Raw genomic sequence first — 72,089 nt, 5'->3', positions numbered from 1 at the left:
AGTGGATTTTATGACAAGCTTCTGTCAGTAGTATATATCCCTTTTCAGTTAGTACTGTGCAGCTCTAAAGGCCGCTCTTCTCGTAGAAAACAAACAACAGAAATGTAGGACATATGACATGTTCTGTTGAAAAGCCACATTCTCTTCTGAAAAGCCTGAATTCAGTAGAGTTTCAGCATCCCCTGACGAAAGGATTCTTGAAAGTGGAATTACACTGCTACTATCTTTGCAACTCTCAAATGGAAATATACAAATTCTCCATTATGCAACAAATACTAAATTTTAATTTGAAAAACAACTTTGTGAAATACAAACTCTAGAAGGATTTTTGCTTCCTGTTGTAGTTGGCATATGATGCCCACCTCACCAGGGCCAGAAGTCAGACTCAATGATCCTCATGGGCCCTTTCCAATCCAGGATGCTCTATGATTCTATCATCTCGAAATGTAGCTGAGTGGAAATGTTTAAAAACATGTGCAGGGACATAAAAGCTGATTTTAAGTCTGTATAGCTTTTGTAACATTGCATATGGCCTCATTTCTTCCTGTATCTCATCTTCCAGGTGGGAGGTGTTTGGTTAAAGGTTTTTTTCCTTACTCTTTCACCCTTTACTCTTGCTGCAGGTGACAAGAAGAGAGAAAAAGAAAAAATGCATGGGAACATCACATGTTACCCAAGAAGTCTTTTGTAGCCTCTGAGTTATAAAGAAATCTCTCCCATCCTCAGTTGCCTGGTTGTCATCAAGAATATATTGGTTCTAATTTTGGTGATAAAGGTGATAGAAAGAATAAAAACAGATGAATAAAAAAAATTAGATTATACCCACAAATGGATTTGTGACATTGTATTGGATATCATTATTTGCATCACAGCACCAAGCAACATTTTTTCCAACACTCATTATTTAGTTAATTAGTTATTTATTTAATTTAATTCCAAAGTTTTTTTTTTCCCCTGAGAGATCAAGTATTTAAGGTCAAATATTATAATATATAGAATATTTTTTATCAGATACACTAGTAAAAAAATTGTTGGCTAACTTCTTTATACTATAGCAACAGAGATTTCTCTGATGTGTAGGGGTTTTCCTCTACTGTTAATGTGAAGAGCCATGACTTTTCAGATTTTGACTTGCAAAGGAGGAACTTTCCTTCCCACCAGATATTTTATTCCCATGTCATTTTTTTTCCTTGGAAAAGACACCTCTTTTCTAAACAAAAAATTAATAAAATAATTTTTAAAAATTAGTTGATGTATGTTTATTTGGCAATTATTTTAAATGTATTCTTTTCCCATCCTTGCTCCTGAGTAAAAGCAACGGCTCTCACACAGACCACCTGAAAAGTCTTTTTGCATAAAAGGTCATTGGTCTTCAAGATCATTAAATGCAACATTTCAGCGTTCAGAAATTTGATTTTGGTAACAAAATCAAGAGAGAGAAAAACTAGCCAGTGTCACTAGCTGGAATTATTGTCAAATGATTTGTAGACTATGTCTTGACAGATATGGTTCCTGATGCGTTACTTAACATGCAATCAGGATTTTACCAAAAGGATAACTGATATTAAATTCACACTACATGTCACCCACACCTAAAAAGACTCTCAGAAGAAAAACTTGTGCATTTTATTTTTTTCATCTCAAACTTGTCTCCAGGCCAGATTTCAAAAACTTGCTCTAAATATTGAAGGTGCAAAGATTTTCATAATTTAAAAAGTACTTTAAAAATTTAAAAGTCATACTAAGATGTGTTATTCCCACGAGCCACCATAAAGTTGCTCTGTCTGGGTCTAGGGTAGTTCCATTTGCAGCCCTATTGTAGAGGGCACTAAGAATTCTCCTTCAATCTTCCTAATGTCCATAAAGTTCAGAGTCTCATTTGTAATGAACAAGAGACATGAACCAATAATTAGAATGTACTAAAGCACTCCCAAATAGATGTTGAGAAAAACCTGTCTTTAGGAAAGTTTGTCTGTTTGCCATTTTTTAGATAAACCTGAGTTTTGATTGAATACAAAGTGATAATTTCTGGATTGAGTAAGAATGTGTATATATCTTTCTCCAGATAAAAAGTAGATTAGAGAAAATAGGCATTATCTGCTGACATTACTTCTGATTTACCATGATTACAAACAAATTTTTTGATTCTGAAAATTCTTGCTTTCCTAAGAAACAAAATACCCTGTTGAATCAAATCTCTTGCTATGTCCTGATCAAGAAAAATTCTGTGTCTGGTTACCGTGTTCTGTTTTCTTTCCTTTATCCTTCTTATTTAGCTAATACTCAAAACCTAGGTAAACTGAGAATGCAACAAAATTCCATTACTAATTACAATGTTTTCTACGTGCCTACATGTGAAAACTGTTCTATTCAAATAATTTTCTTTTTTTCAAGGATAAAGAGGATAAATGTTTAGTATCCTTTAATGTAATACTTCTATTACCGAATTATTTTAAACTGATTACATAGACAAAGTTCTTTGAGATCTCAATTTTTTCCCCTTTAATCCATGTGTGTTGTTATCTGAAGTGGTCCTTGTCCAATTCTTGTTATAATTCTGACAAGATTATTTCTTTGACTGATGATTTTGATAGCAACCAGCATGTCATTTTCTTACCAAAAATCAGCCCATTTTATTTCTTACTCTTTCTCTAGTGATGTTCACAAACTCATTTCTGATGCCACAGTCTTTTAAAACTGCTCAGAGGGATGACTAGCCTTATTTTCAATTGTCTATTAAGAGGAAAACTAATTCAATATGGAATAACTCTGTTAGCTCAATGGAATTCATTTCCAAATTTTTCACATGAGGTACACCAAACAAATATATCATTTAAAGATAATTCTGTGAATCTTTTAATTGCACTGCATAGATCCTAGAGATATAATTGATCAGAATTCTGCTTGGAGTTGCAAAAGTGTTTCAGTCAAACTCTTTTAAAAAATTTGTTTATGACATTTATTTTAATTGCTGGTCCATTAATAAGACTAAATGCACAATTTCATCTTTTAATCTACACTATTTTAAAAGTTTCTTGGGATTTTCTATTGACAGCTAATTATGGTGCCTATTGTGTTAAAAATGCACTTAGTATTAAGAACAGTTTCTTAATACTAATAGTTTTCTGTAATGCTTTCTAAATTAGAAGCAGTGATGTTATGATTCTTGATTTGAAAACTCTTCACTCTACTTACCTGTAAATATGCCTCTGGGCATCCTGAGAAAAAATTCAGAAGGAAATACGAGTGTATCAAGAACAGAACAGAAAGTCAAAAAATCTGAATCCTGGTTGTACATGATCAAAAAAGTCATACAGCAACAAATCACTTAATTGCTCTTTTAAAGAGAAACAAAGCGTCTCTTGTCTCTTCTGTGAAGTCTAGGACAAAAAGTCTATCTCTTATTCTGTATATAAAAATCAATTCCTAGTTTGGGATTATTCTATAAAATCAGATATTATTTTGACAATCTTTACAGGAAATAATAAGAAAATAATAAGAAAAACCAGATACGGTTGCTCCTGAATGGCATTTTCATGTGCCTTCTGATTTCTACTTTTTAAGATTTCTATAATATGCTTATATTTAAACATTGATTTTTTTTTTTTTTTTTTTAATTTTTAAGGGAAACTAATAGCCTGTTTATGCATCTATTACTTTTTTGGAGTGGCCTCAAGGCAAGAGCTGTTTTAGGGTTCGTGTTAAAGGAATTCAAAGGAAGGCAACTTCAGTAAATAGTTTGAGGATTTGAGTGGTATATGGAAGATCTTCAACAGGAAGAAGAGCTGAGGTCTCAGGTTCACTCCCCAGTTACAAGCCCTTCTGTTCTGTAGATCTCTCCCTTGTTAAAAGGAGAATTTTAAATTCCGGTAGTTTCTACATGAAAGATATACATGATCTAACAGTTCTTAATTAAATTTCTCCATTACTATTACAGACAGTAAAGACCAGGAAAGAACAACATGAGTAGGAAAACTGTGACTCAGATGGACCACCTGAAGTGTCTAATAAGCTGTTTATGCATCATTAGCCTTTCTTCAGCTATTTAGATTTCCATACGCTTTGAAATTTTATCTTACAAGTCCATTGTATCTACTTATAGCTTGTTGGTTTTTTACTTTTAACAGATTACCTTTACCAGATTTTCACAGAACTAGGCATTTTTACCTTGAGGTGAGTGAAAAGGAAATCAGTTATAATTTTAGCAGAACACCGGGGTTTTTTACATTTAAACTCAAGTGAGAGCACAAAAATAATGTGAGGCACTATTATATATCAATTTCCAACTGTTATATTTTTTGTTTTACAAACTGTATTCTCTTTGCTAATGTCACTGATACACTAGGAAGTACATTTCTGCCTGAGAAGCCTATTAAGGGGTGTAGGTTAGACTTCTATTACTCCTGGGCTTAGATCCAAGAAATAGCATAGGCTTTGCTTTCCAAGTGCACTTAAAACCATATGCAGTTCTGAAGTGTGGCATTTTTCATGGATATCATAAATATTCTCACCCCTGAGTAAGTGAATCACAGAATCAGAGATTTGCTGAGATTGGAAGGCACCCCTGGAGGTCATCTGGAAAAACACACTCTTTAAAACAGGATTAGCTAGAACAGATTGCTTAGGAATGTGTCCAGTTAGGTTTTTGGGTTTAGGTTTTAAGCAACTCAAAGGACAGAGAATCCACATCTCTTTGCAATTAATTCCAGTGTTCAACTACCCTCACTGTATTTTCTGCCAAAATTTCCACGCTTCAAATTTCTACCCAGGGCTTCGTGTCCTGTCACCAGGTACTACTGAGAAGAGCCTGGCTTCATATTCTTTACTCTTTCCATCAGATTTCCTTTGCAAATTGCATAATGACAGTCCAGATAAAGTGCTAGATGTTGAGAGCACACATTAGGTAAAAAAATACTTTTGTACTTGTCTCTTTCTGTTCTTCTTTTCTGAAATACCTCTGTCAGTTCTGGCCTCTATCACAGATAGAAGAATGAGAAACCACTATTCAATGGAAATTCTTTTATACATCTATATGTAAGCTATGCTGGGAAATAAAAATACTGCAATGTTATAGATAAAAGCTCAATCCTCTGAACTAAAATATTGCTTTCTAGTTGCTAGTTATGTATTCGAGAGGCCAAGTTTTCTGTCTTTGTAGAAAGAATGTGTGGTCTGATATTCTTAGGGAATTAAAAGTATAAACTGGGATTAGTACTTTCATATTGAAAATCAATGAGACATATCTAAGTAATTTAATGTTTTTTACACATTCATTCTGTCATTTCAACATTTAATTTTGAACAGTATGATGGTTTGGTTCAGTGTATTCAATATCTTCAGTGGCAATGAAGACAAAAATGTTCAAGCTTGAGGAAAGACGTCAGGAAATTTTGTCTGAACCAGTCAAGTTTGCATTAGTCCCAAAGTGCAAAAACTACATGTTTTCTTTTGAGAAACATAGAAGGAGGAAGGTAAAAAACAGTCTGTCAAATTTCTCTTTCAGATTATAGTGTATTCTGACCTGTATAATGGTATAATGAAATGGAAAGAAATAACAATGGCTACATGTAAATTAACTATAAACAAAACATCAAAACTCTTTCTGTAAAAGATCAGATGGAGAATTAGATTAATATGTAAATTTGTTCCGCAGTCTAGAGCTAATTGTTCACTTTACAGTCTCAATGAGGGGAGAGGATTATAGAAGCATAGAATGACCTCACTTAGGAGGAAACTTAAATATAATCTAATTCCAACCCCCCCTGCCATGAGCAGGAACACCTTTCTCTAGACCAGGCTGCTCAGGGCTCCATCCAGCCTGGTCTTGAGCACCTTCTGGGATGGGGCATCCACACCTTCTTTGGGCAATCTGTTCTAGTGCCTCACCACCCTCACAGCAAGTCAGTTCCTCCTAATATCTAATACCTCTCTTTTAGTTTGAAATCATTCCCCCAATTCCTGTCACTGCATGGTCTTGTAAAAAAATCCCTCTCCTTCTTTCTTGACCAAGGAGATGAATAGATATCTGTAGAAAACATGTCTAAGTAAAGAAAACATGCACAAAACTAATGCTGATAGTGACATGGCTGTATGTGAATTTAATATGTATACACACTTTGCCTATGACTCCTTTCATAGCCATCCCTGACTTCATAGTTGTATAGGAATAAATGTTGCCTAACAAGAAAATATCTGAAATAACTGAAATATCCTTCAATAAAATTTTCTATTCAAGGATTTTTTCCCCAACACAATAAGGCTATTAGTCTTTTGCCTTTTTCCATTTAGCTGCAAGACTAGAAAGGCAAATGTGTTTTTTAACCCTTCTTATGTATTGGCTCATTATAATATGTGTTTCAGCAGTATTAAGACATTATTGTTATTCTGTGTATCAGTATCATTTTTACAATCAAGTTTTCTGGCTCTGATTAATTTTTGATTTTCTTAGTAAGATCTTTGTAATTATTCTCTCACATTAATCAGCATTCTTGCAAATCCACTTGTATCTTTCAATTGCAAAACAATATTCTGTAATTTAGAATGTATTTTTAAAGTAATTTCTTTTGTTCAGTATTAGTTGTCAATAAATCATCATTCTGTACAGTAAATGTTTCTTTCAGGCATACTACCAATGCAATGTCATAGCTTTGATGAAATTTTGCATATTTGCTTTGCTATTGGGAGTTATTTATTCAGCTAAAGTGATCTAATGGCCTCTGGTTACAGGATATTTTTTTACCTCAGACTGTTTCATATTTATGTGATGCTGAGAATACACCTTTCTCTTGTAACCTGTATAATACATTTAAAGTACTGTGTGTCCTTCCTCCTTCAAGAACTAAAATAATCTGGCTAGTTTGCCTTGAAGTATGTTGTTCTGCCTGCAAGTTGATAACATACAAATTTACAGTGCAAATTCCTGAGACATTTAAAGTGGTTACTGTTATCCAATGTCCTTGTCCTTCATGATTAAATTTTGAAAGTCACATTTGTTTCATCTTTTCTGATGAAAAGTGTTATCAGCAAAATGAGATTGGTACACAACTTAAACATCTCTTTCTAGTACCCCTACAGGGATGTGATGGATGTCATTAAGTGGATCTGAAATGTGCATTCTCTGCATTTTTTCCTGATACTTCAACGGACTGCTATTAACAGAAAAATGCACTTCATAAGTCCTGCCGGGTTTCCAATTGCTAGGTAAAATATAAGCTGTTTGACATAATAACTCCAGTACTTTTTAATTAAGATCATTAATACTTCTCTGTCATCAGGTTATTTTTTTAGACGTATTTCTTTTCTTGTATATGGTTCATTTATCACTTTATTTAAGAACTTTTGTATTTTTTCTCCATGTCCTATTATTTTAGATTTTTATTAGACTGAAGAATATTCCTGTTATGCTAGGTTTTTTTTTCAATTTCTGATTTAGCCGCTGTCAGTAAAATCAACCGTTTCAATTTTTAATATCTGTATAAAATAGAATTAATATTAAAGTAATGCCTTCTTTGCAGCAAAAGTTGGTATCCAATTACTGTCAATTTCTTCAACAGGAATGTCAGATTTGTTGAGGCTGGTGTGATCTTGTTATTTTCTAATAATAAGTTAATTATTTTTAAGGTGACATGTAGATAATCAGTTTACTGTGATGACCTTATTCATCACTAGCAGCACTTATCTCACAAACAGTCACCTTGACTTCCTTAAGACTTCACATGGTATAAGCCAAGTACTTTAAAATGCCTCACAATCTGGCAGTCACACTGGATTTGGCGTTCCATCCTGGAGCCAAACCAGCAGCTGCTTTCCTTACCTGCGAAGTGAGTGAGCAGCTGTGTGGTACTCAGTGGCCGGCTGGGGTGGAACCAGAACAGTCCTTGCCTGGGGACTGCACTAATTTGAGATGTGTATGTACCCAACAGTCTCTGAGCAAATGGCTCAGGCTGTGAATGTTAACATGCAACATAGGTCAGGAAGGTTTCTTGTTATTACACAGTAATAAATTAATACCTAAATACATCAAATATCCTGCCATATTTCCAAGAGTTATGGAGATTAGGTAACTTGCATAAATCACTAATTGCTTTCTCTGATTTCCCATTTCCCTTAACATTTGCCTTCCACTATAATTCTTCTTCTTCTTCTGGAAAATAAGTGTTTCTGATATCCTCAGGAAAACTAACTGATCAGATTTCTCATGTTTTTCTCCTTGTCTTATCAGTATAAAACCACAATGCTTTGGGTTTCTCACAAAAAATTTCTCAATATTACTCTTCCTGCTTCTTATCTTCTTATTTAGATTTTCTTTCAAATTGGTGTGTGTAAATATAAAATAATGTCACAGCTTTGTATCTTTAACTCTTGTCCCTGACCCAAAACTAAACAAATAGAAGGCATATAATATACTCTGAACTCATCTGTCCTTCTTTCCTAAATCTCTGTTTTACTGTGATGAGACTTTTAGAATTGGATCCCTTCCACTCAATTCCTGTTCTCTTCCTCTCCTTAGAAGCAAGCAGCTAATGATTTTTTTTCTGATAAAATTCCTCAATTCTTCATAAAGCTTTCCAGTTTTATCCAAAATGTGCTTGAAAAACCAGTGACCCTTCCTTGTTCTTGTAATTTTTAGCAGTCTTGAAAGATCAAGTCTTCCCTCCACCTTTTCTTCTTTACAGTGATCTTGTAGTAGTAGTATAGGAGTAGATGATTATTAGGCCTTACATGTGGTTAAGGTACTTTTACAGTTCAGTGTAGAACAAAGGAAGAACTTAAATTCATCAGCCTCATGACATCATATAACATGCTCGCCTCATGTTTATCTTACCAAAAAGAATTAGCTTTCTCTGACAAAAATAAACTCAAAACAAAACTAAACTATAGTAATAATGGTTTATGTGCAGATTCTCCTCAGGATTTAAATGTTTCAACCTGATCAGTAGATGAACTTTCATCTTTAGCCATGCCTTTGGTTTGAGGACACAACTGTAAATAAAGTGTGCGATATCTTCATCAAGTAAAAAGCCATTTTGTCTAGTTCTCAGACTAATGGAATAAGAGGCTTGTTTTTCTAGTAATTCATTTTTTTCCAAGGTGCTTCACAATAGAAGCTGCAGTGCACAATTATGTAAATTAGTTCTTTGTAACAAAAAGATGATTGAATTTGGATTCATATTCAAGAAAAGATGAACAAATTCATAGACGCACAAAGACAGACATATGCAATGTACCAGGTTCAAACTTCATTAGAATCAAAGGTTTCTCAGCTTTATTGTAGTGACATTGATGATTTTTAGCACTATATTTAACCCCGTATACACTGGAGAAACAGCATGAAAAAAACGCAAAATTGCTTTTAAAAATCATCTCACTTATGAATTACATATGCTTCTTGTGCAGTGTCCCCAAAGTGTCTGCATTAATCCTATAATACAAAATGTCTAATTACAACAAATTTGATAAGCAGTTATCTGCATTAAACATATGTGTCACCATTCTTTGTACAAGTAAATCTATTATTTCTAAATGAAATCAGAGCTATTAGATCAGAAAGCCTTACTGAAATAGAACTTTCTTCATTACTAAGCAAAATTGGGGATTTCTCTTTCAGAAGGGATCCCTCATATAATTTCAAAGTAAATGACAGTAATAGACATAATTAGCACTATAAAGTGTTCAAGAGTCTTGAGGAAATTAGTATATATGGAGTTTGAATGGACAAGATTACTTCTTAGGTATTGCAAATATGTATTAAGCTTATAAGCGTTTTAAACAGAAATAGACAGCACAAGAAGCAACACTCTAGGAAATGAACCTGAATAAACTGAAAAAATCTTTATGTGATTAGACTGCTCCAAATTTGCTTTTGTCCCTGGATCTTTATGTAGTTGTGAAACATTATCAGTCATGGAAGGATCTGTAAGACAGGGCTCAGTGACACTGTTGTTAAATGGATTTTTATATGGCACTCATTATGTGTGTCAGAAACAGTTTAACAGTTGAAAAAATGGGCTTTTATTTGACACTTTTTATTCTTTTTTTTGACTGCTAGATTTTGGATATCTACATGTCTTAGTTATTTACATTGACAATAAAGAATAATGCTATTTCACCAAAACCTATGTTGGTTCCTGGTTAGTGGTTCAATATTTGTCCAGCCAATTTGTGAGAACATCAACCAGTTTAAGCAGATAAATTATACGTTTCTAATATTTTTTTTAGTAACTATATTATCTTTCAAGTAATATTCATATAAGGCTTGATAAAGTCAGATGATGAAGCTTGGAATTCAACAAAGCCTTACCTGCAATTCTTTTTAATGAGACAATAACAGAGGGGCAAACTGAGGCAAAGTAAAGGTGATTAGGAATTTTTCCACATGCTTGTTTAGGTTTAACCAGTTACATGCTTTGTGCTGGTCCCTTGGGTCCTGTCACTAACCTAAATAGAAACAAGAGATCAGTGCCTGCCCCTCCTCTTGCCTTTGTGAGGAAGTTATAGACTGCTGTTTATCCCCTCAGTCTTCCTTTCTCCAGGCTGAACAAATTAAATGAACTCAGCCATTCCTCAAACAGCTTCCCCTCTAGATCCTTCACTTATCTTCATGACCTCTTTTGGATGCTCTCCAATTGCTTTCAATCCTTCAAATATTGTGGTGCCCAAAACTGCTCCCAGCACTCGAGGTGAGGCCACCCCAGCCCAGAGCAGGGCAGGAAAATCCCCTCCCTTGCTCGGCTGGTGGTGCTGTGCCTGATGCACCCCAGAACAGGATTGTCCCTCCTGACTGCCAGAGCACTGCTGGTTCAACTTGACATCGACCAGGAGCCCCTAGAATACGCTCCCTAGGCATTTAGCCTCTTTTCTCACAGTTTTTCTCACACCAAAACGATAATTTTACACACAAAAAATTCATTCATTTTCTTCCCTCACATCTATGATCAATGAAGTTACTATTTTCATTTTTTGATTCTGCTTTATTTTTGTAAAATAAAATTAACAAAAGAATTTTTCCCCCCATGGAAGGAGAAAAAAATAGCCTAAAATCAAAATAAATCACAAAATACCACCCCAAATAAAACCCCACAAATACCAACCAAGTAAAGCTGAGTGATTTGAGTGTGTGCTTTAGTAAAAAACATTAAACACCAAGAATCTGATATTATGTTTCAGTGAGCATGTATGCAGAGCAGATTAGGAAAAAAAATCTTAACCTTATTAATTATTTTATATAACTTTTGTGCATCTTAAAATTTGAAGAGTCTTTTTCTGCAGTGAGTGAACATTATGTTTGGAAAAACCCAAGAGTGTCATGCATGTAGATGTCTAGGAACAGGTCTTGATATAATTTTTCAAGATCTGTTGGTCTATATGAATGTACCAATTGTTGTGAACATTTACCCCCTCAGATATTTAATCCACGTACCTTGATTTCTCAGCTGTGCCTTATTGAAAACTTAGTTCCTGCTTCCTTGCTATGCATTTTTGAACAAAATCTGTTACAACATATCATGTTGGCTGCTGCATATTTTCATGACTGTTTACGGTATTGTGAGCAGGAGTACTTGGTGAGAAATAGCCATATGCCTTCATTTTCACACATATTTTGCACACATTGCAAATATTTCCAGGATGGATTTGCATGATCTCACTTTAAGCATCTTGGTATAATTGTGCTGCTTAGTTAATTTAGAGTGCTTCCTTATTTAGTTATTTTGTTCATTAATTTTGCACAGCAGAATATAGTAGCAGAATTTATGGCAATTGAGATTAGCTGTCTTGATTTCAATTTAGTTTGCTAGAAAACAAAGTATGCACAAATTACACACAAGAAAATTATGTTTAGTTTCTAGATATTGGTTTGCTCTTTTCATAGCTCTAAACACACTAAAACCCAATGCACTTGCTCTTTTATGAATTATGGGCTATTCCCACTCTACAGAATTCCCCTTTTTATTCCTTATTCAGTTTTAATAGCAGATTTTTTTTGATCTGGATTTATTTATCAGTAATAACTTAATCACATTGAACCCATACTTCTTATATTCATAAGTTTCTGAAAAGCACAGGACAGTATCATCCTCTAGTTTTGTATGTTCTTGAACAGCATAACAAGAATCTGCAAAGTCCTCTGTCACATGAAAAGGAGATTTCCTCAACCCTTATTTTCTAATTTGTCTGTCAGCACCCCAGAAAAGCTGAGACCCGTGTGCCTGACCAGACTGTCAGCACCCTGTTGGGGGAACCTTCACTGAGCAGTCCTGCTGGACCAGAGAGCACTCACACTGACTTATTCAGGGACACCCCTGAGCATAAAGGACACCCCTCAGCAGGTCTTCCCACTTTAGGACCTCTCAGTGGATCTTCCACTTTATTTGAGTATGTTGCCTGCTGCTGGTGACTGCCAGCGCCCATGAAGGACTTACACCAACACAATCACACTCTTCTTTAATATAAAATTGTGGCAGGTTAAGGTTCAAGGATTGACCGTGATAGCATCTGACTGCAAAAATGTATTCAAAACAATACACAGACAATCCCCAATCTAATCCCTAGTTTAAGTATTCAGTGTGCACAAAGTATGATTCTTACCCAAAAGGTGTCTCCACAGGGGAGAAGACAAGTTCAGCCCGTCAACTGATCCCAGCACTATGATAGAGTCTTACCTATCTTCTCTGTTCTCAGCTTACTTTTATCTATTTCTTTATGTTAGGTGGAACTTGAGTGACTCTAGTCATTAATAGCTTTGTTACTGATGGGTGTACAGTCAATGAAATACAGAGCACATGCCCAGTGAGGGTTGGTTACACCTTGGAGGCAGGTACCTTTGGCATGTAGGTGTGCATCAATATTACAATTAGATTATTAAAAAGCAAGTTCCGCTGAGGAAAGCAATTTTGATCCAGTCGCTGGCTGGGCAACAAGGCATCTTCTCCCCTCTCCCCTGACTGGCAGGTGTTACATGGATTCTCAGCTGCCAAGTATCACCAGGTTCCCCCCCCTGCAAGGATTTCAGCTGAGCCTGGCAGTGGTGTCCCCACTCTGCTTCTCCCTCCTTTCCATCCCCCTTAGCAGGTGCTGATGCTCGCAGATTGCGTGTATGGGGAATCACCATAGAATAGGTTTTGAGCATGCCAGCAGCATCCCATCCAGGAAGGAGCAGCCCATAATTTCCATACCATTGTAACTTCTGTTATGATGTGAACATAACTTCCCAGTTTCCTCTAATTTTATCCCCAGCCATCTTTCCTCAACCTTACCATACAGTATTATAACTGATGGAAAGATGGTTTACTCATTCAAAAGTTAAAACCACTTCCACTTTCCCTTCAATTCAGTAGAAGGGAACAGTGAAATAGTATAATAAAGAAAATCCTTAAGGAGGTTTTCTTACAAAAGAGCAAATCATCATCCTCAAAATAATTCACTTCTGACTATATGGCTATTTTGACTCCTTTATCTACGGTGTCCTCCAGTTTTTAACCACTGGAATTTTCAGCAGAACTTCACTTCTGTGCCAGTTTAAAAAAAAAAATAATTTAAATTGGTCCCCAGTCTGATCACTGAGAAACTTTGATACCGACAGCCCAGTAACAGTGTTCCAGTTTTTTTTTTCCCCCTATTCATTTGCATTTCCTCTGACAGAGTTGTAACTTTGCATGCCAAAATATTTACTGGAGGAACCACACAGCCACAGTGCTTTCTCAGCCTCAACATATGCTTGGCTTATTAATGAATACTACTTTTGTTTTGCTATTGTTATTCTAATGAATAAATTAGCCTGTTAATACACCAGTTGAAATTTATTTACATTTCATACAAATGCTTATTACAGACCATCTTTTGCAATTAAACTAAGGTCAAAGGCACTACTACTGTGTAGTTGCTAACACAACAGCAATACCTAAGTCCAAGTCCTCAGAGAATCCTCTGAGTATCTAGGCTCCTGTCCCTAATTCAATCTTTAGCCAACAACTGAAACTGTAGGATTAGAAAATGAATTTCAGAGCAATTACATTTGAGAAACTGTTATAATAAAGACATTGTTGAATAGAGGTCTCAGAAGTGTCTGTGAGTTTTGCTCTTTCCACAATTTGACTGAAATGTATTAAATAATAATCTCTGCATATTGAGAGGTGAACAATTAGAATAATATTCTTCTAAAATACAGTTATGTTAGAAATGAGCAGTCTTTTGAAACTCCATGAATATGGCAATTTTTGGTGACCTAACACAAATTCAATAAAGCTTTACTGTTAATTTAAAAATTATCTTTCTATTCAGTGCTGATTAAAGAAGACAAAGAGGTTTGCATAACTTAGTGGCTATTATTAAAACATCATCACTAGAAGAACCAACACTTAGCAACAGATACTACTAGAATCTAGCAATAGCCATGAGCCAACAATCCTGTTACTTCATAAGGATTAGCCATACAATACCCGAAGACATATTCTTATTTTAGACTAATGTAGGTGTGCAGCAGTTAAAATGACAGAATAATTTGTTTATGGACATTTGTACCATTGGAAGATTATTTTTTTAAAGTGTTTTCTGAGTGTCTTTGTGTTTGAATATAACACTCAAAAGTCAAAAAAATATTCTGTGTTTGAACACTGGTCTGGCTTAATTTTATTTTCACAGAACTGGCTAGGAACAGACTTCTTCACTGGCACTGTAAATAAATTACTTTTTTACTATTGTTCTAGCAATGATCATCCTTTGAAATTATGAAAGAGAAGTAGAGATCTAATGCACAAAATGCGTTTTTTCCTATACTGTAGAATTTTTTATTCACCTAAATAGAGCAGCTCTCAAGATATTAATATTGCTGAAGTAACTGAAGAGATACTCCAGAAGGGTCCCTGTCAGTCTTCTCTCACCTCTCACTACTCAATGTCCTTTGAATTACCACTCAGCGGCTGCCTAACCTCAAACCACCAGAGGCCACATATATCTCTGTATTTCCAATAAAAATTCTTCATCCATAGCTTTACTTGGCACCTTGCTAATCCACTGGTCCTGCAAGTGAGAAGGATTCCCTGGAATTCTCTTTATTTCCTTTTTATTTTATTAATGGACTCCAAAAAGCAAACAGCATAATATGACTGCTCAATTTTAAACAGCTCTTTACTATTCAACAAGATAAATTAGATGTCCCAAATGCATTATAGGTAATGTTTAATGTACTATTCTATATTGTAAGAGGAAATATTCAGGTTTTTCAAACAAGCAATAATTTGAACTCCCATACCCTTTCTTGCTGATGCAAGTCCCATGGTACGACTTCAACTACGTCTTCCCTGAGGTCTAATCCAGCATGGCAGTTCTAATTACACAGAATATATACAGAGCACCACAGAATCATTAAGGTTGCAAAAAGACCTCTAAAATCATTGACTCCAGCCCCTAGCCTAGCACTGCCACCGTCACCACAAAACCCTGTCTCCGATGTAAGCTTCCCACGGCACAGTGGAGTGTTCCCTCATTCTGTTACCTGTTAGGCGGGAGAAAAGACCAAAACCTCTTCTCAAGCAGTCACAGAGAGCAATAAGGTTCCCCCTAATCTTTCCTTTCTCAGGCTAAACACCCCCAGGTTCTCCTCAAAGGGCTTTTTCTCCAGATCCTTCACCAGCTCTGTTGCCCTTCTCTGGACATGCTCCAGCCCCTCAACGTCTTTCCTGAAATGAGGGGCCCAGAACTAGACACAAGATTTGAGATGTGGCCTCACCAGTGCCAGGTACAATCAGGGGGACAATCACTGCCCTGGTCCTGCTGGCCAAATTATTTCTGACACAGGCCAGGATGCCATTGGCCTTCTTGTCCACCTGGGCATAAGCTGGCTCACGTTCAGCCATCTGTCTACTAGCACCTCCAGGTCCTTTCCCACCAGGCAGATTTCCAACCACTCTGCTCCAGCCTATAGCACTGCCTGGGATTGTTGTGACCCAAGTGTGCAGGACTCAGCACTTTGTCATTTTGAACCCCATGCAATTGTTCTGGCATCAATCATGCCTGTCCAGGTCCCTCTGCAGAGCCTTGCAGTAGATTAACACTCCCACCGCCCAAGCTGCTGTCATCTGAAACTCACTGAGGGTGCTGTCAGTCAGATAGTGAAGATAGTGAAGATATTTGACAGGACTGGCCCTAACACTCTGCCCTGGGGCACACCACCAGTGACTGGTTCCCTTCTGGATGTAACTACATCCACCACCACTTTCTGGGGCTGGCCACCCAGTCAATTTTTAACCCAGCTACAAGTGCACCTGTCTAAGCCATGGAAAGCTAGTTCCTCAGAAGAATGCCTTTAGACATTAGATAAACTTCAATAGGATACTTATAATCCATCTTCCTGTCCAATGCCAGATCAACACCACTATATTTTTCTAGGATGTTATGTGAAGTCTGCTATTCTAATAAATCAAACCTGCAAATGAAAGGGACTCAACTGTGGTGCATTACAAGTGAAAGAAATTAGTGGCATAGCACAAAGTAGCAAAAGTCAGTGTCACAACACTGGGAAAGTTGTACCAAAGTACCCAGAGATTCTAGCAGACAACTGATGTGTTAATGACATAGAGACAACTCATGATTTTGAAGCCTAAATGAGTCACAGGTTGTACTTAAATGCTAAAGAAATGCCCTGTTTGCTTCTGTCCACTAATGTTGCTTTAGACATGCAGCTTCCTGGCTGCAAACAAACATTATGAAAAGCTTTAACTACAGCTTTATGAAAAGCTTTAACTACAGCTTTATGCTTTCATTCAGATACCTGGAAAGCTGCAGTGGATACAGCTGAGTCAGTCTGTGCACAACCTCCTTCATAGCCATCCTGACATCACCTGGTCAATGGGTTCAAGTGACGAAATTAAGAAAATGATCCAAACTTTGTTAAAAGCCATTGTCTAAAACTGAAGTGGAATAACAGTGTTTACACATTTGAACAATAACTATTGGTAAATGCTGTTGTACAACCTGGCCATTAAGCACTGTGAATGCTAAAGCAGTCATAGAGATGGGTTGAAACACATAAGTTAACTTTACTAACAAACTTTAAAATCTTTGCCTGTCTGCCATTGGTAACTCCAGAATTAAAAGACAAATAGACAAATGTTTTGAGGACCTGCATATTCAATTGATATGCTTATTACTGGTGTTTGAAGACTAGCATCTCTTGTAGTTTTAGTCATTGATCTTGAAGCACACAGAACTAAATTAATCTCAAAGTTCAGCAACAGCAATTCTATTGGAATTACAGAAGAGAAATGTATTTGCTAGATGTATTTGGCACATAATCATTAATGTTCAGAGCTATATAGAGTACAAGTGCTTGCTTTTTTACTGAGAATGGTTATTCCTCTCAAAACTTATGTAAATAGACCAATTTAATAGCAAATTGCACTTTTCTTTCATGAAATATATCAAAGCTTTATTTAGAAAAACTATTGAAGTAAATCTAAATTGCCTAACCTGAAATTGTGATACAGCTGATAGTTTTCTTTCACTTTTATTCAGCTTTTATTTTCCCATGAATATATTCACTAAAGATAAACCATTATATATTCAAGCTCATGATTTTATGAAAAGACTTTCTTACTGAAGACAGTATTTCTCCATTGAAATCAGTTGTTACCTGTGCTCAGACTGGTATTATTAAATTTTCTCTTTGCTTTTAGGAAGGTTTCATCCTGTTAATTAAATCATTAATAGTCAGTTATCTAAATTTCAGTTGACACATTTGCATGCCATGAAATGGCATCACCTTTTTTTTTTCTTGACCTTATGCTAAAAAGAGGGAAATGCCATATGTAATTCTTTTAATTGCAACTGATTAAGTTAAGCAGGAGTTTTGCATTTAGAAAAAATTACAAAACAACAAACCAAATCCTAAGGTGCCAGCTGACAAATTACAGGTAATTAATAAAGGTCAGTCTCTGAGTATTAGTCTTTTTTGTTACACAATGGGACTGTAAATTCTCAAATTGTTATATTTGCTATGAAAGACCAAACTAACAGGAATAAATGTCCATCACTATATATTATAAAAAAGCAAGATCAAAAGGTTGGGAAAAGAAAAATCTAGACATTGAAGTCATATTTTGATACTAAAAGAATTTATGACCAGAATTTCTTCTGAATCTAAAGCTACAGTTCATATACATAGGTGTGACAATCAAGAGGTTTTCCTTTTAATAAAAAATAACAAAGACCACAATTAGCTTTAAAAGGAATCATCTTCTACTTTTATTTTTTGCTTTTTAAATCCAGAAATAGCATAAAATATAGATTTTTGTAGATCATAACACCTTCTCACTACCGGGTAAATGCTTATAAATGCATCCTGAAATTTTGAGTGAATTTCAAGTTCCTAGTTCCACTTCACTGAGTACATGGTTGAACCAATAGTAAGAAGAGTAATCTGACAAACTTGTCAGTATACAAGATAAAGGATTTAAGACTATTAATTTAAATAACAAAACCTTATTTACTTCAATCAAATTCATATCCTAGAATTTTCATGTGTATAAAGAAGCACTTCTGGTGTTTAAGGAAGCCATTATACATGCAAATGAAAGCATTTTTTCACTATTCAGTTGTATTTGGTTGTTGAAATGTGCTGAACTGATATGAATTTCAATTTCATTTCATGGAATTAAAATTCAGAACAACTTTTTTTCCTGATTTTTAAGTTTGTAATAGCATTGGAAAGTATTTCACATATTTTGGTAACTAGTCACCAAAATATGAGAAAATAACAAAAAATATTATCAAATTGAATACATGTAATTCAAAGTATTTTGTATCAATTTATACAAATAATTTTATCATCAATAATTAACAGCCACCTTGATCCAGAGCCATCTTATCATTCAAGACAGACTGAAAAGAACACATTGACTTTTCAATGAACTTTAAAGAAATATCATTGGGTTATAGACCATTGTGCAAATTGAAAGTGGAGTTGCTTAAGTATTGGCCTCTTCAAAACAGACCTAGATTTCAAAATAAATTTAACTTTTGCCAAAAAACTGTAAAAAATGTAAGTGAACAACTTTCAGTGAAATTTGTGCTTATTTCTTTTATTTAGGTAGCAATAAGCTCAATAGATATTTATGCACATCCTCACCTTTAAAATATGCATATTCATGAATTCAAATATTACTCAATGGGGGAAAAGTTCTAATATTATTGCTGAAAGAATTAAAAAAAAAATTTTACATAAACATATTGAATAGACAAGGGAATATGCCATAATTAATCACACAGTTTCACTTTCCTATGGCAATGGTTGTCCCTGTATGCTACTTATCTTTTAGGCTCTCCAATTAGCAGCAACAGTATTCAGGATATGGTGTTTTGGTCAGAGGTTAAAAATGCAAAATAATTCATTGGATCTTTGATCTGTTTCTAAGCACTTGTTCTAAGTTTATTGTGCCCTTGAGGTTGAGCCATAGCAGAGCACACCCAGCAAACATTCTCAAATCCATTGCATCTTCCTGGGCTTATTTAATGAGTAAAAACCAGAACAGATGTTTGAAGGGTTTATTGTTTTCTCCCATGTTCCCCCAGACATTGTTTTCCTTTTGCTGACAAAACATTTAAAAATTGGAAAGTGTATTGTTTTGGAAAACAGGGATTGTCATTAACCTTTTAATTTCCCATGATGGAATGTGTAATGCACAACCACTATGACATTTACATGGCCTGATATTTCAGTCCTATCTTTTCACACATCTCCTTCTACAGTTTCTGTCATGTCAGACAAGACAGCCTCAGGTCGATGTCAGTCATAAAATTAATCTTCTCTTCAGACACACAGATTCTATTTCATGAAACCAGCTGTGTCTGACAAAAACTTCTTCCCTGACTTCTCATCTGTTACATTACTTCTCCCTCCTACTAGAATCATAGGCTACCAAAAGATATGTGAAGGAGCAAACAAACTTCACCTGGTACATCAAGTGAGATAATAATATTTAGTTTTAAAAAAACACATGATTATTCAGTTCTGGGATCCATTCTAGATTTTTATGATTTTTCTGTCTGTCCTTTCTCTCTTTCTATCTGCATTCTTCTATCAGATTCAGTTCTGTTCTGAACTGAATTCAGAACAGATTCAGTTCTGTTTAACTGAATTTACCTGAACTTCTGAATTTACCTGAGTGCCAGATAAATTCAGTAGAAGCCAGAAAAACTCAACTTATTATTTCTGAAAATCAGCCTTACAGGTCAAATATTAGAAGTTCCAGTATGCTTATTTTGATTATTTTTGAACTTACCAGGATACATTGATCTCTAGACTTAAAAGTTAACTCAAAATCAAATAGCTTATAAAATTTTCTTTATAATCCTTACAACCTTCAGCATGTTTATTGATACATCTACTGCATTTTTCATGGAAATAAAATGCTTACATTTAAATGAATATCAATATTGGATTTTTACCTTCTTCATTTTCTTAGCTTTTATGATTGGGAAAAAAACACAAAAGAAAATTCTGCAGAAAAATACATACTGAAAATGAATATTTTGTTTCTCTTTATGAACATGCGTGTAATTTTTTAGAACTTTGAGTAGCTATATACCCATACATCTGTTTCTCTCCTCCTCAGAGATAACTGTGCTCCCCCTTCACCCTTTGTGCTTTGGCTCTCAGTCTTTCCCAAACACATTTCTTCCATTTACTATTCTTCAATTAAGATATCCTTTGTCTACTGATGACTTGCCAGGGAACACACCTCTTCCACTGACATTGTCCCTCATGCAAAAATATGCTGGTGATATTTTTATGTGAAAAGATGGGTAACATCTCATATATGTGCTATTCTGTGCTGTTCTTTACCATGTAAGATTATGTAATACAATAAATATTATTAATTTGATCAAATTAAAATTATAAAAACCTTTGTTCTTGAGAGATTTACTGCTTGCAACAGCTACGCAGATAGATATGAAGAGTTTTTTATGAAAAGTAATTTCAAGGCAAAGATGGCCCTTATCAAAGAGTTCCAGGTTTTTCCGGACTTTTCTTGGCTCCTGTTTATGTGCCTTTGTACATTGAAAAGTGGTAACACATGAATTGCTGCATCTTTAGGAAGCAATCAACACTGCATTCATCAAGGCAGAAACCAGAATATACATAAACTGAGCATGCTTCTTCATTTCCTATGATCTCCACAGTAGCCTTCCTGAATTAACACAGAAACTGATGAAGAAATAGCAAATTTTCTCTATAAGACTCAATCCTTACTTTTCGAAGGTGACACCTGTTTAACAAAACTCCTTGTTTTGTGTGCATTAATTCCAAATGGAAGGTTCCAAATCTCTTTCAGAAAGAATGTACCATAGCATCTATCATTTACAGTAATGTATGTATTTATGTATGTGTATCTAGTAAGTATCTAGCAGGTATGTGGTTCACTTACAGCTAGCAAATGTACACACTTTTTGGATCTGATTTTCAGAAATGTCACAATGTATTTCAACACTTCCATTAAGTAATTTTTTGCTATTCTATTTGGTAATTGCAGCAAAAGAAACAACAAGCTTGGAGATCTTTTGTTTCTTTGATTTTTTGTTTGTACTTTTAGCACTGCAAAATTGACTGTGGAACCAAATTAGACCTCTATTTATTTCAGACACCATACTAATTTTCTAGGAGTCTTGATAGAAAACTAAATTTATTTGGAAAGTCTTATGCTGTATGGTTAAAAATTTAGTAAAGATCCTAACAAATGCACTTCTTAAGCCTCTCTTCTTTATTATCAGCATATTCTTATACCTTTCTTCTTTTTCCCATAGTGCAAGGAGGTAGTTGCTTAGTCTGTTGGAAATTTTTTTGTAAACATACATGCCTACATATGCATAAGTCAGTGAGCAGTTTTCAGAATAAAAATTCCATTAAGAACCACTTGTATTGCAGTGATATTTAAAAAAAAATTGTCTAAAAGTCATACTGTGATGTTAAATTCCATCAACATTGACTTGTATTTCATAACTGGTTTAGCATATAGATTTTCTTTGCAAATTGTTAAAACTCAAAGCCCTTCATATCCTGCCAAAAACAACACATTAATCACCTCACTGGTGTGTTACAAAATTCTCTCAAAATAAGACAACCTTTACTCTGAACAGAGTTTCTTTACTGGTGAATAATAGTTACATTTTTAGGCTTTAACACTGTAAAATTCTTGTAACCTTCCAAACAATTTTTTCTTTTGTAGTCTGGCAAAGGAACACATTCAGTCCCCGCATGTCTGATCCAGTAGCCCAACCTGCTGCCATTCTGATCCAAATATCCTCACACTGTGAGGATTAATCCTCTCCTCAGCAGTTCAACCTCACCTGCAGGCAGTAGCACCCTCCGTGGAGAGGTAAAAAGACTCTGCCTCCTTGCTCACTTCCCTGGGACTCTTGGCACACTGAGTTCACATGGATGATGTGATGCAGACAAACTCAGTGACAGGCTTCCCACTGCCTTCTGCTTTGCTTTTCCTCCTTTCCTCATACATAGAAATAACAGTTTTGATGAACTCTGCTGAAGCACCAGATGACTGGGGAAATGTTCCCACAGACAGACAACAATGTAGCTGTATGCAGACCTGATGCCTTGCACCCTACAGTGGCATAAATTTGTGAACAGAGTTGGGACTGTATACTGTGCACAAATTCAGGCTTGTCTCCCCAGCTGCTGTCATCACAGTATAACGTTTAACCTTTTGGAACTCCAGAAACATTCACATACATTTGCTCTAGTGGTTTTGCATAATACAGTAATCAACTCCTTTGCCAAGAAATCAGCACAACTCAATTTTACCCAACTAATTCATATGTGTTTGAAATCTGAGTGTTTCAAAATACGAGGTGGAGATTTGAGTATTTATGAGCCTATTCATGATCACAGTGACATCCTGCGATTTTTTTCTCTGACAAAGTAACTGACAGAGGTCAGCTTCAGTCAGTCAAAGCATTGCTTTTCTGTCTTGTTGTTACTGGCAGCAGTTGCTTGTCAAGACAAACAAATTCATGATCTGTAAATCTTCCTTACTGTTAACATTTCAACAGCACTTAGGGTATTTTCCGCCTCGGGTATTTTCTTACCGGACTTTAGTCTTGTTACTTGTCTGGATTCAAGATTTGCTTAGAATTGTGATGGAGATTTCATCGATTTGGTATCTGAGTTTAAATAGTGTGACTCTGAATAACATCACAGTCCTAGCTCATTCATGCAAGAAATGCTTAAAAATGCAATTGCTTTGTAGGCAGAGTTAGAATTTCTTTCACTATGTACTCTGCACACACATTCAATTACAAGATAACCTTCACATCAAAGAGTTTTAAAACTTTCAAGAAAGCCTAAATGTAAACAGTATGGTCGCTACTGGCTGTTGTTGAATTATTTTTTGAACATAAAATCCTTAACAATTTTAGAAAATTAAGGAGAAAACTTTTTGGCCCCAGATTTTTCCTTCAAAACTTCCTTTTTGTTCAAAAAATGATTCTGTAGTTATGCATGAAGTGAATACAGCTGTATTTTCAAAGATGTTCCAGGAGTGTGTTGTCAATAAAATTACAAAAAGCTTTTTAAGAATTCACACCTAAAATTCCCACATATCTCCTTGAAAAGGAGTCCTTTGAAGAACCCTCCCCATTCTTAAGGTAAAAAGAAAAGGAACATGTTTGCAATTAGTGTTAAATAGATGAGTGAAAACAGGACAGATGTGGGCATGAGCTTCCCTACCTCATGGCTCTGATCTCCTCCACCCCATCCAACTGTTTGGGAAACACCATGGAGGCCAGGTGCATTCCCAGATTAGATGTTTAAGGGGGTTGCCCTATTCACCATGATCACCAGGAGATCAGTGCAGCATTGGTTCAGGAGCTGGCTTCTTAGCAGCCGGGGATGTTAGCCTCACCCAGTTGTCCATAGGGGTCCAGTTTCCAACTGCTTCAGACTTTTAGCAGCAGCAGAATCTAATGGGTGGCTTTAGGGGATGGGAAGTTTATGTTCTCACAGTGTTTTCTGGGTTCTGACTTAAAATATTCTTTCTTGGAAATAACTGGCATAGAAATCTTGAGTACACAATAAAAAGTCTTACAAATATTTTATGAAGGTGAAAAGGCCACAGTGTGGATGAATTAGGCTGAGGGTAGTGAGCATGCACAGCGCTCACGCCTTTTCTTAGTCACATGCACTGCGCTGAGCAATAATAAAAATGCTCCATAGACTTTTTAGCTTCTCCCTGCCCCATAAATTTGTGTCCAGTAACAATGCAAATACTGAGTATTCAGGAGTTGTCAAACAACAAAATCTAACATATTTGGAATTACTGCTAAGAGAGTTAGAGTGAGAAACTCTGACTAGAATGAATCCTTATGTTTTGCTACTAACAAATATAGGCATCAAAAAACAGCTAAACATTGTCTCCACTTCATTACACCTGGCTGCTTCACATCTTTCTCCAAGTCTGGCATCAGCATTTTGAATCTGAGTGCAGTTCAATAGTATCTGCAGTAAAGTTGTTTTTTTTTTTTTTTTTTTTTTACTTTCAACATTTTTGTAACACTTTAAACTCTTTTTTAATATTTTTGTTTATCTGCATACTGACAATGAATTACTGTAAGGAAAGATGAATTGTGTATCACTTTAGGCTGATGGTTACTGAATACACTATTTTCCTTGGCTGAGAAGAGAAAAATAACTAATAAATTCTGTAGGAGTCATCTATCATATAGTTCTGGAAATCAGGAATTTGGCTCTGCAAACTGAATGTGGATTTGGGCACACACCCCAATACAGAATAGCTGCTGTTTCTATCACATGATATGCACGTATGATTGTGTCTCCAGGAATGCTATCCCACCCTTCTGAACATATGGTTCTACAGAAGTGAGATTCATTTCTATAGAAATTCTTTCATATCTTTACTGTTTATATAATTGAGTGTGCTTACAAGACTGGCTTGAAATGAATGCTTGGTTCCTTGATTTAGTGCACCTCAGCTAAATGGTTGTCTGTAGAACTAAGCAATATTTAGCTTGGCTGGTTAGTGAATGGTGCTCGTAAGACCAAGGTGGAGGGTTTGATCCCCATTTATCCCATTCACTTCACAGTGGGACTGGAGGATACCAACTCAGAGTATTCTGTGATTCTGTAATTAAGAAGAAATTAAATGCTGGCTCAGTAAACAGGCAAAATCCTATGACATGAAAATTATTTAACATGAGTTTTCCAGAGATTTCATGGGCTTTCACAGAGAGACTTTAATAGCTTTATTGTTTTTAAACAGCTAAGGCCTTAAAAATAATCTGACAAACTAACCTACACCTCATATTTGCAGAAATGAATGAATTTTTTACAAATAGAATGAACAGAAAACAAACCTGCAGCTATAAATGCAAAATGAGTGAAGAACGTAGACAAACCAAAAAGTCCCAGAAAAACACTATTGAGCACTGGAAAACCTCCTGACAAAAACAGGCTTATTGAGCCTGACATTAAATGTAGAAAGCAAACAAATGTACTCAAAGATAAAGAAGGTGTTAGAGAAGCAGGTACTGCTTAGCAATACACTGGCTTTTGAAATTTTAACTGCACAGAGAGAGACTGGAAGACCAAATTATAGCAAGACGAGCATACAAAACAACCAATATTTCTTGTGATTGTGAGAGCCACTTTTTAAAGAGCTATTTAAGTGAGAACATTCCAGAAGGTTACTACTGGCCTCATAAATGAATTAAAACTAATTTTTACTGTTTTACCAAAAAAGGACACTATCAGCTGTAAATTTAAAAAAAAAAAAAAAAAACTTAGGCTGCATTTAGGTTTTTTTTTCAATTACAAGATAGATGACCCTCCTTTCAATTGCTACCCAAATTTTAGTCCCACAGAATGCTGAAAAATAATGGAAGATATCAATTTTTCAACTATATTTGGAATAATGCATTTTTTCACAGATTCTTATCCAATTAAGATAGGGAAAATTTATTTTAATTCCTACTTATTAATTCTAATGAAGAAACTGATAAAGCTTAACAGACAAGACTTAGATATGGCACAAATTTTTATTTTTCCCTCTGGTCAAATGGTTAATGTCCAGCATTATTAAGGGAACCTTAGACAATTGAAATGTAAAGCAATATTGTATCCTTTTTCTTTAATTCTAGAAATGAGTAAATATAAAAGATTTAAGACACTCTTAGAAAAGAAAACCTCAAGCATATGAATTTATACATAAATATTAAATCAAGATATTAATTTGTACATGCTTTGGTGTAGGCTGTAAAGCTCCAGTGCTTCTGAAAGCTCTATGTATTTATCACATTCAGCTACCATTTGGGAATATCTCCTAAAATGAAGACTTCTGAGATACAGCTTTTAGAAAGAACATAAATGTCAATACAGGAGTGCTCTGGGAGAACAGACTGACCTTGACTTAGAGCATTGCTTACTTAAACACAGATATTTTCTTTCCTGGCTGGCTGTTCAGATGAGGTTTCCAGACCTCATATTGTAGTTGCAATCTTGCAGTGCCTTTGCAGAACAAGTTGGTTCAGATTTATTTTGTTTGGAGAGAAAAATTAATGTGAAGGCTTTCTCCAGCCATTTTACGCTCTGCAAAAATTTACATAATAAAGCTAATAGTTAGACAGTACCAGTGGCATGAAATTTAGTACTTCAAACTCAGAAACACACAAAAGAGTAGAGTGGAGCCACAGAATTCAAATATGCTTTCTTATCTTAAGTCTACTTAGTTAATATCCCCACTTTTACTAGAAATTATGCAGTATAGTAATAATGCTTGTAATACACTCCAAGTCTTTCTTTGTCCTGCTTTCCAGTCAAACATATATTTCCTTGCATTTCTTTCAGCACATTTTAAAAAATATGTAAGGTGTCTTATGTAGTCCAGTTGAGAAACTTCTTAAGAATACCAAAGAATAATAGAAATTAAGAAAAACAATTTAAGATTACATATGACACATATTCACCCCTTGAATTATGTGTTTCAATATCTATAACAACATCAAGACATAGATGGTTTGCCCAGTTAACTAATTAAAGAAAATAAAAAGCTTTCAAAACTCAAAGTCAAAATTATGCGATTATTTACATACACTTTTAAATTCTCACCATTTTTTTCCATACCGGTAGTGAATAATTCACATTTTAGAAGCACAAGCATTATACAACCATTCCTCAGAAAATAAGTCAGAAGTAATATGCACATAAAAAGATCAAACCTGAGCTTTCAGATGTTTCACAGAATATTTTTCCTTGAAACTGAGCTGCTTTTAAAGTTCAGAGTTTCATGAAAGGCAATCTTTGGCTAAAATCAATGTACCAGCAAGATAAAAGGTTCAACAATATGACTGCAGTGATCAAAGCTTTTTCAAAAGAATAATCCACTCTTTTAAAACCACATCCCAGGCAAGAAGTCCTTGTTGACTTGTACCAAAGGTAGAAAGGCTGAAACTCTGTAAATCCACAAGAAATACAGCACTTACATTTTACTACATTGGGTGCTTTAGAAGTGACAATGACTTGATGAAAAGTAAGTTATTTTATATACACTGTAAAAAACCCAGGCAGTAATAAGTACAGCTGGTAGTAAAAATAACTTAAGGAAGCAGGGCTGTTGCTAAGTCCTGTGCATAAACTCCACAGCCTTCTGCTGTTGTAGAAAAAACTTCAACTAAGTAGGTTGATATGCTCACTTGAGAAAAAGAAATGTTCGCCCCTTTCTTGAGTAGCAAACACACAAAGTTGACATGCAACTGCAGGAAAAGTAGGATTGTGAAACACCTCGTTTAAACTCATATGCCATAAAGAGTAGAAAAGAAGGCAGAGGATGACTGCTGCAATTTTTGTGTGAATATTTTTACTACCCTTATGTTTACCTCACAGGTCAGTAGCAACTCAGACTTCATCATCTGATAAATTCTTCTGGGATCCACATGAGACAATGTGTCAGCATCAACCCCTTTCTCTGTGGAATCTGTACCCAAGAAAGCTCATCAGAATTAACATTAATTAACCTCTTTGTCACTAGCGCCAGTTATGAGAAGAAAAATTGAATTATGCAATTTTAAAAAAGGGAAACACTGATTCCTATAACTGATTTCCAAGCAAAAGATTCAAGGCATATTTGAATAGAAATGTTGGAAAACTTTGCTACTTCTAATTAAGACATCTAATGATTTAGAGAGCTAAATTACTTTCACACTCAGAGATCTGCTCTTCAGAATCTAAAGTAGAACAACCCCCTTCCTTGCACGCTGCAGTTGGTCCCACTGGAGTTCTCCTCCAGTGTGGGGGGGTTGGAAACACCCCAGCTTTCTCCTGCTCCTGACTGAAGGGCCAGGCTGGCTATGCTCTTCAGGGGCTAATTCTCCAGGGGTTAGTAAGTCAAAGCTTTTCATGGCTGGTAAAAAAAAGTATGAGGAAGAGGAAAGGGATATCATCCTTAGGCTGCAAAACAGAAGTTTTATCTGTACCAACTTGGTGATGTCATAGGAACTACTAAATCAAAACAAGATTAACTAATGTTTGTGTATCTTGGACAGACCCAACAGCTAGCTCTAGAAGAAGGACTTCAAAAACATCATTACAGGATGGATTACATTCACACCTCCTTAGTGAACAAAATGAAAAGCAGACAGAATACATTAGGAAATATTGCTAGGTGATTTGGTCTAAAGAACATCTTGACTCTGCTGAAAGTTCCCAACCAGTCAAGCAGCATCAGGAACTGCAGGTAAGAGAAGTCAGAAGCCAGTCCTCAGCATCAGGAAGCATTCTGTACTGCAGGGTAAGCCCAAGTCTTAGGAAAGTCCATACCTATAATCTGACTTCACTGATATATTAACTGCTTGTAGTGTCATTAATACATATATTTAAATACTGGCTATATTGTATGATGGCTGGAGAAATCTTTCAAATTTCCCTCAGCGTGTCATTTTTATATTAATTTAATGTTAAAGGCTCAGGGTTTAGATCAAAGTTGTGATTCATTTCAAGAGCACTGACATCAAACATTCCTAGATTTGCTTACTGCTTCTCCAGGGCCTATTAGTACCAGACAAGAATGTGATGAATATGTGAATAGTTCCTCCAACCAGCTTACAAACTCGTAGACAACCCTTCTCAATGATTTTGAAAAAGAAAGAGAAATCCCAAACCATTGATTTTAAAGTATATTGGCACTGCTTGTTCAAGGAAAATGAATGACAGCTTTCTGAGATCAATACCATTGTGCTTTTGTTGTTTTCCGTTCTATTTTTCCCTAGCAACCTGATAACACACAACCTTGAGACCAAACAAGGGACATTTGCAGTTCTAGCCACAGGTTATTTGTAGGAAACAGCAAAATTGTACGCTGAAATGCATTTGCAGAAATCTGAGATTATATTTATGCAACTCACAATGAAAAAGAAATCCCCAACAGTGATTAAGGAATTCAATATTTTTATCAAGTTTTGAAAGGACTTAATTAGAAACCTTTGAAGATCTGTTCTTAGAGTATTATCTGTGCAAGACAAAGCCTTCTTTCAAATGGTCTTACCAGCACAGCCTGTGCTCCTTTCAGTTTACTAAAACATAGTAATCCCTCACATTCATTTTCTGCTCTACACTTGTATCTTGCGTACTTTAAATACATCAAGAAGGACTGAAAATGTACAGATTTAGTGATGTGATCAGGGAAGGAATCAATTGATTCAGTATCTCTGGACTCTCCTACGAAGGTAAAGGCTTACACAAGATGTTACAGAACAAGGGGCTAAATTATTTTAGAAACTGATCAATAACGAGTGCACTGCTCAGTCATCACTCTGAGGGCATTCATTCCAGCATCTCCTGTCTCCTCAAAGAACATTCCAACTTTCTTCATCTTCTGCTAAAGCTTCAGCATATGGCAAAGAAATATTCAATAAGCCAAATGAACTGAGAATTTCTGTATGTATCTGAGGTTACAAAATGCTCTAAATTAGAAATTCTGGCAGTCTGGATGCTGAGAGAAAGCAAGAGGACACTCTGACTTTTGCACTAAAGCAGCTATAGGGACATTTCTGACTGAGAAAATGAACTCATGGGAGGAGGCAATCGATAGAATAAAAGATCCAGACATCACTACAGGCTCACTTGAGCTTTTTATCTTTAGAGCACAAACTTGGAAAGAATGTCAACTGTGCAATGGTATTCCCTAAATAAGGATTCTCTTAGAACTTCCCAGTTTTATGTGGAAGAAATAAAGTTTCCTTTGCCACCACTGTTTATTTCTGCTTACCCAGATTCCAGTCAATGTACTGTGGTTTACTCCAGCTTTCAACGTGTGAGAATATGAAAAAAAAAAAAGTCTAAAAAATAGTGAAGGCAAGTTAACTGCAGGAAAAAAAAAATTTCATAAAGACAAAGTATATTTGAGTTTAACAGATGAATAGTGAAGAAAACCTCACAAAATGCAAATATGTTTAAAACTTAGGACATTTATACATGTTTGATACTGTTTCTAGATTTAAATTTTCATTATTAATTATAAATTGAAAACATTATGTAGCACTGTTTTGAACCAGAGAGGCATGTATCTGATATTTAATTTTTTATTTTTTAATTTTAAATTTTTTTAGACATTGAAAGAAGATCTTTTTAAAACATATCCTCTAACTACAGGTTTTTGTTGCAACTATTCTTTCTTTTTTTCTCCTTGGGATGAACTTTTTCTTTCTTCTCTAACAACACCTTTGAGGAGACCTAATTTTTTCAGCCTACTGGGATTTTCGATAATCCCCCTGTGAGATTATCAGAAAGCCCACAGTCCTGCTCTGTGGAGGCTGAATGTGGACTCATTCTTAAGCAGTGCTTATCATATATTTCTCCCACCCCAAAAGTAAAGGCTGCCAATCCTGTTTTGATCAGATAAGAGCTTATTGTATTTTATTGTATTTTTACCTGAAGGTTTTGTTTTGTCCTATCTCAGTGAAAGCTTTTGGTTGCTACCAGTTCATAATTAATAAATTTACTCCTATGCTTAAAAATGTAAAGGACTTCTATGATTTCAATTATATTATATTGCATATTTTTCAGCTCTTAGTAATATAAAGTATTCAATTTGTGGAGTTCCCCTTTTGAAAAGACTCAGTTATGATGTGTTATTCATTTCTAATCCCCATCCAAAAATGCAGACTTGAACCCACTTTGGGTGGGATTTCTTTTTAATATAAATTATTAGCATTGGTTATGCTGAAGTATGAATCATTGTGTCTATGAAGTTTTCTATGTTGAATTAATTAATCTCAAGATTTCTTTCTATTTAATTTTATTGTGTCTTTTTATCTCTGCCTCATACATATTTAGTGTTCCTAAAACAAGTCCAATGTTAAGCACTTTGGTGTTGGAGAATAAAGACTGGTTTAAATGTTGTTTTCCTTTCACTCATCAAATTACATCCTATTTTCCATCTTATGGGTTTTGCTATTAAAACTCTCCATCAAAACTTAAATTTTACACTACAAGATGGAAAATGGAAAGTTCAGCAAACACTGTTTAAACATAGAATTTAAAAAAAAAATTAGTTTAGTTCTGGAAAAAAAAAGGTAAAAAACTCCATAATGTTCAACAAAGCCCAGTCTAATGCACATCTTTTAAACTTTTTATATAGGCAACAGTGGGAAAAAAAAAAAACCTGTGGAAATTTCCAGGTAATATACAATTAATTCTTTCAACATGTAATGCTTTTATACACAGAGATTATTTAGATCCATGATTCAGCATTTCTGATATTACAAATCTGTATCAAACTGATAGGTTTTTTTCTGTTTTGTAAACACTTTTTAAAGGCAGCATGACAGTGAAACATTGTTAAGCATATGCAGAGTGATAAGAGTGCTCTCATCACATTACTTCAAGCTGCTGTGGTTTATCACTTTGCCTCAGAAAGCTTGCAAAATACAGCAAATCAAATCTATTTTTAAATGCCTGTCTACCTCTAATTTGTTCCACAATTCAGGGCAAAATTCTTCTTGACATGTTGTATTGCAAGATTGCAGGCATGGTGCCAAAGACAAAAAATAATACGTACGGCCGGTGACACTTTGTGGTAGATAGTCAGGACCTTCTAGGTGAAATAAAAAGGAACAGTTATTATATTATTGATCTGACCTGTCCAAATTCAAAATATACACTCCATAAAAGTCTTCATTCTCTTAAATAATGGTATTATTGAGAAGCCAGTCTGTCTAGTGTATGTCCATAGTCAGTCTGTCCAGTGTGCGTCCATTAGATAAAAAAGCTGAACTACAGATGTTAAACTTAGCCTGACAAAAAAAGTAACAATGATCCTGTCAGGGTAGAACTTTTTTTTCCATGTAGGCAAATAGAAAATCTACCTAAGATCAAAGATTTATTTGCAGTTTGGTGGGGGAAAAAAAAAATAAAAAAGAAAAAAAAGGAAAAAAAAAAGCATCACCATATACATCCTTATACTGGTAATTTCTACATTGAAATTAAATTAATATTTTATCCCCTGTCAATATGGATGTGAAAGCTCTTTAAATCAATTTCTTAAGAACATCTAAATAGTTAGCAGGACATTAACAAGGACACAGAGCAGACTCCTTATAGTAGTGAAATCTGAGAGGATGAGAGATCATGGAGAATGAAGCAAGAGAGAACATGACTGGATGGAAGGAAAAACTGTGAACTGGAGACTGGACACAAGATGAAACTGTGTAGTGGAAAAGGCTGCCCAGAAAACCAGCACTGGATGTTTCCATGACCCAAGTGGATTAAACCCTAAATGACCTAGTCTGACCTCATAGGTGGCCCTTCTCATGCTACAGCCCTCCTAAGAAGACTTCCATTTTGAATTGTCCTGTAATTCTATGAAGTTTTTGGACACAGTCTTTGAAGAATTCTAGAATATGGCCTCTAATTGAACACAGACTATTGATCAAACTGATCTTAGACTATTTGCACATTCTCAGGGATCCTGTTTTCATTGGAAACTCCCAATTGATCGAAATGCACAAGAAATCCCATTTCAGTTGAGGATCCTATGTGGCTCCTGAAAAGCAAAATATTTTTCAGGGACATGATTTATCTTCACATTGGCAACCTCATTCACAAAAGTATACCAGTTAGGATTAAATACCTAATTGAATGCCAGTACCAGAGGCTTTTCTCACTGCTGTGCTCCCTAACAGAGTTCTTGTGCAAGAAGACCCTGGCAGAAGTGCTGCTGGACAAATCAAATATCATCAAGAGGCAAACAAGCCAGAATCTGGTGACTTCTCTGTAAGCCAGAGTTATTTAAGGAGCTGGTAAAGAACCAGGTAAAGATATCAGGTTGCTTAGATTTTCTAATGCAAACTCCTTTTAAAATAGTTGTAATGCTTGAAAAGTCCCTATGTATAAAGAAAACGTACAAAGATGTGCAAGAATCAAGTGGAAAAGTAATAAGTGAGAAAAAAACAAAGAAAAATCAAGATAATTTCCCGCGGCTAGACAAAAAACAGTGCTAGGTGTAATAAAGAGAACAAAGAATAAGTTAGTAAACAGAAAAAATGACCACAAATGGAGTAGAATAACAAAAAAGCCAACACAACATTCCTGCCATCAAAGGACTGAAGCACACAGTACCCCTCCTCCACCAAGATAGACACACACACATCAGACTGAAATCCGTGCCCTTAGGACCCAGAAGGGCAGTAGCAGCATGAGCATAACACCAGGACCCAACAAGTCTATAGGCAACTTAACTGGATTGCCATTACTTAGACTTTTCCAGTCCACTTCTTTATTTTTTGCAATAATTATATGTGGACTGGTAATAATCACTTGAGTAGTTCAATTACACAAATAATAAATTTTAGGTTTTATGTATGTAAGTTTCCTTTTTGCCCCCAACATGATTTTGAGTACAATGTGTTGCAAGAGTATCTGTAGAATTATTAGTAGTAATAAAGCCAGAATGAGCTAATTTATCCTGTTTGCAAAGCAAATTCAGTGCAATGATTAGTACAGCTTGCATCTTATTCCAATGTCTCTGAATCAGAGATAAAAACACATATCTCGCTTGAAAGAATTGTTTTGTTCCTCCAATTCTTTTGCAGATGAGTGTGATTTTATGCAGCTGACCTCCAATGTTTCTGCAATGGGACTGTGGTTGGCATGATGCACATGGCATTTTGACTTGCTGTGAAAAGCAGCCAGCATATAGCTACACTGTCATTCATCCAGGTCTTCATCACTGTACTAGGGAGAATTTACTCAGTTACTAGGAATATCCCAGAACCCATCACTGTATTTTATGATTGTGAAAAGAGATTAGTCTACATATCACTAATGGTGTCACCAATGAAAATGAACCATGATAAATAACAAATACTTTAGAAGCTTATGAATGTAATTTGAATAAAATATAACATGCATGTAGTCATTTCTCAACAGTGAAATGATAATGAAGAGGAATAATATATAGCTCCTAACTTAAAATATTTTTTCCTTTTTTTTTTAAGTTATAACTGAACCACTAACTGAGGAAGTTTACAGTCGCCTGAACTTATGACTTAATTTGCTGCACTGAAGTTCTACTTAACATTGTTTCTGTGATAGGCAAGAAGAAACACATATTTTTCTACTAATATTTGATAGAATTTAATCCAAAGAATTTTCTAGGAACAGCTAAAGGTTCTGTGGAAAATAGTCAGTCATGAAATACCCACCAAAGACACCAATTCACAAACTAGGAGATAATACCTCCCTGTAAATCCAGGAGACTTTTGGCAAAAATGTCTCTGAAGATGTCTCATATGGAGCATGACAAAAGCAGGTTTTTTTAGATGCAAAAACAGCTTATACCTGTTTGAATAAAAAATTCAATCTGTATTTTGTTTTCACTCCTATCTCAAGTACTAGCATTTTTTTAAATATCCACATTTATTTAAAAGGAAAGTAATTTGAAAAGTTAAGATCTCCTCTGAGGATGTCATTCCCAGCAAAGGGAAATTCATAATGAATGTTCATTAATGTTCTTTATCAGTTCAATAAAGCTGCTTGTGCACTATGTTTATGAACATCTTTGGTAAACATTTGGATTTGTTGTGCATGAACTGCTGATGAATAGTCATTAAACTGTCCCTAAGTTTATTCATTATGAGTGCTTATTAATTTCTCATGAATTATTATAAAATCCAAGCTGCTCTAGCAGTCATCTATAAAAAAGAAAAATTATTCACAGTATGCATTACTTATTATAAGTAAATTAGACATATAATCTTATTTCAAAAGACTAATGTAAAGAAAATATACTTTGTTCTGGCAGTAACTTTATCAAAACTAAAGCAATTTCAGAAAAAACTATTGGAAATTATGTTATAATTTGGAGACATGCTTTCACTTATGAATCATCTGACAGCCAAATTGGATCTATATTGCTGCAGAGTAGCACTTATTTCTTGAATATGAGTTTAAAGATGTCCAGATCTGTCCAGATCATATATATGCTGCTAATATTAGGGAATAATTTCTGCTGGAAGTATAGGTAGCTAACACCCACTTTTCACAGACATATCTTAACTAAACGTTAAGTAACATAAAAACTTGTACTCAAAAAAAATGCAAACACATCATAGCTACAGAAACCTAGACATCTTTAATTTTTCTTGCCCTATGCAGTGCTCTCATTACCCAGTCACATTTTTCCTTATGAAATTCCATTGTCTTCAGGTTCAAGTGATTCTTTATTAGTTTGACTACAGGACAGATCAGAAATTTCTGAACTAGATTATAAAATTCAGATTACATGCTAGTAATAATTTAGGAGGCCTTGCTATCTCTATGCTACAATAGATACACCAGTGCTTAGCATCTAAATAGCTTAGATAGAGAAAAATTAAAGCAAGACAGGTCTACACTCTAGTTAGCCATCTGTAGTCATATCTATTGCACTCACACACTTAAAAATCTGTTCTTAATGGAATTTTTTGTTATTAAGCAAGCTATTAATATTTAAGATTTGTCCAAGTTTTGATTACTAAACCTTGATGTTATGATTTTGGGGTTCGACAAGTTATTGGAATAGAGAGAATTTTAAGTAGCAGAAACTTAAACCTTCTGTTTCTATTCAAGAAAAGAAAAAAGTAAAGAAAACAGAGTGCAAGTAAAAATGTCATAAAGTCACTGTATCACAGTCACAGCAATTGCTGCAATTGAAAAAAAAGTCAGGCAGGCTATCATGATAAATGTGATAGAAGGTTAAAAAGATGCTAGCAAATGCTAAAAATGTTCACACAGGGTAGTTTCTAAAAAACTGGACAGATGAGAAAGAGAAGAATTCCAGCAGAAAGAACACAATCGCCGTAAAAGGCTCACAGTACAAACAGTTAATGTGGTTTTGTTTTAAAAAGCTCAAGTTTGACAGAAATCCCTGCAACAAAATTCAAACTGAGATGACATCCTTTGGGCCTCATCATCAGTATATTAGTTTCACAGTATGGTATCTCCACAGACTTCAATCAAAGCTTGTAATCTCCAGCAATACATTTGTATAAGTATACACTGTCTACACTAATAAATATTCAGCCGTTAAGTAACGTCATTGTTTTCTATTTCTCAGTGGACTTCTCAGAAGTAATTTAAAACAAATTAGACAGAAAGCATGAACTTATTTCTCCTTTATAAAAATGGTAGTTAGTACTCCCTTTCCTTGCTTTATGTACCTGATTTATTCACATGGGAAGGACAAATAGCATTACCAGCTTTTCCTCTACTGGGGCCCATTGAGAGTCACACATCTCACATCTGATGCAAAGAATGTTTGTTAATCACACAGCCATTCAAAATCACTTGTAAATAAGAACATCCATTCCAATTGTAGTAGATTTCCATTAATGCTAGTGAGAAGAAAATCTATATTGGGGAAGAATTCAATCTAATTACTTCTCTTTCCTTTATCTTCTCTTTTGTAGCCTTTTAAAATTACCTTCTTGCTTCTTACTGGAGTCACAAATTTATTGTCCATGTTTGCAGCATAGTTATTTCACCCCTTTTCACTTCTTTTCCAAAACCTAAACCATAAAGAAACTCAATGTTTTGTTTGCATTCACTCCTTCAAATGATATAGGAACAAGCTTTATTAAAAAGACTGCAATAAGTAATATTCTAACACTAAGACCATACTAGGAAATTTAGGTGGGCATATGACAACCAGTAAGTTTATCAGCAATATTCTATCTGTAAAGAAAGAACTTCTGACTTCCCTGTTGCATTAGCCATGAGCAGGGAGAGGAAGGCAAGGGCCTGCCAAGCAACAGAGCAGTTGGCAGGGAGCACCCTTTAACACCCTACTTCAGTGCCACAGACATCAGATACCAGTACTCCTTTCTCACAGGGAACTTGCAAGCACCTCATGGAGGGGGCAGTCTCAGCTCACACCTTCTCTCAGTAATGTAATGAAACAAAAAGACAATTAGAATCCTTTTACTGAAAATTCAGTTTTAATATCAAGTATATTTATGTGAATACAGATTTAAAAATTTGAAAATGCAGATAGCAAAATCTCTTCTTAGTAATCTAAAATTTTTATAGCATTTTGCTATCTAAGGCACAATACAAAAATAAAAAATGGGTAGTTGAATTTTTGAAGCAAAAGCTGTGTTAATGAAATAAAATCATACATCAAAAGGCACTATGAGCAAAAGCTACTTAATTTAATAATTAAGCACTTTTGTCAATAATTATCTAAGAGTAATCAAAAGTGATAATTTTTGCCTTTTCATAGATAAGAAAGACATTCGAGGAATAAGGCTGATTGAGGAAGACTACCTCATAGATTCTTTTTCTGGAATAAGCTAATTTGATAAGCATCATTTGGACGAGCAAATCATTAAAATGTACACACGAGGAAGTGGTAGCTGTAAACTGAAGTACAAAAAAGACATAAGCAATCAGAAAATATGTGAGGAAAGGCTCTTTTTCAGCTGTATTGGAAAGTAATCTTTGCCTTGTTTTCTGCTTACATGGTTAAAGACAGAAAGGTACATTTTGCACATTTATCTAACACGTGCAAAATGCTTTTTTCGTGTGCTGAGGATTTTTTCCAAAGACTAGACTTACTGGCATGTGGGGGTTTTGTTTGACAGAGAATGGAAATTAGAAGAGTTGCAACACCTTCCATACTATTTTTTGTTAAGCATTAGAAACTGAACATTCCTCAAATTCTGGTGAAACAGAAGTTATTTCCTTTTCCAAGCTCCATCTAATACTCCACCCTGATGGACAATGTGCCCTACACATATTCTAAATCATGCAATGATAAACTAAGTTTAGAAGGAAGGACTGCTAGGAGATGTAGATTACCCAGCTGAGGGGATTCCTGAAGTAATGAAGCTTTGAGAATTCAGAGATAGGTATCTTGTTGAAAAGCACTGGTCATAATAACTTTGGCCATTAAAAGATACCTACTTGAGACTACCGCTAAGGAGAAGAGCAGTGCTGTGTCTTTTCACTCTCCCTGACACCATTTAAAAATATCCAGAGCTCCGCATCTACTCACCCTTCTTGCCCTCTGCTCTGGAGTCCAAAAAACATAATAGCCGTATATAGGACTTTGCACAGACAAAGAACCATCCTTGATCTCAGAGTACAGTTATCTCTACTCTTAACATATTTAGGGAATTTACAGTTTGAAATTAGCTTTTCAATGCTCACCTTCAAATTTCTGAAGTATTCTGTGGAAGAGTGAATGACAGTTTTGGCCTCATCCCAGCAACGGACAGGAGGGAAATATCCAGAAAATCATCTAGGTGGTAGAAATAATAATTCTTTTGGTTTGGTTTTTTTCCCTTTCTGAGGTAAATATTATCAGAGTGACTAAAGGCAGACAACATCATCTACACCGGTAAGTACATGGATTCAGACTCTTCTGCAACTTTAGAGAAACCATTGAATCACCTCAGACAACAGGTCATCTAGCTGACACAAGAATACACCATAGTTGAAGGCTAACCTCCATCTCAAATATAAGTGGTATCATGCACAGTGAGTGAAGTCTCCCTTTTGCCCCTCATCCTCAGTGTTGCTTCGATTGATGAAAAAATACTACTCTGAACTCAGATCACCTTATTCTTGAAGACTGAAATAACTTGTATAAAACCTATCAAATCAATAGGCTTATGAGATGGTAGTTTGAAATTTATATCTTTTAAGGTTTAACCAGCAGGACTTTTTTTCTTTACTAATTGTTCATTACAATGAAACATGGAGTACTTCTCATACTCTGCACTCTCCAACTGAGAATTTGTCAGCTGTCTATATTCAATCACCTCTGTTCTTTGCAACTGAGCAATTTTCCATAATATTAAAATCCTCTTCAGTCTAATCATCCTGATGCATTTTATAATAGCAAAAATATTACTTAACCCATCTCTAGACTTAAGTAAGATTTTCAAGTCCCTCCTTATTTAACTATATATTATTTTAACAAGCTAGAAGAAGATTTTTGGTAGAAGGCTCTTCTCTTTGGGAGCAAATCCTTCTGCTGATGCCAAAGATTTATGCAGATCTAGAAGCACTCAGCAGGAAAGAAAGACCATTACAGAACTGATCCCTTCAGAAATCTTGGAGGTTCAGAAATGACTTTGGAAGTTAGGAACCCAAATTCCATTTTAAAAAATGAATGAACTTCTAAAGACTAGAGCTTTACTAAATCTTCCTTTAAAAAGTAAAGAACAGACACTGAGGCTTTTTGAAAATGTTGCTCTTTAAGCCTCTAAACTCATCTGTCTCTAATGACTGTAGCAACTGGGCACACATTAGTGTACCCTCTACACTAAAAATCCTAAGTTAAAAAAGACATTTATTTTTTTAACTATGAGTCATAAAGACAGAGAGACAAAGTAATTTGCACAAGGTCATCCTGTATCTGAACTCACAATCAAAACTGTATCATTCGGGTTCCTAGCTCTCATCTCAGCCAGTAACCTATCCTACATTGTAAAATAAATGTAAACTCCTATTTCCATCCCAACAGAGGCTTATGTATTAAAAGATCCAATGGATTCCTAACAATTGCTACACCCTTTGTATTACAGACTGTTCTGGTTTTGGGTTTTTTTTGGGGGTTTTTTGTTGTTTTTTTTTTTTGTGGGGGGGGAGGTAATTGTTGGTTTTTGGTTTTGTTTTTGTTTGTGGGGTTTTGGGTTTTTTGGTTTTTTTTTTGCTTGTGTTGCTGGTTGTGGTTGGTTGGGTTTTTGTTTGTTTTTTGCTTGGTTCTGGCTTTTGGTTTTGGTTTTTTGGGGTTGGATTTGGGGGCTTTTTGCCACTCAGGTATTATTAGCCAAATTGCTTTCTACTTTCTCTTCTATAAAAGCCTGTGAGTTACAAACATCATTTGTGTCCCACCCTCGAAAAAAACTTGCCTGATAATGCCTTAGGACAAGCACAAATGAGTAAGAACCTTTTTTTTCTTAGGCACTGAAATCCTCAGATTAATACAAGCTTGCCTCTTTCATGCCCTACATTTAAACCAAAACCCTCTTGCTTTATAGATCAAGAAAGAAAAATGACATCACAATTTCTGTTTTGATGTTCTTTACTAAGGTGCCAGATGTGATAGTGGATTTGCTGATGTGGACTGAAGTAGGGTTCCTAGAACAGCCATGCCAAATGCTACAGTCAGATCAGGCCATATTATTATGAAATCCTGCACCAGAAGGATTTTTCTCTCCCACCCTCAGCATCCTGTTCTCCTGTTCACAAACCTATGTGCTCTCATTATATACAGCCTATTACACATTCCTTGAGAGACCTTCAGTTCTCTACCCACAGCTTGTATTTGAGTTATGGTTGCTTGCTTTATTTATCCCAAATATTTCTAGTTTGTTTGTTCAAAATCAAGCTGTGGCCAGTTAAGCTGAGTGCTGGAAGAATCACATAGTTTCATAGAAGGTGCAATCTTCACAGAGGTCACCACAGAGACTTTAAAGGATCTCTAAACCTGGAAAAAACACCACTGTTGAGTTACAGCCTTCAAATCTCTACAGTCAGATCATGTGTTTTTGAGAAATAATCACACATCTCACACTGATCCTTCACACTGCTGTGCTGCTACAGAATGGATGAAAGAATACCACTGGTTATATTTTCTCTTACATCATTTGATGTAAGCACAGATGTTTGCAACTACAAACTTGAAAATGCCTCATGGGAGAAGCATTCCTTCATCCCAGCATACAGGAATATACATTTCTTTTCTTCAACCAAATCTACACTGAAATACAAGGCTTTTCTCAGTCTGTGTCAAATTTTAAATCAGTTTTAGTGAATGGTGCATTTAAGATACTGGTACCAATTCCTAGACCTTCTGCGAGTAATGTTAAGCATGTTTAAAAGGCAAAATATAATTTCTAAGTTAGTACTTTCCATGTCTGTCATCTCTTCTCACGTGTACTCTTGGATGTATCACTTTCAGACTTTTCAGGTTCAGTATTTATTTCCAAATACCATCAAGTCCCAGTGAAAGTTGCCTAACATGTCCTTTGTCTTTTTGAGCTTCCAGTTTTCACTTATGCAAGAAAATGACACAGACATTTAGTGAACAAAAGCATGGATGTTCATTAAGACTACAGATATTGCAAAAATGAACATCTGTGCATTTATTTCTTTAATGAAGAGGATTCAATTTAGGGGATTTAGTTGTATCTTAAATTTATAGCACAAAAGGTCATAATATATTGTGCAGGGCACTTCTGAACAGAAACTGCAATTTGGCCATAGAATCACAGAATGATGAGGGGTTGGAATGAACCTTAAAGATCATCCAATCTCAAGCCCCCTGCCACAGGCAGGGACACCTTCCTTTCAACCAGGTTGCTCTTATCCAACCTGGCTTTTAACAATGCCAAGGCTGGAGCATCCCCCTACCTGGTGTCACCAAAAACCAGGAAATAAACTCTCCAATCACTTTGTTAGGTTAGAAAGCTGACATTCAGTGCTGAGGTACATGGTTCCAGATCCCCCTACCAGAATCACCCACTTGGTTTTGATTTCACAATTATTATGTTGGTTTTATTAGTTTCTTCTTTATCCTGGGAGTCCTGCCAAATACCCTTGTTGTCTATAAATTCTGCATTCTTTGTGTCCATTATCCATGGGCATCCTTCTTCCAAACCTGGGTTAACTTCCTCCCACCAGGTCTGAGATCTCTGAAGCATGTCAAGCCTTAAACTTTAATTTGTTTTTCTAACATATGGACATGGTTTAGATATTCCTTGCTAGCTACTATCTGTTTCACAGATTAAATCTCCCTTCTTGCTGATTAGGTCCCAACATTTCCCTCTGCTGCTGCAAAGACTCCTTTTGAAAGAAATATAACCTGTTCAGTAACAATGAGCAACTTGTTCCAGTGTCTAATTACCCTCACAGTAAAAAATTTCTTCTTAGTATCTAACCTAAATTTCCCTTCTTTCAATTTTGTATCCATTACTCCTTGTCCTATTACGGTATTTTCTGACAAATAGACCCTCTCCAGCTTCCCTGCAGACCAGAAAAAAATACAAATAATCCTTTGTTTTCCACAGGAATTTTAGGGAAAAAGAAGATTCTTTTCTATTTTTTCCTTCAGTTGATAAAGTAGAATTAATCATATTATTTCTAAGTTTTCATCAAAATGCACTTGTAGATTTGAGTTACCTTACTTGCTGACTTGTGACAGCCTGCATGTCTGAGCCTTAAGCCTTTCTCTTTTATTCTGCAAGTCTTCTTCCACTTTTTAGCATAATTCATGGTATGATCAGGCCTTCAGTTCCCATCTGGCAGGTAAAAGAAACCCTCTTGTAGGCATTTAGGCTGACCTACTTCACCATGTATAAGTAATGGGGATCTCATGGGTTCCTGATACTTTCACAGCTCATCATTATCATCCGTTCAGAAAATCCCTCATTGGATTATCATTCCCTACAGCTCTGAATTGGTCCTGTAAAAAATGCAGGTGAGTGCACTTTGGGAAAAAACTGAAATGGCAAAATATTAAAGGCATAGTATAGACCAATCATTAACACTGCAACAAGTCAAGAGGGACATTCCTGTTATTTCCTTGCTGCCTTAGAGATAAAAGCTTTCATCCAGGCTCTGAGTGGTCCCAGATGGAAATCTTATGCTGGAACAGTTGCCTGGATGCATCTACCTGTACCATATTCCCAGACCCAGCTCTTTTGGCAAGATGTGCAGGAACTGTAACAAGGTAAGCATGCCCTTGATCTGCTCCTTTTTATGCTCTCTCTCTGCCTTCAGCTCCAGATGCATATCAGCCCCACTGCCTAGTGGAAGCAGAGTTGTATGAACCACTGGCACTGCTTCTCCATGATGATGCTTTCCTCTTGCTTTCCTCTTGAAGTAATTCTTCACTCTGCTATCTTGTGTTCAGGTTTCTAGAGAACTATTAGGTGTTTCTAGGTGACAAGCAAGATTTACCCACTGAAAGTTACCCAAATAACCATAACTGAGCTTAAACTGTGGACAGGTACAGATTTTCTCAGGTTGAAACAAAATAGGAATGCAAGGTCTGGAAAACCTGCTGATACTATCTTGACATTTTGCCATGCCTATACAGAAGGGCTAATTACTCCATTAAAATGAGTCCTACTTTTCTCAAAAATTAATGACACTGTCATGCCAATCCATAAGTTCCCTTGCTTATGTCACTCTCCTCCCACATTTCAGAGCCAACCTTGAAACTGGTCTTCATCATTATACTTAACTAACTATACAAAATATACTTAACTAATTTTCCAGAAACAGCATTCTACTTTTAACAGTTCCTGTGGTAGGTATGATTTTCTTCCCCACTCCAAGCTATGCAGAAATTGCTGACTTGTAGTGTAAAATACCTGATAAATATCAATCAAATCTACTCTTGTACCTCTTAGTCAGCAGCAGCAGGAAAGTATTGATAGACTAGGAAGGGCAAAACAAACATAAGCACATCAAGAAGTGTCACCTGAATGAGTCAAAAATAATTAAATAAAAACAATCATACAATTTACTGCTACCTGCTAGAGGAAAAAAAAAAACAAACACCACCAGGTTCTGAAACAACAGTGTTCATTGAAAATTACTTATCTAGAATTTCTGTCTTTCTTGGATGTAATCCAAACACAAAGGAGGTGATGATTTTTAAGAAGAGCCATTTACAAGTTGACAAAGTGTTTTGCAGCTGCTGTTTGTGCTCTCGTCCAGCTAGCCTGAGGAACAGAGCTCAGGGCTCAGTCCTGCTCCAGAGAGTGAGGCTGTGTAGCAGTTATCAGCTGATGGTATGAAGTACACTGAAGAACCAGGACACCTACAGCATCTGCAGGTTATCTCCATCAGAACATGTGAAACCTTCTTGCAAATGAATATATATTTAGTTAAAACGTTAGAGATTAATGTGATGGGAGCAATACATGAAGGCACTTTTGAATTTTCACTGTAAACTTTACAAAATTCCAGCACGATGAGCATGTTTACTGCTGATGGCCAGTCCCTACACAACGTTAAGTACCACCACAAGGAATACAAATCTCTGTCTGCCCTGTCTGTGAGCACACCAGCTGCTGCCTGCAGCCTGGGCCAGCTCAGTGGGGGGAGTCACATCCTTCCCTCTCCTCTTCTCTTCTTGCCGTCCTCACTTACTCCCAGACTTTCCCAGCTGGCACTACCTACCTTCCTCCCAGGGCTACATCTCCACCCTGCCCACCCATCTGGTGAAACACTGAATTTTATGCACCTCATATCCATAAAACTATTGTCTCTTATGTATAGAGAAAGAGAAATAAGTATGTTGCTACAAATTAAAATAAACTGTCCCAGAGACACAACATCACACAGCACCTCAAATTCTGAAACATCAAGAGCTGTTTTGGCAAAGCCAGGCCTCTCTGACTCATGTTTAATATCAAATTTACTTATTTCAAGAAAATTGATGTTTCATGGCATTGCGAGAAATGACTGCTCACTTTAAAAATATTTAAAGTTTTATTAAACCTTACCAAAAAATACAACAAAAGGACTAAATAAGAAAAAAATTACAGCACTGGGTGCCCCCGTGACTATCAGCCATGTGCTCACCTACAAAATGGATGCTCTGCCTTTTAACTCTTTAACTACCAAAACTACAAAACTACCAAAGTTTTGTCAGTCAACTCCTCTGCCATCCATTGGTAGAGACCATTTTCTTACATGTTGATTGGAGGTCAAGTGTTGTTACGTTGTACCTCTTGGTAATAAGGCAGCCTCCTCCAAATGTTCTGGCTACTGAGGCATTACTAGGGGGAGGGGAAAGAGGACTGTGGAGGGACATATTACAATAACATCACTATACATCTTAACACACACCTAATATCTATCTCTTAACTGTGAGGGCCAACTATTACATTACTCATCCATAACAGTATATCTGATTTAGCAGAGTGATACAAAATAAGCATCTAGAAATGTAAATTACACTTAGCAAAACATCCTGCGATCTCAGGACACAGCTCAGTCACACCATCGACCAGAGTCCCATTACCATTCTTTATAAGGCACTGGAGGTTGTCAGAAAGAAATATGCGGGCTGAAACAAGCTCAAGCTTGTTGCTCTCTTCTAAACAGACATTTGTGTGGAAAACCATGCTATGAAAAGCCAGTGTCTGAAAAATAGACAGAAGAGTCCTGTAATTATATTTGAACTTTACTGACTTAATATATATATTCAATGAGGGAGTTTTGTGACAAACTTTCACTAAAAAAATCATCCTTCTCTGAAAAAGTGTGCTTCCAATTGCACCCCCATGGACAAGAAAGAAGAAAAATGTAACAATGCCTAAAATGCAGAAAATGTAAAAAAATTGTATGTGGATATAGCTTTGATATTGTGTCGGTTTTTGTTTTGTGGGTTTGTTTGTTTGTTTGTTGGTTGTTTTTGTAAGGTTTTTGGCTTGTTTGTTTTTTTTTTTTGAGGGCAAGAGATTCCTCACTCTTTTTTTATTTCTGTTAAGCAGAGAGCTCTGCTGGCTTGGAGAGAAAACAGATATGAGCTTATTTTCTGTTTTTCAGAAAGAATAGATCCCCTGCTGTCATTTCCAAGCTAAAGATTAATTAGACTTAGAGAGTTATTTCCAGGAAGATGAACATGTAGAGATGTGATTCTGGGAAACACAAAAAATTTGGAAGGACAGTGAAACCAATGTCAATTACAGGAGATTTCCTAATTTTTTTTTACCCCTCTGAGCTCAGTTTCATCTTCCATATAACAAGGCCAATGCTCAGAGACTAGAATAAAAGTTCAAATATAATCTGTTAAATATTGGCAATTTCAAGGCAGGTTGCATACTTTGTTTTGCAAGCATAGGGACTTTTGTTTCTTCACAAAACAAAATTGTTTCATACACAGAAAACAGTTATTTTATGCTTTATGAATTAGGATTGACATATTCCATCGACAAGACAGAAACTATCAAACTGTATTAAATTTCTGGCAGAAAGACTTTTCATCCTTTTTTTTTTTCATTGTGTTCCAAGCAAAAAAGCTAGTGTTTGAGATTCTGTTGGCATTGGTATAAAGACTTCTCAGAAAATCAAAAATCAAGCTTTGGATACACCAAGGCATTTCAGAGAAGGATTACATACGTTAATTATCATTGAAATTTGGAAGGGACTATTAGGTTATCTAAACTAATCTAACATAACCTAACCCCTCATGCCAACACACCACCACTTTTTCTATATTTACATATTGTGCCTTTGCTGGTAAACTTCCACCAAAATGCATCTTTCAGAAAGGTCTCATCCTTGAGTCCTGCTGTGGGCTTTCACTAGTTTGTCACAGCTGTTAACACCTTGTTGACAGATTGGAATCATTTCCAGCCTAGTTTCTAGTGAGGGATTTTTTCATTATGTTTACCCAACTAAGGATAGTTTCAGAATTAGCCTTTTCTCTGCAGTGCTTTTTGTCCTCAACCAAATAATCAAGACACTTTTCAATTTCTTTGAAACAGAAGCCTAAACTCTTTCAAATGTCTTACTAGAACATGGCTTTTTGAGCATAAATTTTTTAGCTTTTCTATACTTCCTCCTATATTTCAGCATCCTGTCAGAAATGGCATCTTTTATTCACATAATAGTAAAATTCATAGTATTCATACAAAATAGGGTTGGGATTATGCTAGGCAAATTTCCCCAGTTCATCCACTACTTCAGAGCAGGATCAGCTGTACATATTTTTGATCCAAGTTTTTCTGATTTGTTCTTAAAACTTCCACCACCAGAGCCTATAACGTTTCTCGGCAGTCTATTCCAACCCTTTCCTGTCTTTATTACTAGAAAGTAATTCTTCTAACGAAAATACTTCAAATAAGACCTTCCTAATGTGATGGAGAATGTAAGGATTTCTTCACAATCTTGTTACCTGTTATAGTAACAGGATTTTTACAACAGCACAGCCCTTCACTCATTTACAGTAGGTTCTGAAGCTCTTTTCTGCAAAATTAATATCCTGCTAGTAGTTTCCCTCTTTGTATTTTTCAGTTGTCTATCCTGATATTGTTCTCTCCAACCCTGTATAAAGTAAAATTACTCAATTCATATTCACTATTGCCTCTTTTGTACATTTCTAGGTTTCATCAGCTCCTTGAGGTTACAGCACTAAAACTGAGTTAGTTTCTTTATGATTCACCAGCTCTCCCCAGTGATTCAGTTTCTCAACAACATATGTAATCTTTCAATAAGGCATATATTACTCCTGGAGATGCAAGCTAGTATTCCATAGTGGGCAGCTGTCAAAGCTAGTCAATGGTACTTTATCTTAAATGCTGCCATCATTTAGCATTTAGGTGCATTATTCAGAATTCTTGTGTATGTACCTTGTTTAGACTTCTTACATAGTCAGCTTTCTCACATTTGGGTGCCTTATTGAGATCATAAAATCTTTCTTGATGACAGGTACCTACAGCCTTTCTTCAGAAATCAAAGAGAAAGATTGCACTTAGCACGACATTTACATGTATACTGTAGATGTTTTTTATACCAACAGAGCAATGTAACTGGGAAGGAGTTATGAGACCACTTTTGGAATAGTAAAAAAAAAAAAAAGACGTCCGATTGTTAGAAATAAATTGTCATGAAGAATCTACTCTGATTATTTCATAAGGTAATTTACAGTGTCAGGTTCCAAGTTAACTCATGGAAGAATCATATCTGGTTTCTGTATAAGAAAGCAACATTCCTAGAAGAGTATCAGCTAAAGCTGTTGTTCTTAAAAAAGGGATTCTTCACCCAGTGTGCAATAAGCCAGCCTCGCACACAGAGCCCAGGAATTTGTTTATTTTTTGTTTGTCCAAAGATGGGTACTAGGCGCTAAATCCACAAAGCTAGCTTGATGATTCTCAAAACTTTGCACTCCATACAATCTAATGAAAAAAAAAAAAGGAAATCATGGTTTATTAGCTATGAAGATATCTAGTTTTCTTATTAATTAGCCTTCTACCTTCTACTGGTTGAATGATCCTCTCACTTCTCATGCTAATTAGTTCCATGATCAGTCTTTCTCTTCCTTTGAGCGGGTGAGTTTCTTGAGTCAGTGATGGCAATCTTCCTCTGCTGGAATTACCCATGGCCCAGAGAGCAGTGAGCAGCTCCAGCGGGGGCTGCACAGGAGCTCTGGATGCTGAACAACCAGGCGGGAGGCTTTGGACTGCCGATTCTTTGCATAACAAAGGGCACAGGACCCGTGCCCAGCCAGGGGGATGGCAGGGCAGGGAATTGTCCGGAAGGATTTCACGGGTACAGTAACATGTCATGGGCACAGTATCAACTTGTCAAGAGGGACAAGGTTTCGTTGGTTTTTGTTGCAAGATTTATCAAGGAGACAATTTTTTGTATACCTATCTAACCATCTTTCTTAGTGTCATCTGTATTCCAGCGATATAAGACCTGACTCACCAGGGATGTTTTCCCTCTAGAAATTCTAAGGAGCTTTTTGGTTGTCTTTTTTTTAATTTTTTTTTTTTTTTCTGAAACAAAAGTTTCTTCAAAAATGAGCTTGAGCAGTCACTGCTGAAACTCTCTTCCGTTGAGAAACTGGCAGAGATTAAGGAACCTTTTGCTTGAGTATAATTTATGTCAGAAAGCTCTTTTACTGTAAGGGGAAACTGTTGAACACATAGGTTTTTGCCAGGTTTTGAGTTTAGGGTTTCTGGAATTGTGTAGAATTATTTTCTTTAGCCCTTAAAAGGAACTAAAAAAATGATCTTTTCATTATTTTGGTAGTAACTTCAGAAACCTTTTCTATGAAAAATCCCCCTCAAATATTCAGCATTACATATGCATTTTACTGATAATTGAGGTGGATGTAAAAAAAAAAAAAAAAAAAAAACAAAAACAAAACAACTCATTGAATAATTTAAGTGCTGCTGACATGAGTGTTATTCTGTGCCACACCTTTTCAATAGGAGCTGTAAGGTTGGTTCTTCAGTATGTCTTGTCAGATCAACATTAACCATTTCATGTTTCTAGTCCATGCTAAATGATAGTATATATCCCAGTGACAGATGTAGGAAATGCATTTATGTGAACAAATATTTCAAAGGAATGAATATGCATTATTATTCTGCATTCTAGTTTGCAACATTGTAATTTGTGCATGTAGCCATAACCCTAGCTCCATATTGACATGGACACTAAAATTTATGCATCATAAATTACCACTGGACTCCAAATGACTATTCATAGTGAAAAAGCTGAAGGTTCAAATCCTGTAAATTCCTAGTTTTCCACTTGGTTATTAATCCTTCAATAATAATTCACACATGACAAAATAAGAAATGAAAACCGGGAATTCATCCCTCTTGCCCAATATCTAAAACTTTCAGACAAATTTTGAAAAACTGAAATAAAAACTGATTGTCTAATAATAAATTATATTACTAGTAAAAAGTTAAAAACTAATAAAAGTAATAAAAATAGTAAAAAATAGTAAAACTAGTAAAAGTGATAGTATGTGCACTTCTAATTTCGAGGGAATTATCAGACATTAACAGATATCTGTATTAGATCTAAATGAATAATTTTACATTGTCTGATTAACCTAATAGGATAATAGGCATGCCGCTAACTGAGGAAAATACTGTAGTTGAGGTAAGGACAAGCAAATCCTACAGGGAAAAGATTATTTTTTGTTTGTTTTGTCAAAAGAATGATTAAAAGGAAAAAAATATTTTGTGTGTAGGCATATTTTTAAGCCAGCTAAGTCGTATTTTAAAGTTTGATAGAATTTTTTCAGTAAACTTCACAGTCTATTTAGGGCTGTTACAAAACAATAGCTGAGAATTCTGCAAGAAAGAGTGAAGAACTGCCCAGTGGGTTCTACTGGCAGCAGGTCAGGAAAGCATGGAATTGCTTCAGTGAAGTAGTAGGGGAGTGTAAATGCATGTTAGGTAGAGAGAAATATTTCTTCATTCCTTTTACCACTTAAAAAATAAATAAAATAACTTTTGTTAAATTGCAAAAATTGCATAGGTTCAAGAGGAAATGCTTTAAGTCAGTGAGAATTGAAATATGTCCTGAACTTTCTAACACATCTTGCTTTTCTGCTGCTAAAAAACTTTGTTACTGTGAACTCCAGGATTGATATTCTAGTGATATTGATATTCTATCATATTGCATAATACTGCAAGTAATAGAAATGTAGAGACAACAGTGATTTTATTTAATACAACAATGAAAGTGGGGCATCCAATGATGTAACTTTCCCCTGGTCAGTAAGAGTTCAATTAAAAAACAGTTAAAGACTAATGTTAAAAATATATATGTGTAGACAATGCTTCCATCTGGTGAAGTTAGTAAGGACAATTATATTATGTTACAGTACATATTATTGGCTCTCAAATTCATGTACAGATACTACATTATGTTATCAGATATTTTATGAACTGGATTTTGAGTCATGTACTGATTTTAATAAAAACAGTATATAACAGTCTACGTGTTATATTTTAATTTCTTTTGTAAATATGTATTATTATTAACAAAACCTATTGTACCAGAGGACAAGTTCTCTAATTTATACTTATATCCAGTCTCTGAGAAAAAGAATGTTTAAATCAACCATATTTATGATAGAGCAATATAATAATGCTGCATCTAATTGGAGTTTCACTAATGGTCTCATTAAATTAGTTGCATTCAGAATGTCCAATTTACAGCATTCATAATTTCTCATCTCATCTTGTTCAGCTGATATTTGTGAATTTTATTCTAGTTAAAAGTTATTTTTGTAAATGCTAAAAAAACAAACAAAAAACTCTCTAGCGCTTATTTTAGTCTTGTTCTACTTAAAAATTATTTTCTTGCAGAACCATTAAATTGGATAGTTTCTTTTCCCTTTTCAAATATGATCATAACTGATATTAACAACTGCTCAAGTGATGCACTCAATATACAATGATCAACATTGCAAGCTTTAACATTGCCATTTGTTAATTAAAATTATTTTGTAGTTGTTCCAACAGAGCAGAGGAATTTATTTCTAGATGTTAAAAATAAAGAGCATGAAGAAACTTTTCATTATTATACAGATTTGAACACCAATGTCATTTTTTTATCACAAACACACTGAAAAAAATGGCTGCTAAAAAAACCAGGCTTTCTTACTCAAACATTGTATAGAAAGAAACCAAGGAGTTGTAGAATGCCATGATGAATACCTTTCAGTAGTATAAGTCTCTGTAAGGATATGAAGCCATGCATGAGGACTATAGATGTCATCAGGTTTCTCTAACTTTACCACAGTCTAGAGCAAACACCTGTGCCAGTGACTGGACTACACAGAGTAGACAAAATTCACTTCCTGGGATTGTGACTCACCAAAGGTTTGTCTACAATCCTCTGGCTTTCCTTCCTGCCTATAGACCTTACAGTGCCATGGTGGGACGTTCTGCAGGGATTGGCAGAGTATTACTGAATGGATGCTTTAGTTGTGGCTTTGGTTGCCATAGATACAGGGTTCTAGGTGCATTTAAAGTAAAGTACACAAAGTGATATCTAGTTCGTTTTCTAAGTCATGCTTGATGTTAATTTGAAAAAAGGATATTTTTTTTTCAGAGATGTTCATGTGAAGTGCATTTCATGACGGAGGCTTGTTTATTGTTTTATTCAATGTTGTTCACTACCTTCAAATCAATCAGGTGGCTCATCAAAAAACTCACAGGTGAGTGAAGTTTTTATTTATTCCTGACCTAGTAGATGGCAAATGTAGGAATCTAACTTGTTTCATTGTTCCAGGGAATTATGGAATGGATGAGTCATTAACATCAGGAAGCTGGAGCAAGAAATGTTAAAGGATAGAAAATGGTTTTTACTCATCATGGAAAACATCTGTCATGATATAAACTGCATAATGAAAACCTCTTGCCAATTTTCTTATTAATAAATATAGTAGACACAATTATTCTGGCTGCATGTTCAGTCCTTTGGAGTCAGACTTTGAAGACAGCATGTAGACAGCTTTAAAAAGCTCAGAATCTATCACATCCTCTAAACTTGCCAATGATGCCAAGCACATATGTTGATGATGGCAGTACAAAAAAACCAACAACTGGTCTGTTCTGTAACATGCTGTGGAATGATCATGCCTTTACTGTCAAACATACAATATATATTGTTCTAACTGAATAGTTTGAAAGTGTAAGCTAGAACTTGAAATGCTGGGTTAGGTAAGTGTTGTGACTTTGCTAATTCTCATTCTGATCTGTAAAATTTCTTGTATCCCTCAAGTTTGTCATATCAGTTTATCTAATAAATGGCATGTTTTGTATTGTAATCAAGCAATGAACAATTGAGAGCCCTGACACACAGAATCTACCTTATATATTTATAGTTGTGTACTTTTTATCAGGATTTATCCCACTGTCCTTTCTGAAACAAAGCTATAGTGGTTTGCAATATTATTTTCTCCAGGGTGAACAGAATATGTAACATTGTAAATGTAATTACATGACCAAAAGAATTACAGCACGGTATAAGGATGCAGTGGTCATCAGCGCCAGTTACCATCTTTCAGCATGTGCTCATTTCTATTCTAGTGAATGCTTCTCTCTTGAGCATTTTTGTACAGTAGCCCAATAAGGACGGACGTTCAAATGTTCACACTGTGCTACTCATCCAGCATTCAAGAGAGACCCTTAGTATTCAATCATGTTAAATCCTGCTCCCTCTGCTCCTTCACTATTTTTTTTATGTTAAGCTGATATAAAGTTGATATTCTCCCTGTATGCTAATGCAGCTCCTTATCGTTTAAATTTTTTAACTTTTTTAATGCCTTTCCCGCTGTTTGAAGATAATTAATTTCTTTCTGAGTTAAAAAATCTAAAAAATGAAACAAGCTTACAGACTTTAGCTTTAAGTTCTGATTTATTTCCCCTTTTATCCCTTTTTTTTTTTTTTTACTGACCCTTTCAGCAATATGGTAATATCTCCAGAAGGGTATTTTGACCTTATAAGCCTTTTCATACTCACATTCTTTTTGTAACTATTGGACTAGTTCAGGGAACAGATTTTTTTTTAATGATTACGTAAAAAAGTAGAATCAAGGAATCTCAAAATCCTCATTATCCAAGTTTATCTTGATCAAAATGCATACATCAAACCTGTGCAATGTATCTTTTGAATTGCCTCTATATTTGCCAGTTATTGTCCTTAGAACTTAATTACATCCTCTGCCTGTTTTCATTAGGAAGGAAAGTATGAGCAGTATGATAATCTAGACAAGCCCAAACATTTAGGGACATGACATGACACTCTCTTTTGGAGGGTGAGATTATGGGTAGTAATCCCTAATTTACTATGCCTCTTGTATACATTCCTGTCTTCCATTCCTCCTGGATTTGGAGAATAAATCAGACAGATCAAATGGACTGTAACTAGTACACTAGAGATCTACTTGAAACTTGTTTTCCCTAACACAAGGGTAAAAGAAAAGTCTCTATGACCTTCTGGAAATTGGAGTTTGTGATATTTAGAAGTGTTTTCTGTACCACACTGCTTATAAAATTGAGAAAACATGAGCATCCTCTAACAGTGGTCACTGCTTGGTTTGTGTCTCACAAGTCTCACGAAAGTTATTACAAGACACCTCATGCTTCTTTAATCATTCACTGAAAAGTAAATAAGATGTTTTGGTTGTTTTTTAAATGAAAGCATGCCCTACACTTCTTTGAGAGTCAAAGGAGAAACATAACTTTGGGAGCATTTTTAAGAGATTTTTAAGAACTTTAAATCTAATCCATTTACATATTTTCTAAGTACTTGTCTTAGTTGTTCCTGCACGAAAACATTATTTTTTATATCGGAACACATTTAAAAAAATTACTTCAATACATATTGTCACATAATATTACTCTTATATTTCATCAATAACCAGTATTTTTGACCAACATTTCAACTAAGAAAAAAAATATTATTTCATAAATAAGCAAGATAGTTACAAACCTTTTGGATAATAATTCTCTTCAAGCAAGCAATTTGCTAGTTTAAGCTTTACTCCCTACTAGTATTTTACTAATATCCCTGACACACATAGGCTGGTATAGCTTAATAAGTGTACTGAATCCTCATTCCTTACCTAGGTTCAGCAAAGTTCACATGAGACATTCATTTCAGAAATGGAAGCAATATCAGGAGACTCCTGGGGCAGCTCTCCATATCAGCACAGGCTGGGGGTTGAAGAGATCCAGAGCAGCCCTGCTGAGAAGGATTTGGGGGTGCTGGTGAGTGAGAGGCTGGACATGACCCAGCCATGAGCACTCACAGCCCAGAGAGCCAAAGGTGTCCTGGGCTGCATCCAGAGCCCTGTGGGCAGCAGGGGAGGGAGGGGATTCTGCCCCTCTGCCCTGCTCTGGTGAGAGCCCACCTGCAGTGCTGCAGCCAGCTCTGGGGGCTCAGCACAGGAAAGACATGGACCTGTTGGAGCAAGTCCAAAGGAGGCCACCAAGTTGATAACAGGGATGGAGCACCTCTCCTGTGAAAAAAGGCTGAGAGTATTGGGGTTTTTCTGCCTGGAAAAGACAAGACTTTTGAGTAAGCTAATTGCAGATTCCCAGTACCAAAAGGGAGCCCAAAAGAAACACAAAGAGAGACAATTTACAAGAGCATGTAGTGACAGAACAAGGAATGGATGCAAACTGAGTGTAGGTTTGGATTCTATATTAGGAATAAATTCTTTACTGTGACAGTGGTGTGGCACTGGAAGAGGTTGCCCAGAGAATTTGTGGATATACCCTCCCTGGAAGTGTCCAAGGCCATATTTGCTGGAGCTTTGAGCAACCTAGTGTAGTGAAAGGTGTCCCTGGCCATGGCAGGGGTTTGATTTGTAACTAGATGGTTTTTAAATGTCCATTGCAACACAGGCCATTGTAGGATAAATTCTATTCCATGAATATGGGCATGCCTTGACTCATAGTGATTTAGACGAAGTAACATATGTTGTTACTCATTTATATCTTATTCTTCTATTCTGTCTTGCACATTTCTATTGATTTACTATAAAGGTCAATGGAAAGCTTGCCCTGAATATGCTTCTTTTACTTGGCAAGGGTCTTCATAGAAAGTAGTTCCCAAAGAAATGATTAGAGCTCTGTGGATAGAAAATTTCTTCTGAGCTCATTAGTCTTTTACAAAAGTGGGAAAGAGAATGGGTTGTAGTCTCAGCTTCTCTGAGAGGAAGCAGAATGAACTCTTTCTTTTTGATGCTAGCTAGTGACACCAAGTAGTTTCACGTGGCCTCCACTTTAGAAGTATAATTCAGCACAGTATAATTATATCTCAACATTTAAATTTAACTTACAGCTAGAGTGCCTAATATACCCAGAGTTCACACTATAATGTATAGCTCTTTTTCTAATCTTAGTTCTCTTTTCTATAGCATGAATTAATGTGCCATGAGTCAACAATCACTGTAATATTCAAGGGGAGAAAATGTGCTTAAATCCATTCTGTCTTTCTTTCCAACCCATTTATTACACGTCGAACCCTGAAGATGTTTTTAATTAGTTGATAAGAATGGCAAATAATAAACCTTATGAGCATTTTATTACAGCGTGTTTGAGTATTAATTGTTGACAATTCATCAACCCTAAAGCATATTAGTTCTCAAAAGATTTATTTTATCTGTTCTATATTTGAGTACAATCTCATCTTCAAAATATTAGTAAACAAAAATATCTTTTGAATTTAAATTTCAGCACTGGTATTCCCTTATCTGAAGCTGACTTTAAATGCTATCCTAGGAAATAGGGCTCCAACCTCAGACCAGTTCTTTTCAACATCTTCATTAATGACTTGTCTGCAGGACTTGAACAAATGCTAAGTTTGCAAAGGACAACAAATTGTGAGGAGCTGCAAACTCCCTTGACTGCAGAGAGGCCCCAGAGACAGACCTTGAAAAATAAGAGATGGGCAATCACCATGCATGAAGTTTATGTATGAAGTATGATGTTTAACAAAGGCAAGTGCTGGATTCTGCACCTGGGATGGGGCAGCCCTGGATGTACAGACAGACTGGGGAACGAAGGGCTGGAAAGCAGCACTGCAGAAAGGGACCTTGGGCTCCTGGTCCATGACAAATTGAACATGAGCCAGCAGTGCCCTGGCAGCCAGGAGGGACAATCCTGTCCTGGGGGGCATCAGCTGGTCAAGGGAGGGGATTGTCCTGCTCTGCTCTGGGCTGGGGCAGCCTCATCTCCAGTGCTGGGGGCAGTTTTGGGCACCACAATATACAAAGGAAATAAAGCTGTTAGCAAGTGTCCAAAGGAGGGCAACAAAGATGGCGAAGGGCCTTGAGGGGAAGCTGTGTGAGGAGTGGCTGAGGTCACTCAGCCTGAAGGAGACTGGGGGGAGACCTCATTGCAGCCTGCAGCTTCCTTGTGAGGGGAAGAGGAGGGGCAGGTACTGATCTCTTCACTCTCATGACCAGTGACAGGACTGACAGAACTAGAGGAAACTGCATGAACTGAATCAGAGGAGGTTTAGGGTGGATATCAGGAAAAGGTTCTTCACCCAGAGGGTGGCTGGACACTGGAAGAGGCTTCCCAGGGAAGTGGCCACAGCACCTGCCTGACAGAGTTCATTAAGCATTCAGTGATCCTTGGGGATGATGGTGTGAAGAGAGAAAGAGGGGTCGGGAGAAACAAAAATTGATGGTGCCTTTGCTACTTTTGGTCTTGGCAATAATGGCACATTCACACATTAATAAACCAGTATTAAACAAATGGATTTGCTCTCTGAGACAGAACTGTTTTAAACCCCCAACTCAGGAGTTCAACAAGGAAAAGTGATGATGCAATACACAACACTCTTATGCACATGGTGTGACTCAAGAGGTGTGCTCTGCAGGGCAGGGATTTAGTCTCTGTCTTTATGGGTTCCTTCAAATTCAGTGTATTCTATGATTCTATGCAATATTTTGTTCTTCAGGAATCAAGTAAAAATTATATCCACATGGTTTAGCTTACTCATGGCCTGATTAGGTTCTGTACTAGTAATTCCTCGAGTTCCTTTTTTCCTTATCTGTTCATTTATCAGCGCTATAGACACTAGCTTGTGCTCAGTTTGTGATGAAAATCTAGATATTTACACCAGCCTGAAATGGTAGTCTCAGTGACATTTACAGAAGGAATTAGTAATAGGTGTAAATCCATAGCAGAACCTAAATACTGCCTAGAACAAATTATGAAGTATGGTAATTCAAGCAAAAAAAGTTGTTGAAGGAAGCATTTTCTTTAACTTGAATTACTCACTGTACAAGGGAAATTTGTATATAGCAGAAAACTTTTATAAAGTATAATCCAGTTCACTTTTGGCTACAACCCAGGCCACAATCAGTGGTATTATATCCTCTCGACAGCAAAGCAGAGGACAAGTTCAGTAGAGACAATAATGTTCTACAGCTCTTGTTTATGTCATGTCAAGAGGATGTAAAAATAGAGTTTTCCAGAAAAGAAATCAGTCATCTTATTTTTTGGAATTCCTAGTTTTTCAACAGTATATGCTGTTGCACAGCATGTTTGGGCGCCAAGGTCAGTTATCCTGATGAGTTACAGGTACTCTGCTTAGATATTAAAGAAAACAACAGTCAGTTTTATGATAATAGGAGCTGCAGATATTATGAAGTTCATAATAGTGTTCCAAATTAAAACAAAAAAGGGTAAAAGAAAGACTTAGTTTAGGATTCAAGGGTAGAAGAAAGACTTAGCTTAGACTTAGCTTATTTTAAAATAAACATCCTAAGCTGATATCTCCTGGATCTACTGGTTCTTTAGTTCCATTCAGTTACCTCTCTGGGGAACTCAATAAATACAGTGACAAAACTGGCTGTTATTTTGTTTTTGTTTTACTGGGAAGCAACATTTCTTAGCACATTGGCTGTCACAGACTTTTGACAGGACAGCTGCTGTCAAATGGGAAAATAATACTTGTCAGCAGTAAATTAGAAAGCATGTGAACTTGCAACCTGGCATGTGAAACATCATTTAGCCTCTTTCTACAAAGCTATGAGTGCTTGTCCTGGGAGTGCAATAAGATTAAAGTACCAAAGGCAGAGAGAGCAACACTCTAAGGCGGACGGAACAAAATTTGAAGAATCTTTTTTAGAAGAGAAGAGGTTGTCTGCTTTACAGAATGAAGGATGATATTCCAAAACGCAGAAAAATTTAAGGGAAAATCTAAGTTATTGTAAATGGTGATTCTGAAATGTCAGAGAAGCTGAAAGGGTACGATCTACCACTCTAGAGAGGTTAAGCCTGGAACACATCATTCACCTACTATTCACCTACCATCATTCAACAGGATACCTCCCAAAGTAATCTACATGTAATGTGCTGTCCAAAAGTAAACTAGATGGACCATGCTGTACTTCAGCTGTTTTGTGATCTGGATGGGGACTGACATTGTAGCATGTGCTTATCTCCATTTGTAAGTCTTGATGCAATCAGAAATATTTTTTTTGGACCTAGAGCAAAACTTTACAGAGCAATGAGATGGCACTTAGCAAAAAGCAGACTGTACAAAGACTGCCCATCTAGAGAGGCAAGGAGTGAGAAGGTTGCTCTATATCTCTGAAGGCCTGAAATTTATGCTGACAATAGTTAAACATGTCAAAAGTTGGAACATCAAAAATTGGGGTGGCAATCTCTGTCACACTATCTGAAACACTTTTTAATTTCCATGACATTTCTGTGCTTTCTAACTGAGCCAAAAATATTACTCTGACCAAAAATATAATAATTTTGTTAATATTTTAATTTTCCTTTTTTTTTTCCTAAAACTTTCAAAAAAGTTGTTGCTTGTACAATCACTTATTTAAAAGGGTGGGCTTTGGGCCATGGGGCATTACACAAAAGATAGAAGATGGAAACCAACTCTCACCATGATTTTATTTGTTCTCCAGGAGAAGTTGAATGACAGTCTTTAAAGAAACAGACTGATTTTTTTTTCTGCATGAACATTTATAGAAAACTCAGTTCTAAAGTATCTTTTTATTTTTCCTTGTAGTGTTTTCAAACCATTCACACTGTGCACAGGGTCCAGAACAGCTGCTTTGTCACTCCAGCCTAGACTATGCTGTGCTCTTCCCAGATGGTTTCTCAGTTCAGATTTTATAATGGCAAAGACTTTCTGACTTCTAACTAGATCTGTGTAATGCTTCTAAAAGCAGCAGGAAACATTCACAACACAAATATTTGTTGTCCTGTAATATGAAGACCATTACCACATTTTTCCATAAGACAAGAGTACTTTCACAACAAGGTGATTTTCTTGAAGTTTTTTCACCAAGGAGCTGGGTTACTGCCTAACAAAGCAACTTTTTGTTGAATAAACATGGTGTTTCCAAAATATTTTTAAAATAGTCATTGAAATAGCTACATTTCAAATATAACCAATCCCTTTTTGATAGCCTTGCTGTTTTGACTGCTTATACAGCTGCTATTAATGCTACACCTACCCTTGAAATACCTTTCTAACATAATGCAATTTTTAAATGTTTGCACTCTCGTGATCTTCCTTGAGTGAATGGTATTTGCAACCCAGCTCTTACCTCAGTCCTCTGTCATTGAAGGTCATGTGCTTTTCAATTACATCAGTGAAAGAGGCTGGGAGCAGAAAGGTCTGATGGCTTCTTGCCCCTCTTTCCTTTAGCAGTGCAAGTGGAAGCACTGCAGAAGTTATTCTCCCTGTTGTGCTGTCACACAATGAAAATACAAAGAGTAATAAAAAGTTATCAAGTGTTCTTCCTTCTCTAATCTCATTCATATGTCACTATAAGGGCAGGTCATGGTCTCTTCAGTTCTGGAGAACTCCTGACCATAATTTATCACATCTGAAAGTATTGTTTCATATTAAGCCCACAGAGGCTTCCCTATCACTATGTGTCAGTCTAAGCACCAGCTTTTGTTTCTGTTGGCAATTTCCCTGGCAAGCTAGATTAAAAAAAAATTAAAAGAAGAAGTATTCTTCTTCTACTCTGAAGAATACTTTCTTCAGAGTAATTCTAATATACAAAATGACTAGTAAAAAATGATAAAAACACAAGTATGGACTAGGAGATATTTCAAAGTCATCAGAATCAGTGTCCTTTTGTGTTTGAATGAAAAATTAGTTATAACAATGGGTGGCATTTTAAGACTGCCATAATCCTTCTAACTTGTGCACAAGCCATTTAAAGACTCCCACATATCTTCCTTTCTGCTAACTTCATATAAGTTCAATTATATCAACATAATAATAGGGTTTTTTACTATATTTTCTAAACAGTTCTTATGATAAAAATCTGCCACAAATTACAAAAGAGTGAAGAGGAATGTCTCAGTGCATTGCCTCATCTGCATAACTGTAGATAGATTACATATTAACAAGGTCCTTGAAGGCTGGGATAATGATCTTGCATACTAAACAAAAATGCCTTGTGTACACTGCTATTCCATTCATATTAGCTATGTCATAAACTAAGTGTAATCTAAGGTAGGTGAAGTTTCTTTAACTTAAAAGAATTATGAGAAGGTAAAAACAAATAGAATTTCCAGTTTAACCAAGTCTCTTGCATGAAGGTCATCTTACTGAGTACAGAAGCTCACATAGGGGTTTTGCTTCAGTATAGTGAAAAGTACAAGTGAGGTATGAATTCCTCCGCCAAAGAGACTAACAATCACTGACCAATCTTGTTGGTTAATAAGCAGATCTCTTAGGAAGAAGTAGTATCGTTTATTGGACCAATTGGAATAGCTGGAAAAAAGGAAAGAATTCTTAGTACTTGTCTAAAGTAAACTTAGTTCCAAATAAAGTACATTGGAACAAACACCTTCAATTCATTTTCATTAAGTAAACAGATACTTTCAGAAAATAGGATACTTAATGGAGGAGAATAGTGGCAAGAGATGATAAAATCCCTGACGTTGTGAGAAAGAGGTAGAAACAGGCAGTTATTCACTCTGAGACCGAAGTATTTTATGGCCTTTTTTCCTCAAAAAATCTATTTCCCCATCATTTTATTAAAGATATTATCTCCCTCTGGAAATTTACGTCACTTATATCCCTAGACTATTACAGGTCCAACAGCACTGCACTTCTGATTGATGGCTTAGTACAGAGAAGACATATCTGTCATTTGCTCTTTGGCAGATATTAAAAACCAGCAAAACCATAGAAATATCCTCCTGAAGGTGGGCACCAGATAAAACCTAATATAAATCAGAGCTCACAACCCCAAGCATTACAACTTCCTGCTGGAATAATCCTACTCTTCTTCAGCTTCAGGGAAAATAAAACATGCCCAGATATTAAACCTGAAGTTATTATCTCAGAACAAAATATGCTAAGTAGAAGTTTTGGTATACAGTGTATGACTACCTGAAATTAGTCCCTAAGGAACTGAAGCACTAAAGAAATTCATTACCTAAGATATCTTGGACACATTCCTATATTTGATGTCTGATTATTTATTGATCTAAACATTTGCTAGTTAGTGCTATGAAACCTTTCCCCTTTTACGTCACCCTTACAAATTGCCTTTCATTGGTACAATTTTCTGTTCATCTGAAGACTTACAGAAGATTATCAATCTATAAAAGCAGCATGCTTTATTCTTTTAGTACATATTTTAAAACAGAGCTTCTATAATGAAAGTTCAAGGAGTTTATTTAAGCCTTCAGAGACATTCATTGCAGATTTGATGCTTTGCTCATTCCAGTCAGCAAGTTTCTATTGATTTTCTTACAGCCCAAGAATAATATGCTAACTCACTATCTGCATCTCCAGTATTGGTATAGATTCTGAATAAGATATTAGCAGCAGAGAAAAAGAATGATCTACTAATGCAAGACATTTATGTTACATTCCTTTTAGGTTACATTCCTATTTCCATTTGTCCCATTGAAGACCATACCAAAAATTTATTCACGGGTTCAGGGGACTTAAATATAAGTTACAGCTACTCTTATTCATGGCCCTTGGACATCATGCAAACACACAAGAATTAGAGGACAGAACTATATGAAGAATAAAAGGATATAAGTAACACTCCAGGTAACCAAGCAGAAAAATAGCTATGCTAAGATATTCCAGGACCAGATGGAATATGACATTACCTTGCTAGATGCAACATTAGAAGTCATAGAACTCTACCCAGTTTACCCCAGTATTGTGACAAAGGCACATTATTTAAAAGGTATCCAGCTTTGGCTTCCTGAGACTCTCCCCATCCCTCAATGCTTGGTTATAAAGGCAATTTACATTTCCCAAAAGCTAACAAGAACAGGAAGAAAAACACATAAAAGTTTCTTGGGGTTTATTTCATCTTAACAAATATATATACCTCATAATGAGTATCACCCTCTCTGTTTAAACTTTCAAAAGCTTCAGATTCTGCCACGAAGCAGCTGAGCTCTACAGAAACCAGATGAATAGTGGAATTCCTTTCAGCTGGTGTTGATTCTGCAGATTATTCCAGACTAGTGATATCTGATACAGTCAATCAGTCAAGCTGCTTGAACAATCTGCTCCACTCCATCAGTGCCATATTTTGTCTATTCCACTGTCATCAGTGCAGACATTTGCTGCCTTCTCAGTGTAGCCCAAAGTGATAATGACTATCATTATTAATTTTAAAAATACTTACCACATTTTGCACAGTTTGAGTGCATATGTTGATCCTATGTATGATAGACATCAACTATTTGAAGAGTTTAAGATAAGCTAGAAGGTAGTTTTACTTCTGTCATTTTCCATGCAGATTCATACAAATTTCAAACTGCACATAAACATATATGGATATTTCTAAATAGAAAACATTTAGCAAACACAGCAAAAAAATCTAATGGATTCTTTATATTCCTAGACATTTCTGTACTGTGGTCAAATTCAGAACTAGAGATGATTTAGGTATTGTCTATCTCTATTCAACACAAACTGTTGAGACAAATATAATCTTTCTCACATCCCACCCCTATGATGGCACTCAGATTTTTTTTATAAAGTTGGTGAAGGAATAGTAAAGAAAAGAAGATTAGAAATTTGATGAGTAACCTGGTTCAGTAAGAAACTTTTTAATCTGAAGAAGTAAGAGCAGCTGCAGCAAGATTTTAATGCCAAAACATAATGTCTCCCAAATGCTTTGACTTGTAAAAAAGTCACCATCAAATAACCTATTCAGATAACATAAAAGAATGGGTGACACTGCACAGTTATGTTCACAATCTTGTGTTTATAAAATAATTCCATACAGCTTAAGGAATAATATCAGAGGCAATGCAGACACCTATCCTTGTTACTTCAAAAATTAAATTCCATCCATACAGCTGTCACAGAAAAGCCATGTAATGTGAATAGCAATGCTATAATAAAAATCCAGAGATCTTTCCTTTCCAACTACTAGATATAAGTACCTACTCCAGGTTGGTTCTTAGTTCAGACATTAAAAATTAAAATACTAAACTATAAATTTTTATGTATTGAAATACAATGTAAAGAATTAACTTACTGAATGTTCTGTCATTCTAGAATTATTAGAACTACCTTTATTAATAAATAATTATTAAAAAGAATAGGATTAAATGTTTTAAATCAGTTAGTGAATAGACTGAATGCTTTTCTAGTCTTGCCTTACAGTTGTTGATAGGAGCAAATTCACCTGTCAATTTCATTTTTTATAAATGTGACATCAATTCTATATGATATATTCCAGCATTATTAGCTGCAGCTTTGCTGATTAGAAATTACTGTCTACTATTTCCATAAATTACACATCATTAACAGTGACAGGCAGGCACAAGGAGCTGCTCTATTAAAGCACAGGTCTCACATAGGTCTTGTGCTATAAACCAGTGAGGAACTTTCTTTGTAGAAAGCTGTATGGCCTTTGATCCCTCTGACATTAAGAGTTTAAATAAATTATAATTCATAATTACCACATCCAAATTTTCAGGAGAGGTGCTAAGGTGAGAGTAATTTAGAGATGCACTACACTATTAAAAAAAAAAAAAAGGCATTTTTAATGTATGCCTGAAAACATCATTTCACCCATCCAAGAAATGCTATCAATAACCTTGGATCCTATGAGGATAACAGAACCAAGTCCTCTACTTTGCATCAAATAAACCAGTTTTATTTAATTTTAAATGAAGTAGACAAAGTTAATAAAGGTGGTGGTGTTTCATACATATATTTGTAGCATTAGCCTACTTACTTGACATAGCTTATCCTCTATTTCACATTATAGATTTATAAACCATAGAATTACTGCTCATTTTGAGAAAGCATCTTAAAAAATTAATATATACAAAAAATCTCATATCTTCTCCTTTCCCTAAAATGTGGGGAACCTTGAAATACATGACAGAACTGGGCATAACCACAGTCTAAAATATCCTTCAAGTTTGCTTTATTGTCTAAAATTCATCTCTGAGGGAGATACAGCATCCTCCTACAGCTCTTTTTTCTGAAACATGGAAAAGAAGGTCTTTTTGCTTTCTGTAAAACCCTATGTTGTCTAAGGTGTGTTCACCCTTACAAAATCAAATATTTTAGAGAATTTATATGAAAAGCAGTTAGTTTAATGCAACTTGATTACAAGTTACCAAAGTCAAAGTAGTTTGCCAGCTGAAACAGATCTTTGAGATATGGAAGACTAAAGGACATAAAATGAAATTTTAAGTTACTGGGAAGTTCTTAAAAGAATGGAGAAAAGTTTTCACTGCATTCAGTTGCATTCTTGGTTGTTGCCGCTTACACAAAGATTGTTAATTTAAGGATTCAATCTTCTCTTCGAATTTTGTAGCATTTTGTATTTACTTTCTACTCACTGTTGTAAATAGACAAATAATAATAAACACTTCTACTCCCTGTGGACTATTTCATCAATCTACTGCTCTTTATTGTAATTAAAACTGAAATAGAATTTCTTTCTAATTAATATTGCAAGAATATTTCTGCAATTATAAAATAAAGAAATTAAGGTCATATTCTTTCCTATGGTACTAAATTTTAACAGAGTGATTTTAGAATTGTATATCTGGACTGTATGTAAACAAATCTGGAACCTTGAAGGATACTTTTTTACTTGTAACATTAGAGTTAGGAGCTTCATCAACGTTTTGTAAAGATAAACAATCCGCTATGAACATAACGCTCATTCATGGTTCTTTAACTTCCCCTCTTTTTCTCTCTTACTGCTTCCAGTTTGGAACAGATCAATACTTTTTCACCATAATTTCCTAATTTCTTCATGTAATAAACAGATAAATATATACTTTCTTGCTTTCCAATTTAGAAAAAGAAAATGAAAGAATAACATAGGTAAAAAGATGATTAAAATTTCATTACAATTTTAATTAATTGTGGGAGCTGAATACAATAATAGTGGTTTATGGTACTGAACAAGTATGGATAAGAAATACCTGAATTAAACTGTACCTACAGGTAATTTTTGCATTCAATTCAGAAGTGTTGTAGGGACTTTGGGAGTTTTATGTGGGGGAAATAAAGCTATTTTCACCAATAAAACGCACTCACTGGCTCTATACCTCAGAGTAAAGTTTGGTTAATATACAAAAATTTGCATTTCCTGAAACATTTTCTCTACGGACTTCAAATTTAAATTAGGTTTTTCCTATTTTGCTTTGTTGATGTGTATCTAAGATACATAAAACTGTTCTGAAAAACATTTTGTGGAGTTTATATGTTACATGGCCTTTGTGACCTATGGCTGAAGCATAAACAGAACAGTTCAGCACTCTGCCCCATCAGCCAATTTTCTGAATTACAAGTAGCTTTTTTTTGAGTTGTGACTCTTGAGGACTCAAGTACATTGTGATAAATGTTGAAAGTTGTTTCTCATCAGGACATTAATGTGTGTGGTCATTGGTCTCTTTGGACATTACATCTTAATAAAAAGCAATTTACTTAAATTACTTTACTCACTCCTTTTATTAATATTGCAAAATTACAAGCAGGAAAAGGGAAAGCTTTTAACTCTGCTTTGCAGGAATTAGAATTAAATTTGTTCACTTAGGATCTAGAGTAATTGATTGACTCACATAAAACCTTCCTAGACTAACTGTAACACTAAAGAAAGCTGGTTAATTACAGTTTTTTCACATTTTTCAAAGATGCCAGCTAAACATTAAAGGGAGGAGTATGTGATAATGAATCATTACATGGCGAAGTAGATACAGATGATACATTGTTATGCCCTGCACTAGCAAAGAGATATCAGTCTAACATTCACCATTTCCACACTGGTGTTATTTCCAGTGGAAATGAAATAGTCATTCTTCTCAAACAAATACCAAAATTAATTTTAGCATAATTCTCACTTCTCAAAAAATCATGAAGGAATTTTGTGGATTTTATCATCCTTTAGAGGGGTCTCCCTGGATCATTAATAATTAAGAACTTGTCAGAATAGCAGGCTGCTATTTTTCAAGTAAACAACTTTTACTTTGTTCTCTTTGAAACAAAACACCCTATTTTACTGTAAAAGCAACTTTGTATTTGAAGATTTAAACTGATTGCATTTTAACAATTGAAAATTAATAACTAAATGTGAAGCAAAATTTTTAATACATGATGGAACACCACAATGATTGGGTTATTTTTACTCTCAAATTGCTTTTTACATAGACTTTATATGAGAAAATATTTCCATATCTTGAAAACTTTTAGTCAGAAATAGTGTTTCCACCCTGACCAGCTACTCCTAGCTCTAGGCAATTATTCCATGCCAATGTGACTGGCACAAACTGAAGTACCATTCATGTGTTTTACATCCACTGAAAGAGTACGGATCTTCTAGAAAAGCTCAGTAGCACTCTAAATTAGAAAAAATTAGTTTCATAGTGTTTTTTCCACTATGGCATGATACAGGATTAGGTTTACTACAGATTTCTGTATATGTGGTGCCTGCAAAAGTCAGGATGAAAATTGATCTTCTCCCTTTATAATTCAAAAGTCCATACAAAAACTTGTTTCAGTTATAAGCTCTGCAGTTGAACATCCAAAAAACAGCAACATGGGAAAGATGTATCTAATCTGTATAAAGACATAGATCAGAATTATTCTAATGAGAAATCTTATGTAACACCAAAAAATCCCATTTTTAAAGAGTTCAGTCCATAAGGAAAGTCCCAGCAAATCTTACAGGCAATTTTTCTGGCTTGATATGATGTCTCAGGATACAATTTTGCTGCTTTAATTTTTCAATACTGGATGCTAAAAGCTACTTTTTTTTTGCAAGCCACAATAGCTGCTTTCAATGCAATACCACAAAACTGATCTTAATTATACAAACTAGCAAGAACACAGAAAATGTAGGTGTTTACTTGACTCTGGAGAGTGATAAACTAACAATTAAATTTTAATTATCTTGTGTCATGCTGTGTGTGACTCAAAATAATGCATATAGTGCACTAAATATCTTCTGAAGTACTCTGTCAAGATTTGACCTTAACTTGCAATGAAACTCTGATCAATACATGGCACTACAAGTAGACATGTGCAACAGAATATTCATCCATATTCTACTAACAGAACACTTGAATTTCTTAATAGTTCTTCTCAATGTTGAATCTTTACAACTAATGGATTTATAAATTTACAGAGCTGAAATAAATGCTATTAAAATCACCATTTGAATGGCCGTTATTAATGGCATGACCACGAAGTGCAAGTCAGAAGAGAAATATTAGATAAACAATTAAAGCAACATTTTTGGTAACAAAGCTAAACTTAATAGGCAGTAAGACAGTTTAATTTTCCATTTCCTTGGCTATTTACACCTCTCACTGAAGACCCTTTTATCTTTTTAGACCAGTAGCAAAGGTACAAACTAACTTTTATATGCTTACACGATATTTAAGACTTTTCAAAAATCTAGTCATAATTGCATTACGTTACACTCAGTGGTCATGCTTCACCTCATAGAAGGTGAGAGGAAGCAAATTCTGTAAGGCTGATGCAAAGCTAACTGAAATCAATAAAACTGTGAATTAATGATGATGAGCTTGATCTGGTTCTTTAATACCAGGCACTTTCTGTTGGTCATCATTTGCACTTTTCTAAAACTTTTACAAATAAGAGTGGTAGCTTTTCCTATTTTGTTGGATTGCTTAAGGTCAAAGGAAATGCAGATCATTGCTGTTCTGAGGAATTTGCTGTTATCATGATTAGGGAAGTACCAGCAGAATTGTGTTCATTTTTTATCAAATTTCTTCATTTCCATCAAACCTGTAATTCTATGTATACTTTTAGCAAGAAATAATTAAGATAGAATAGTTAGGCAGTGCCAATAAGGCAGGTACACAAAAGTTTGTGTGATTATTTTCTTTATTTGATATGATCAAAACTCCTATGCAGCTACTCCTGTTTGTGACTGGAGCAGTTTAAGAAATTCAGAGCAGTTCAAGATGTTTGTAACTAGGTTTTTGGTCTCAGACTGGATTTTGCCAACTCTCAGCTACCTGTAGAAAATGTGTGTCATTCTTCCAATTTCTTTTGATGTGAAAAAGAATAGGTTCCTTTAAAGTTGTAAGGAAGGCTATTCCATCCATCATAAAAATTGAAAAAGAACATTCTTTTATTAGGAAAATATACCTTAGCATAGAATGCAAAGATCTCCCCCTAAAAGAGGTGGCTTAACCAAATAAAATGTAATGAAAAGTACCTATTTGAACATACCCTTCTTTGATTTACCATAATACAACACAGGCATATTTCTGATATATGTAGCTGAATGGAAATAGGCATTCTCCACATTATATGGTTCCACTGGGGATTTTGTTTGTTTTCCTCTTCTTCATGGTATATTACATTTTTTTACAGGTATCACCTAAGCAAAAGTTGGGCCACATGGATACCAAATGCCCCATTGTCTGCTGTCAAGACAAACTATATTTCATATGAACTAAAGATTTATGGCCAAAAATTATAATGTATCGTAGTAGTCATAAATAAAGTGAGACTTTTCAGTGTTGCAGTTTTATCCCTTATAGTTGTAAGTTTTCTCTTGATTTGAAGCAAAAAGAAAAATAAAGTCACACAGAAATTTTGATTTCTACTTAGCCCTGCTAAATTAACTTTGTTCCAGGTGACTGAATTTTTTTTTCTTTCAGATGTTTCATTCCTAAGAACAGATTCAGATGAACTGCCTTACAAACAACCATTTTGTTTATTCTAGGATTTGGAAAAGATTGAACAAATGAGCTTTTAAAGTAACGTTTGCCATGCCTTGGGGAATATGTGAGTTTTCTGTTCAAGTAATGTATCTGCTTTTCATATATTTCCTTTATTTTCTTTGTTTTTGGTCTGCAAAGCTTCTGCTTTCTGTAATTTCAAAGAATTGTTTGTGAATTCATCCATACAACTACTTCTTAAGTCTGGCAAAAATTTATTTAAACCCTAAACAATACTCTGCTAAATTAAAGGGATGAATTTTGAGAAGGATCTCTTTAAAGCACACTTCCAGGCAGAAATGTTTATTACTTTAGCTGATGGCACTGAAACTCAGAATTACAGATGAGATGAAAACTAACTACAGGCTGGTTTTTGAAGACAAAATACAAAAAGAACTTATTTTCATTCAAGGAAAATACAGATCATCTGAAAAGAAGTTGTGCAGTACATAAATACTAGGTGAATATGAAACATATAAACTTCCTATATTACTCAGTATCATTAATGACAATTATTTTCTCATCTTGAAACACCAGTAATGCTGACTCCTTTAAACCAGTGAAGCCTGCTGTTTTTTCCCATTTTTATACATCACTCAGTGTAGTAATCCCCGTGTTTCGGAGGGGGAATAAACTAATATGAAATTAGAGAATTCTCTTAGGAAATTCTTCATTTTGCTATAGTAATAAGATCATTCATGCTGCTTCACTGAACATATCTGTAATAGAAAGTTAAATATAGACACTTTTTCCCATCTCCTCTCACTATAAGTTTTTTTCTATGCATTCTGCATTCATGCAATCTAATGACAGGTACTTAAATAGGGAAAGCATTTTTTAATAATACTTCTTGTCTAGACTAGAAATATGACAGCACTTTTGTCAATTTAATTTAAATTATTAAGGATATAAAGCGTAAATGTGATCTGGAAAACAACATGTTTTCTGAAAAAGACTTAGTAATAACAAGATATGAAAGGGTCAGCATCTTGAAGAAAAATCGTGAGCATGATTCTGATTCTTCCTTGGACAAAGATTCCAGGGAAAGGTTCTGTTTCCGAAAGCTTTTTATGTATTCCGCCTTGCAGCAATGCTGATTAGCCATATAAATTTTCCACTGGTTAGGCTGGACACTATAGCTCTAACAGCCAGGTTTCTGATTTGTTGAAGATGGGGCCTTGCAGGTAAGATACTTGGTTTAGAAGTATCCTGTCTCCCACTTTTAAGGCAAGTGCTCTATGGAGAAATGGTTGTCTCAGTCCAGCGTGTACAGTTCAGAAAGAGCAGAAAGAAATCCAGGGTCAGGCAAAATTGAAGACACTTTCTACTTATAACTTTCTCTGGGAATCACTACAATTGGCTTCTTGCTCAGAGCTTTAATCCTGCACTTTCTGAGCATTTAACATTCCCTAAGCACGGCATTGTCAATGATTTCAGAGGTTATAGATTCTTTTTCATTCGGCCTTTATTGATTGGCACTGAAACACTTTACTGTTGATTGCAACATGAATTACAATGCTTAATTTATCCTAGGCATGGTCTTGTTAGCTAAGCAGGGAAATGTTACTTTCTCTTTTACAGATGGGGACTGAATTTGAGTACATATGAAGTCCACTCCTTCAAACATACTTGGGGGAATTTATCCACTACAGATGGACTGAATTTTCACAGAGAATGTCATATCTTGAACCATAGGCATCTTGGTGTCATGCAGCATCGAAGGTTTTTCTAGTTTATCAGAAATCACTTAATTGCAAACCACATGGAATGGTACTGCAGTCTGCCAGGGTGTCACCTACATGGCAATTGACAGAGAAATAGTGAAAGTTTCTTCTCCAAATCATGCAGAGCTTGGCTAGGGAGGTAAATCCCATATATCATAGCCAATAAAGCTGTTCAGGAAATAGCACCTGTTCTGCTCTTCTCTGGCTTCACACATGGTAGAAACAAGTGCAGACTCAGAAAACCAGGATGGTACACAGATGGAGGCTTCTGACTGGCCATGAGCAGATGCCTTCCTCTCTCCAGTCGGTCTCTTAAATCTCCCTGATTCTTTTCTTTTTAATGAATACTTAGCTAGCTGACAGGTTCCTATCACCCTGATGGTTATGCTTCGCTTTGGTGGAACATATTAACTATGTATTATGTGGAACCCAGGCATTCAACTCAGAAGGGAGAATTTCAGTAGACCATTTTCCTTTCCCTTTTGTCATATGTCTTCCTTCAGTTCTCAGCAATAAAAACAGTAACAAATGATTCCTAGATCTGAACCTTTTCTTCTGCAGATACAAAGAAAATCTTTATTTTTTACCCCACAAAATTCAGGGAAGGGAGAAAGAGGAGGCAAAGGGAAGCAATGGCCTTGTGCACCA

General features: G+C 35.5%; 1 long non-coding RNA gene across 2 annotated transcripts; it reads left to right on the top strand.

Annotated features, from left to right (window-relative positions):
- The first annotated feature begins 33,202 nt into the window (after nt 1-33,202).
- On the top strand, nt 33,203-53,035 carry LOC132326946 (uncharacterized). Of its 2 annotated transcripts, XR_009486383.1 has the most exons (6): nt 33,203-33,324; nt 38,845-38,891; nt 42,899-42,980; nt 43,098-43,232; nt 52,109-52,214; nt 52,289-53,035. It is a non-coding gene; the product is annotated as an uncharacterized LOC132326946 (long non-coding RNA). The 2 variants fall into 2 exon arrangements; XR_009486382.1 differs by lacking the exon at nt 42,899-42,980.
- The last annotated feature ends 19,054 nt before the right edge of the window (nt 53,036-72,089 follow it).

This window comes from Haemorhous mexicanus, chromosome 4 (genome assembly GCF_027477595.1).
Source record: "Haemorhous mexicanus isolate bHaeMex1 chromosome 4, bHaeMex1.pri, whole genome shotgun sequence".
In the NCBI taxonomy this organism is placed as follows: Eukaryota; Metazoa; Chordata; class Aves; order Passeriformes; family Fringillidae; genus Haemorhous; species Haemorhous mexicanus.
Note: the sequence above shows the minus strand (reverse complement) of the source record. Positions and strands in the feature narration are given on the sequence as shown.